The 72089-nt window shown below is 36.6% G+C and overlaps 3 protein-coding genes and 3 long non-coding RNA genes across 10 annotated transcripts; 5 read left to right on the forward strand and 1 right to left on the reverse strand.

Annotated features, from left to right (window-relative positions):
- Positions 1 to 3644: 3644 nt before the first annotated feature.
- Positions 3645 to 5689, forward strand: LOC122070819 (annexin-like protein RJ4). Its single transcript, XM_042635064.1, has 6 exons — positions 3645 to 3802; positions 4144 to 4289; positions 4384 to 4602; positions 4695 to 4907; positions 5074 to 5163; positions 5277 to 5689. The coding sequence occupies exons 1-6, from the start codon at positions 3730 to 3732 to the stop codon at positions 5481 to 5483; spliced, it is 948 nt and encodes a 315-aa protein (XP_042490998.1). The 5' UTR covers positions 3645 to 3729; the 3' UTR covers positions 5484 to 5689.
- Positions 5690 to 10059: 4370 nt separating this feature from the next.
- On the forward strand, positions 10060 to 31639 carry LOC122070813 (protein transport protein Sec24-like At3g07100). Of its 5 annotated transcripts, none has more exons than XR_006137978.1 (15): positions 10060 to 10355; positions 14423 to 15415; positions 15527 to 15665; positions 23343 to 23533; positions 24253 to 24360; positions 24551 to 24754; positions 24918 to 25149; positions 25231 to 25380; positions 25502 to 25658; positions 26275 to 26402; positions 26503 to 26825; positions 26908 to 27102; positions 27305 to 27545; positions 28395 to 28592; positions 31117 to 31639. XR_006137978.1 is itself a non-coding variant. In XM_042635046.1 (15 exons), exons 3-14 carry the CDS (start codon positions 14471 to 14473, stop codon positions 27536 to 27538), a joined length of 3006 nt encoding a protein of 1001 aa, XP_042490980.1. In that variant the 5' UTR covers positions 10063 to 10219; positions 10287 to 10355; positions 14423 to 14470; the 3' UTR covers positions 27539 to 27545; positions 31117 to 31639. The 5 variants fall into 5 exon arrangements, 4 of the variants coding, with proteins under 4 accessions (XP_042490982.1, XP_042490980.1, XP_042490981.1 ...); XM_042635046.1 differs by lacking the exon at positions 28395 to 28592 and having other exon boundaries at positions 10063 to 10219; positions 10287 to 10355; XM_042635045.1 differs by lacking the exon at positions 28395 to 28592 and having other exon boundaries at positions 10082 to 10164; positions 10287 to 10355.
- An 840-nt stretch (positions 31640 to 32479) lies between these two features.
- Positions 32480 to 34718, forward strand: LOC122070808 (annexin-like protein RJ4). The gene is made up of 6 exons (XM_042635034.1): positions 32480 to 32552; positions 33052 to 33197; positions 33325 to 33581; positions 33731 to 34049; positions 34130 to 34219; positions 34397 to 34718. The coding sequence occupies exons 1-6, from the start codon at positions 32480 to 32482 to the stop codon at positions 34652 to 34654; spliced, it is 1143 nt and encodes a 380-aa protein (XP_042490968.1). The 3' UTR covers positions 34655 to 34718.
- An 18295-nt stretch (positions 34719 to 53013) lies between these two features.
- LOC122070803 lies at positions 53014 to 55629 on the forward strand. The gene is made up of 2 exons (XR_006137976.1): positions 53014 to 53446; positions 53543 to 55629. It is a non-coding gene; the product is annotated as an uncharacterized LOC122070803 (long non-coding RNA).
- An 8450-nt stretch (positions 55630 to 64079) lies between these two features.
- Positions 64080 to 66237, forward strand: LOC122070804. Its single transcript, XR_006137977.1, has 3 exons — positions 64080 to 64504; positions 65246 to 65554; positions 65652 to 66237. It is a non-coding gene; the product is annotated as an uncharacterized LOC122070804 (long non-coding RNA).
- A 3820-nt stretch (positions 66238 to 70057) lies between these two features.
- Positions 70058 to 70823, reverse strand: LOC122070820. Its single transcript, XR_006137985.1, has 2 exons — positions 70614 to 70823; positions 70058 to 70545 (listed from the first exon to the last, which is right to left on the reverse strand). It is a non-coding gene; the product is annotated as an uncharacterized LOC122070820 (long non-coding RNA).
- Between the last annotated feature and the right edge of the window lie 1266 nt (positions 70824 to 72089).

The following is a 72089-nucleotide window of genomic DNA, read 5'->3' on the forward strand; positions in this document are numbered from 1 at the left end:
CGTTTGTCTCCCCTATATACATATTCATCTTGCAATCAAGTATTCCAACACTAAGACTTGAATTTTGATCAACGGTTTAAATCTCAAAGTTAGCTTAGATTCTCTAATGACCCTAATTCTGATCCCAATTTAAGTTGATCAATATAGTGTGGCGGGGATCAAGTGTGACCAAATATTTGATGATAGGAAATCTTACTGAAGCCAATGCATGAGGTTTTCTACTTGGGTTGAACAAGTTGGCTCAGACAAGTGGAAAAGCAAGGAAGTTTGAAGCAACTCACAAGAGTTAGAACACCTATTTTTTTACCATAAGACCATATCGTGGCCTTGAAGCATGGTGCCTCTTTTTTTGGATGTGTCTCATCTTTATTCTACTTTAATTTTTGGCTCAGGCCTAACAACGACGTGGTTGTGAATGAAAAACTTAATATTAGTATCTCCAACACTGACATTCATTACTTAACCTGTTAATTTAATGAAATTTCTTCTCTTGCCTATCAAAAGAAGTGTGGCCAAATATAGGGCAGACTAGAGTAAACAAGCCCTTCCAAGAAAACTGAGTTTTTTTTTTTCCTTTACTCTCCTTATTAAATATATTGTTTCATTGTAATTTGACGTGTAAGAAGTCAATATAATTGGTAAAAGGGGATAAATCCCACTCCCATAATCTATTTAAGTATTTATAATGGTAAAATGAATATATTACTGTTTACCAAAGCAAAAAAAAAAATATATATATATATATATATTAACATTACACTTAAATTGCGACATTCCTAGGGCAGAAACATAAATTTTCGTTTCTAGAAACAGAAACAGAATTGAAGGTGTTTGATAAATCATGTTTCTAGAAGTCGATAGTAACCCGTGAAAGAATGGCCACGAGTTGTTTCCAGAAACGGTTTTACTTGTTTCGCTTGAGTCGTTTTTTGAATTGTAAATAGGTAGAAATTCCAATTTCTATTTCTGAAAATAAGTGAAATGAAACAGTTTTATCAAACGTTTTTTGTTCCGTTTAAATACGTTTCCTGAAACGTTATCAAATGGGCCCCTAATTTTTTATGAAGAGCTTAAATTTTAATTTTATTTTTAACCATATTTTTTTCCTCCTCCTGAAACTACATAATTAGGGTTCCAGGCTAAACTCGCCCAATCTTATCTGGGGGTGGTCATTGTCCTCAAGTGACTGTCTCTTCTTAACATAGATATTACTAAGTTCAAAATCTTCTTTTTATAATATATAAGAGATAAGATGGATGCAACTAAACCCAACCCAACTTGGGTGGTGGTGTGAACACTCTGAAGAATCAAACAACTTAACCTAATCTCAAACACCTCGGCAGATGTGAAAGAGTTAAACAAATCTTAACCTAATCTAAGACACATGGCATTTACACATTTGTTTACTTTGGAAATCGTCTTGGCTCTTGCAAGGGTACCTAGTCATGCTCAGCTAAGCTCACTCCAAATGTAGTTTTTTTTTTTTTTTTTTTTTAATTATTATTATTATTATTATTATTATCATCTTACTGAACGTCGTTGACCAATGGTCAGTCATCTACTAGGTGTTAAAAGGGTCAATGATCACTTATTCTTACACAAATTCGTTAATTCGTATATACATATGATAGGATTTGATCCCACAACCTCTTCCTTTAAACATTGATTTTTTAAATTGAAGTTGTTACTATTAGACTAAGTTAACTCTACGACACAAGAGTCGCAAGAGTCCTCCACCAACTTGGCAACTTTGCATGGTCCAACAAGATGATCACACACAATAATGTGAATAAGTTGCGACCCGACGTTGCCATCCTTATTCTAAATAGATGCTTTTGCTTTGGCCTTTTTCTTTGAATTTTTTTAATGGGTCTGAGTATTTTTCCTATTGGGATTCATGTGGAGAATATTTCTTCTCTCTACTTTCTATTTCTTTCGATGAATATAACTTTTGCCAAAAAGAAAAATGAAATAACTAAAGAAACAATGAAGTGAAGACCACTTTTATCAAAAAGAAAAGGAAAAAGTAAGTAACAAAGAAACAGGTCTTAATGAAAACTCTTTAATTTGATAATTTAAAAAGGGGCTGGTTTTTCAAGATGCTGTAACAAAAAATTTATATGCTACATCGATGAGGGGTTGAAAAATGTTATAATGCTTTATAAAATAAAATGATATAATACTATTATTTATTTGGAATTGATATGGGGCCCACATCATCAGAATTGAAGGGAAAGAGTTTGTCAATGTGGACCTCATTGTTTATCATGTGAGAAAGATATAAAGGAGAAAAAAGTTAAATGCTCAACCATTTAAAAAAAAAAAAAAACCATAATGAAGCGACTGAGAAATATCTCGAGGGTAACTGATGTGGGACTATTTTCCAAGTACATTCTTGTATTTACATACATGTACACACTTTGAAGGTACTCTAGATTTTTTATTACATTATCTCTTTGTGTGTGTGTGTTTGGTCACTTAGGTAGTGGGCGAGCTTGTGGCACGATCATTAAGTTGCATTATTACAACATGTTGGTCACATGTTTAAAATTTGGAAACAACCTCTTTTGTGAAGCAAGGGGTAAGGCTGAGTACACTTGCGCCTCCCAGACCCTACAATAACGAGAGCCTCATACACTGGCTTGTTCTTTTGTTTGGTCACTTAGGTCTTGCCTTGTCAAATTTCCCCAACCCCAAGTCCTCATTTATTTCTTGTCAAGCTAGTTACAGGTTGATGGGTATATGGAAAATTTCTACCCTAATATTGACCATAAAGGGCATTATCAAGAATTGTCAACCATCTAACCCATGGTTTTAAAACTCGGAAATCAGGCCAATGAATCGGCCTACCTGGATCAGAATGGGCACTAACCAATCCGACCAATTTTGGCCTAGTCCAGCTGATTCTGCTCCTTTTTTAGACAATTCTGACTGGTTATGACTGATTTGGGTCAGAACCGGCTAAGCTGGACCATTTATCTAATGGGCTTGATTGAGACTCCATTACAGAATTGGTGCTTGGTGCTAACAAGTCAAGTTCACATCCTTTACAACGAGTAGTTAGACATGATAACATGATAAGTATCAGACGACTGAAAGCATCTAGACATGCACCCCAAAGAACTCCCAATCATCCGATACTCACTGCACCAATGCGACTGCGAACGATTTTCACACTAACAAGTAAGGCAATGGTTCAAAACTGTAAACCCAAGCTGAATCATCAGATGCCATACTAGCCCATAATAAACTATATGTACCAGCACCTCCCAACACCTTTCCAGATAATGGAAAAGTACGTTGAGGGAAGTAAGACGTTTGAGCTTGAAATTTTAATAAAAAGAGACAACTTCATAAACATAAATTAGAAAAAAAAACACTAAAGCGTGAGAGAATCAAAAGCACCTTCTTTTTTTTTTTAGCCAATTAAAAACTTCTCATTTATTAATGGCCTATATATATATATTTAGGAACAGAATATTTTGATGAAGCTTTGGTTTCTATGATATTGTGGGGAGAGGATTCTCTGAGCAAACTGGGAATTTTACAACCTCTAATATAACAATTAATGTGAGCAGGTGCAGTACTGTATGCCTTGGGCTCAAAGAACCTTTTTCCCTATTTTGTGTTATAAAAGGAGGAGCAATACTACTTGGAGCCACACTTGACAGTTAACACTGATTACAGAGAAGAGAAAGGAGAGTCTCTAAGAGTAGGAAGAGCTCAACAATGGCTACCCTCATAGCTCCTGACCACCCTTCTCCAGTTGAAGATGCTGAGGCTCTCAGGAAGGCTTGTGAAGGTCATCTTTCTTTTTTGAGATGGGTTTTTGTCACTCCACTCCATCCAGTTTTCTTTTCACTTGTTATCATTATCAATTTACCTACACACACACACACACAGAAGAGAGAGAGAGAGAGAGAGAGAGAGAGAGACAGCTTTTCTGGAGTATATTCAACACTCATCATCCAAGGTAGCCTGTAATTTTCTCTGATTGGGTCACAGTTTGGTTTTTGGATCAAACAACTTACTTTTAGATAGTTTGACACAGAAAAAAAAAAAAACAGTTTTATTTACAGATTTAGTTTCAAGTTGATGAGAATTCCTTCTAAGTTGTTTCTTGTTTGAACTTCATTTTATTAGGATGGGGAACAAATGAGAAAGCTATAATCTCAATACTTGGTCACAGAAATGCAGTTCAAAGGAAGCTAATCAGGCAATCTTATGAAGAGATCTACCATGAGGATCTTGTCAAGCGACTTGAGTCTGAGCTATCTGGGGGTTTTGAGGTTATTTCTTATACTAAAACCATATAAATCTCATAAAAAGAAAACACTTTCTCTGCTTTGTTCAATATGAACAATTTAATTTATATGATCACAGAAAGCAGTATACCGGTTGATGCTAGATCCACCAAACCGAGATGCAGTGTTAGCTAATGTGGCATTAAAGCATGTGAACAAGGATTACAGGGTGATCATTGAAATCGGGTGCGTTTACTCCCCTGATGAGCTTTTGGCAGTGAAGCAAGCCTACCATTCCCTATACAAACATTCCCTGGAAGAAGACATTGCCTCTCATACCAAAGGCGAATTCCGAAAGGCAATGCCTCTAGACAGATCAATGACTTTGATTACAGTTCTTGGTTCCTTCTGTCATCCCTAATACCCTTCAGTGTTTATGATCTGTTACAGCTTTTGGTTGCACTAGTGGGCACTTATAGGTACAATGGTGATGAGATAAATGCAAGTTTAGCAAAATCAGAGGCCAATATCCTTCATGAAGCCATCCAGGGAACCGCCTTTAACCGAGAAGAGATAATTAGAATCTTAGGCACAAGGAGTAAAGCACAGCTCAATGCAACTTTCAATCACTACAGGGATGAGTATGGCATTTCCATCACCAAGGTATGTTTCCAATTTCTGATGCAGCAGCCTAGTTTATTAGCCATACATGGCTTGATAACATATTAAACCCTGTATGCCTATTGATGTATCAAGCCATGAATGGCTAATTATATGGTTCAAACCCTATCTTTGATCTGATGAAGTTATATATTTTTGCTGTATTAAGAACCTGGCAGGGTATTCCGAAGATGAATTTTTAGGCGCATTGCACGCAACTATTCGGTGCATCTATGCACCTCAAAAGTACTTGGCCAAGGTGAGTGTCTATGAAACTAAGAAAAATTCCATCAGTTTTTAATTTGGAGGCATTCTATTAGATGTCTGGTTTGTACTCTAAAGTTCTTATGGGACTCTGATGTTGTGATTCAGGTGTTACGCAATGCAATTAGTAAGTCAGGGGCTAATGAAGATGACCTTACACGTGTGATTGTTAAGCGCGCAGAGAAGGATTTGAAGGATATCAAGGATCTTTATTATAAGAGAAACAGTGTGCCTCTTGAGCATGCCATAGGCAAGGCAACCTCAGGGGACTACAAGGCTTTCCTGATCACTTTGGTTGGGACTGAGGGGCATTAGTTATGTTATGTTCTTCAATTTGAAGTCATTAAGTCTGAGGTTGGTCTGTGGAGTATAAGCTTTAGTTTATTTGATTAGGGATAAGAAGTTTTTAGTGAACTTGGGTGTGCGAATCTTATTTTCTGGTCTATTCCTGCAGTTTGTGTTGTGTTCAGTGCTCAAAACTCTTTCTATATATCACTAGTATTGGCACTTTTGATTTCTAAGCACTTGTTGACCTGAGTCTTCTAGTATTCAAACCTGGGTGTTTTAAGTTTTCATTTTAGTTTCCACATTCTATTATGATCTTGAAGGCAATGATAAGATTGCTTCATTGTAACCTAGTGGTTGTGGGTTCGAGTCGGGAAATGGCCTCTCCTCAGAACAGAGATAAGGCTGCATACAGTATGACTCTCCCCAAACCCTGCAGCCAGAGCCTCATGCACTGGGTATGCATTTTTTTTAATGAAGGGTGAGATAAAGGTCATTTCAGTACAAAACTTCCCCTGTGGATCAAACTGATTGTTATCTCTAAACACCACAGAAAAGAGAAGAATTAAAAGTTTTTGGTTTTCTGCTATCAAAGAAGAAAATTATGAACCACCCGATGATCCAATTAGGCCCTAAATAAGAATATGAATAAAGTTTATGGAACCATTTTTTTTTTAATTGGACCCTAAATTTAAACCTAACCAGATTGAACTTCATACATCACAAAATGCATTGAAAAATAACATAAAAGGATGGGGAAGAAAAGAGATAGTGGGAATTGTGTCTTACTCTATGTCAACTATTGGGTGACAGGAAAAGATTGTGAAGCAGCAGCAGCATGGGGCCTTCTCCATAGATTTAAAAAGGCAACAGAAGAAGGGTGGGATGTTCCCGGCATATGGAGGAAATTGGATCTCTTATGACGATCAACAATAGATCTTTTTGACCATGGAGAGCCATACCTCTAGTTTTGAGAAACACTCATATTTTTTGGTAAAACCTAACAACAATCCTGTTAGCTTATTTAAGACTAGCCTATAAAGACATGGATAGGAAAATAGCGATCAATGAACCCCAAGCTATGTTTCAAGTCCACTCTTTTAAGTTAATATATTTTTCTTCATCTCTAAAAAGGGAAAAAAAAAAAATCCAAACAGGCCCTCTCTAATTGGGCCGTGAAGGAGGTCCCGGAAATTTGCTTGGTGTAGAGGCCATATGGGCTCGCAGGTTGATTGTTCTGTCCCAAAGGTTATAAGTGGTGATGAAAAAGGAGCTCGTTCCTGGCTCTCTCTCCCTCCTTACTAGGGGTGTCAATTTCAAATCCGACCATGTAGGTGCTCCCGATTAAAGCTTGACCGAGATTGGCCCGATTAATTGGTCGTTCTCTGTGCACAATGCAAGCCCGACAAGCACCCGACCAGTTCCAACGATTACAAGCTCGATACGTTTAGCCCAACCATTTATATTGACAGTTTAATCAATTATTGAATGTAATTAAGTGTAAAATATTTTTTAAATTGTTGATGATTTAATAAATATATTAATTTTATGAGCTCTAAGACAATTGAGGCTTTAATGGTGCATTAACCCGTTCAAGGTCTGATTACAGTTCGATTAGCATGATTAGTAGAAGCCCGATTAAAGTCCAAAACCCAACTGAGCCCTACTGAGATTGACTCATTCCTTAAATAAGTAGGTCAATGTGCAAGGATACAAGCCCAACTAAGCCAACCGAGACCAACTTGACCTGAGGAATTGACAACCCTACTTCCTACTACCATCATGTCTCTCTCCTATTACTCACTCCCTGAGGTATAAATAATTTGGTTTCACGTTTATAGTATGCAGAAATCGAAATAAAACCATTTATTAACGGTTCTAGTTATGGAAATTGAAACGAAATTTAGACCATTTATTAAACGGTTTTCAATTTCTTGATTTTAAACAATGTTGGTTTCCGTTCTGTTATTATTTTGAGGGTAATAGGCTAATGAACGGCTCTTAAATAGTTTTTTGGGTTTAAACCTCTTCCTGATTGCATATTTCCATATCTATTCTAAGTGGAAGGGAAAGGCACGCTGCTTGCTCCACGTAAACTGGCGAGTGGGAGGAGAAAGGGATGGGGTGAGCGGGGGGTGGGGTGGATGGGGTGGGGTAGAGGGTAATTTCACTAGAAGGCAGAGAGAAGAAGGGCACACCCTTTTCCCCTATTTTAAATTCTTAGTGCACTTGCCAGAATATGAAGACTAGTGGTATTTGAGAACGCTGACCGGTGACACTCAACTAATGGGACTTAGGCCTGCATTTGGCTGGTCTAAGTCCAAGTCTGTCCCCTCTAAAATTAGGTAAGTGGTACATTTCTCTTTGGAATTTCGCTATTCACATTTCTTGTACCATAAATTACCATAAATTTATATTTACATTTCAAGAAATGGATGAAACGAAACGGATTTGTCATACGCTTTAGTACCTGTTTTTCCATTTCTCATAATAGAAAAATGCAGAAACACATTTAGAGGAATGTTATCAAACGGTATCTAAGGCACCGTTTGACAACGTTTCTACTATTTCTGTGTTCAGAAACAGAAGAAATGAATTTTCATGTTTCTGGGAACAGAAACAGATTTTTGGGTGTTTGATGAACTTATTTCTTGGATCGATTTGTGCACATATTATTGTTTGATTACATGCTCCTCGCTTTTGAGCTTAAAAAATTCCATTAATTTTGAGTTTGAGAAGAGTCACACTTCTCACTTTTGGGCTTTTTTATTGAGTACACATCCACAATTTGTTGCCATCACTTGTTTCTAGAAACGACGAAACAAGTATAACTTGTTTCATCACAAGTGTTTCTTGTAATATAAATTTTCATAAATTCCTATTTATGTTTCTGAAAACGGGTGGAATGAAACAAGATTATCAAACACTTTTTACCCTGTTTCTCAGTTTCTAAGAACAGAAAAACGAAGAAACACATTTTTAGGAACATTGTCAAACGGTATCTAAGTTTCCTAAACAGTGACGTACCAAAAGAATAAAAGTTCCCTAAACAATATTGTGCTAGTGGTAGTCTAAGTAACTATTCTCTCCCTTCCAATGAAAAACTTTGACTGTACCTTACAGTAACATGAGGACTGATCATGGGAGATTAATCGCATTCAATTTAATTTTTTTGCTGCATTCTTGAACTTCTTCCAACACAAATTTCCTATTCCAGCCGCCTCTCATTCTTTACTACTTGTACCCAAAATTAAGGGTGTCAATCCCAAGCCTGCACTGAGTTGATTGATCAGGTCCGATCGTTTAAAGATCAGCCTAACCTACATCAATTATTAAACGTGTTGGGCTTAGCTAAACCTTACCCATTTATAAACATGTAGTACACGGTGCAAGGGATAAGTTGATAGGCATCCGATCAGCCTGGTCTATTCACAAGCTTTACTTGGCCCAACACGTTTAGTTCGACCGTTTATATGTATATTTTGATTTTTTTTTTTTTTGACAGAATAAGGTATATATTGATATATTTTTTTAATATCAATAATTGAATGTAATTAAGTGTAATATCTTTTCTAAATTGTTGATGATTTAATAAAATATATTAAAGTATCTTAATCTAAGACAATTAAAGACTATTTAAGGCCCATTTAAGGCTTTTTTGGTACATGGCTAGCTCCATTGCGTTGATCAATTATCTATATAATTTAAATGTACAATTAAAGACTGTTTAAGACCTACTTAAGATTTTCTTTTTGATAGAAAGGCCCATTTAAGATTTTGTTGCTATTTGGCTATCTCCGTTGCCTTGACCAAATTATATATGTTATTCAAATGGTTTCTTAAATAAATAAATATATGGATCATTGATTTTAATTGTTAAAGAAAAAAAAAAATGCTTAAGGCCCGATTATAGCCCAATTGGGAGAAGTCCAGTTAAGGCATGGAATTTGATGGAGCTATACACGAGACCAATCGAGACCGACTCATTATTTAAATAAATGGATCATGGTCCAAGGGTATAGGCTTGCCATGCCCGACCCGACCGATTGACACTCCTACTGAAAAGTCTCATGGGGAATCAAGGATTTAGTTATTAATATTGATCCTCGATCGGCCCGTGTCAATTCGGATTGGTCAATTTTACATTTGCTTTAATAAAAAAATAGTTTTTTTTTTTTTAATGATTTTAACCCTGTTCTGATACTGATATCCAATCCGGATCATGGTTTCAAGTATCAGTATCAATATCGGTCATATCGTATCATATTGGCTGAGACCAATACCGACCCAAAATCAATTGCCCATATAGTTTTAGGGGTAAAACAGTAATATACATATATATTATATTTTGAAAAGTAAAAATAAAATTACGCCACCAATCCTTACCCATACCGATACCGATACCAATACTGTGAACTAAATCCTTTATCTGGATCGATCAGGTAGCCAGATCTGTCACAGCCGATACCTAAAACCATGTGGGCCATAGTAATAAAAATCGGATAGGATCGGATCGGATCGGATGAAATTGCCCGGAATGGATCGGGACTCGCGAGTGCGCTTATCCTTCCCTTCCCAAGTGCTAAATCTAGCAAGTTTCATCCCAAAAAATAAAAAATAAAAAAAAATCACTAGTACAGCAAAGCTTGGTTGATTGATCGATCACTCGATTTCACTCCAGTTCAATAGCTTCCCATTGATCTCGCGAAAGGCTAGTTCGATCTATTCTTCTCTCATCTTCTTCGCGTCGTTCTTACATCGACGAGGTATTCTGCTTCAAATTCAGTTCTGTTTTGCTCTCTAGATTTACTTCTTCAACTGCTGTTGATACAGGTCAAGGCTCTCTTCTCTTTCTACTGAATTCGCCACTGCTCGTTCTGTGGAGCTTCGCCCTTGATACAGGTTAAGGCTCTTTCTCTCTCTTTCTGTTTATTTGTCTATTGCTTCGCTTCCTTTGTTGATATTTTTTTTACTGAATTCTGGGATCGTATTGCAAAGTAGTGTAGTAGGGTTTTGGAGAATAGGACAGATTTATCTTGGTTGAAATTCAATTTCCGGAATACTGGATTTTGGTGAATTTTTGACATGCCAGTAATTGGGAACTAATTATTGATGCATCAAGTGAGAAATTTGCTTCCGAACAGAAGAAAAAATGAGGGATGGGGGCATGATTCAATGAGGCTCTCTACGTATGTAGTCTCCTTTTGAACAGTCGGAGCTGTAAAAGTGGGAGGCAATGCGATATGAGGTTGGGCATGGGTATTGTCTGGATATTCTAAATTTGCCTAAAAAATTATGAAATTTTTAATCATGTTGTATTTTTGGGTAACATATTGGTAATTATTATCTTTGACACGACACATATATTTTATATATATATATATATATTTATATATATCTGAACAACCAAAACAATTGATATTTGAACTCACAAATTGGCTGGGGGAGAGGAATGTCGAGGAAGGATGAGGAAATGGAACCCTATAGGTGTATTAATGACCTGAAATATCAGTTAGAGAAATAAGCACCAATTCAAATAGCCCAAAATGAAAGCAAAGAGTAGTGGCAAGAATAAAACAGCAACAGCAAAAACTACACCAGCACACTCAAGTACCATTAAAAAAAATTATCTGGATGACATATAAGATAGTACATTTGATTGGCATCTTTTAGAGACTACTAGCCTTCTTAGTTGTTGGGAATTTGGGATCCACTATGAGAAACCCTATTGAGGTACTCAGCTACCACTGTTAAGCACTACAAAATCTTGGTTGTTGGCATGCCTCTTGTGGTTTTGAGTGTGTGATTAGAAAAATTTCAGTGCTTTTGTCAAAACTAGGTGCTGTGTTTACTGTTCAATCACACAAAATAATCAATGATCGTAAGCATAATAAAAGAAATTCTTGCCATAAAAAGAATTAGGAATAAAAAACTAGATTGTTGATGAAACATGGAAGAAAAACTAATTTAATATCTACAAATTTCTCTTCTTCAATTAAAATATCTGGAATCGGAGGAACACCAAGATAGAGGCTATCAGGACGGCATGATCACAAGTTCACAACAGTGGTACCTCTTAGTTCTAATGTCTCCTTCCTGGCCTGAACTAGTAAAATGGAAGGGGAAGAAAATGAGCAGTGATGTAAAATTATGCTGTTCTCAGAATATTCTGACTTTCTGAGAATGTGAAAGGGATAAAAGAATATGACTTATGCATAAGTGAATTAGGAGAGAAAATAGGCGCTGTTTAGAGAAATTAAAAGCTCTACTAGTGCTGGGTTGCACTGGGTTAAGTTGCACTATTGTAACCTGTTGGTCACAGGTTCAAAACTTGGAAACAGCCTCTTCTGCGAAGCAGGGGGTAAGGCTGCGTACACACTTGCCCCTCCTAGACCTTGCAGTAGCAGGAGCCTTGCGCATTGGGTTGCTCTTTTTTACTAGCGCTGGAAATAGACTTTCTTATACTTATACCAACTTAAAGTAAATAGACTTAAATAGAACTCTTAAAACCCATTGAGTATCCTAATGTAACTCAAACACTTAACTAAAAGACTAATCCTATACCCTTTGCCCCCACTTTTTGGGCTTCTAAATTAGGCCCATCGCAACGAAACCGAAGAAAATGAAAGGCCCAAGGCCCATAGAATCTGACCATGGGCCAAAATAAAGTTTTCCAAGGCTCAATTGTCCCAATTGGACACCCTTTACTGCATCAGTATAGGGGTATATATGAGGGAGCTGATAAAAGATTAAAGTTCTTCATTTGGGAATAGCTATTCTTCTTGTTGGAGCTATTGGCTATTTTTATTACTGCTATTGCTCATAGATTGCTTTCTTTCTGCTGTTCTTTTGATTCTTATTACGTTCAACTTCTTGGTGAGTTCTTTCCAGTTTCTGAAATATTCTTGACCGTTCTTGGACAGATGCTTTTATTATTCCATCAACAGATGATATTCACATCATTTCTGAATTTGTTTTGTAACCCTGCCCTTGATTTCATTGATTCTTTGGGTCCAGAAACAAAAAAGGTAGGATGTCAAAACAATTCACATCAGGACAAGTATTTATAGTGCAGCCTTTTCCAGTACCAGGTTATGCATTGGCTTAGTGTCATAATCATCTACAGATTGAACTCAGTTTTATGCTCTCTATGGAAAAAAGCGATGCATTGAACTCAGTTTCATGCTTCCAAGAACAGTTTGGATGTTGTCATAGATGCTTTTAAAGGTTTAGAGGCAGATTGAGTTTATCTGGAACAAGTTTTTTTTTTTCCTATCCAAGGATGAGATGACCTCTCTCTCTCTCTCTAGTCTCTTATAATTTATGGGTTGTTGGTTGAAAAGTACTAGTATTGTAGGATGGGTTCCAATCTGAAAATCTTCTTCCAATGGATGCCTCGGTTGGCCAAGTGCTTGATGCTTGTGCCAAAATGATGTTTTCAAACTAGAGTTGCATTGTGGCTATTTTTCCCCCATGTATTTATTTTGATTCTTGTGGTCTTGACGACAAAGTGATTATTTTAGATATCTAGAGTCAACCATAAATAAAGAAGGTGATATAGAGGATGATGTTTCACAAAGAATTAAAGTGGGTTGGGTGAAGTGGGGAGGTGTGTCCAAAGTATTGTGTGATCGACATATTCCTTTAAAGCTTAAAAGAAAATTCTATAGGTCAGTCGTATGACTGATTATGATATATGGGGCAAAATGTTGGGTAGTTAAGAAGAGCCATATAGATAAGATATGTGTAGAGATGAGGATGTTGAAATGGATGTGCAGCAAAACTAAGGAGGATAAAGTAAGGGATGATCGTATTAGAGCTGGTTTGGGAGTGACCCTGATTCGTGATAAGCTTCAAGAAAGTCGTTTGAGGTGGCATGACCATGTTCAACGGAGGCCTTGGGATGCACTTGTAAGGAGGAGTGATCTAATTCACTAAAATAGCTTAGGGGCAAGCCTAAAATGACCATAGGAGAAGTAGTGAAGAAAGACATGCATAGTTTAGGTCTTGTCCTAAGTATGACCTCGAATAGAGCTGATTGGAGGGCTAGGATCCATGTAGCCGATCCCATTTAGATGGGTTCTACTGAGATGCTGTTACTGTGTTCCTTTCCTTTTACTATTACTATTCTTATTTTTCCATTGCACGGATCCATGTAGTTGAGTTGTGGGTTGTTATAATGATAATTTTATACTTATGCTTATATTCAACATAGAATCCATGTCAATGCAATATGATATTATATGCCAGTAATGGTCTAATATGAGCAAACCAACATTTAATAAACAAAGCATAGGATATAATATAAGCATATTCATAAGAAAAACAAATCAATAAACATTTATTCACCCAAAAAAAGAAAAAAAATCAATAAACATATATCAATGTAAAAACGTGAGGTGTCAAAAAACTGATATAATTTAATGCATGCTGTCACAAGGTGATGCCAATGTGTCCAAGGTGGTCGCTTTTCTTGCATCTAACAAGGCGTGCTGTTGCCTTGGACCCAGCCTGGATGCCTAGGTGATGCTTTTGAATATGATGACTTTAATTAATGAAATTCTTGTTTCTTGGCTCCTTCCAACCCCCCTAAAAAAGGAAAAATATTTCGAAGAAATTTCTCTCCCCAGCCTGACTTATCAAATGTATATTCTTTCAAGTATTTAAAATATTTGTGCTGTTTTCATGAAAATTCTACTATTATTGACATGAGAATGAAATGCCATCATCTCATTTGCGGAATGATGGCAAGTGCTCTTGGAAAATCTAGGGTTATACAACAAATTTGAAAAGCCTGCAAAGTTTTCAGTTTGTTTTTTTTTTTCTTAAGATTTTGTCTGCTATGTGTTGCTTCTGGACACATCATGAAACTTTTTTCATCCAATCTTTCATGGTGGCACAACTCTTTGGTATGTTATATTTCTCATTTATTTTCACTTATGATAAATTAATATATTTGTTTGTGGCAGGCTTGGTGCATGGAATTGTAACTTGTTTTAGGAGATCAAGCGAGTAAAATGCAACCCATGGCAAATGAAAAGACTGGACCCCCAAATTTCCCAGGAAGACCTGCTGCCTCTCCCTTTGCAGCTGCTCCTCCAACAATCACACCCTTTTTATCCTCTGCCCCAGTGGTGGGATCTGTGGCTTCTGGTTATAGTGCTTCGCCACCAGCCACGTTTAATGGTCCATCTATGTCTTCTCCACCATCTTCTTATGTCCCACAGGATGTTGGTTCTTATCAGCATTTTCCAACTTCACATTTTCCTCGAGCTCAAGCCGCACCCCCCTCACTTGGTACACCTGTCGGGCAGCCAGGGTTATCCCCATCAGTTCTTCCCTCTTCCGGTCGACAAATTTTACTTCCACCTCCACCCGTTTCTTTTCGTCCACAAACCCAGATTCCTTTAGTGCCTACGGGACCTCCTCAAAATGTACCTCGTACTCCACCAAGAGGGAATGTACCCCACTCTTCATTAGAGTCGTCATTTGCTGCTTCCAGATCAACTATGCAGCCGTCTTTGCATGGGTATCCCAATGTACAAGCTAATCCAGCTTCGCAAGTTCCATATGCTCAGTCTCCATATTTTGCTCAACAAGGAGGTTATGTACCACCACCGCCTGTAACAGCTCCAATGGGTCTTAATCCAAGGGAACAAATGCAACATCCCAGTGCAATACCTCCTGTAGGTCCCTTTCCAGGATTGGTGGAGGAGTTCCAGTCACTTTCTGTTGGATCTGTTCCTGGAGCAATTGACCCAGGGCTCGATTCTAAAGCGTTGCTAAGGCCTTTGGATGGTGACATGGAACCAAAGTCATTTGTTGAGAAGTACCCCTTGAATTGCCATCCAAGATATTTAAGGCTTACAACCAGTGCAATACCGAACTCCCAATCATTGCTTTCTAGGTGGCACTTGCCTCTAGGAGCAGTGATTCATCCTCTTGCTGAAGCTCCTGATGGGGTCAGTAACGACGTACTCAGATCATGAACTGTTGATCTGAAGTTGTGATATGATACAGTTTCTTGTTTGCTGTATACTTCATTTACTTATCCACTGTTTGTATTTATTCAGGAGGAAGTTCCTACAGTTAATTTTGGATCAATGGGCATTATTCGATGTAGAAGATGTCGCACATATATCAATCCCTATGTTACATTTACTGATGGGGGTAGAAAGTGGAGCTGCAATATCTGTGCTTTCCTCAATGATGGTATATTGAACTCTGCCCAGAAAAAAATTGTCCACAATGAAATGACATGTCTCTAGTAGTGCATGGTTGCCCTCCCCCTCCCTTTTTCTCCCTTTCGATAAACATTTAACATTGTATCATATAAGTAATTCCCTGCATAGTCTTATCTATAGTTTTCCTTGCATAATCAATGATTTTTAAAGATTTGCTTTTATGTCCTATTTTCTAGTATGCCATATCTATCTATCCATAAGTCTGTCTATCTACATTTTTTGCCTATACAGTATGTACACTTACATAAATACATATGTACATACATGCATACATACATTGATGGAATAGAAACATGAAAGGTTTAAAGCATAGCGGTACAGTTTATAAAAATATAAGCATCTTGTTGTGCTTGATGAGATTAATGCTTTTTAAACTCTGTTGATGCAGCACTCATTCAGCCAAAAACTTCCTTCTTGCTACAACTGCAAAATGCTCCTTTTATCCACAAAAAACTCTCACTGTTTCTCTAATACAACAATACCCAATGATTCAAAGTGAAAAGTATTTCCCCTTACAGTGATGATTGAAATTGAAACTTGAGAGGGAAGTGCAATATATGGAAACCCAAAATATATAAACTTTTGAGGAATTCTAAGAGCTGATCAATCAAAAACTAGATCAGACTTGAAACAAGTGCCATGCTGTCCCTAATACAACTCGACTCAACTCAATTAAGCCTCCTCCTAAGTAAGTGGGGCTGCATGAATTCTATTCCGTTATTAAACTCTATTAAGGTCAAGTTGGTTGTCATGCTTAGGCTATTTATATATTTTCTCACCACTAGCCCACTTTTGGTGTACCCCTTAGTCCTTTAATCACCCAAATCTGTATCATGTCACTCCTTACCATTGCACTCAACGGCCTTCACTGCAAATGTCCATATGACATTAATGATTCTCCTTCAACTTTTTTTTCTATTGGGGCTTCTCCTAGATCATTTTTATTTTTCCTTTTGTTTCTCAATATGTCTGTTCTAATTTTACCACTAATCAATCTCAACATTCTCATCTTAGCTGCACTTATTTTTTTTTTATGTGGTGTTTCTTTGTCATCCAGAATTTAGTTCCACACAACTTATGCTATTCCTAATAAAGACTGCAATTAAGATTAGAAATATTTCTTTCTTGTGCTGTTAGGTGCGATTAACGAGATTTTGGCTGCAGGTGAACAAACAGAACCATAATGATGGGTTTGATTAGAGTGTGAGAAGAGCAGTAATACTGTAATTAAGATCCAAAACTGACAATAAGATAACTCATGTAAAAGACCAGCTTTATGATGAAGTGAAGAAATTTCGTATTTTGACCCCCTCTGAAACAGAAATATTTCGGCATTTTGGTACCGAAAAATTTGGTCATTTTGGTGGAAATTTTGAAATGGTGCTTTTGGTGGCTACAACCTGAAATTTTTTCCTGAAGCTTCAGGGAGTGCCTATCTAAGCATGTGATGCAGATTCGTGATCGAAATGGGCTCGTTTTATTAGGAATAAGTCTAGGGTTGGGTTATATATATGTTGGGCCTTTGATCCCATGGGTTTTCTATGTAGTAGGCCACTTTTATGGGCCTGTAAATATAGGATATACATACGTGATTGGTCAAATAAGAGTCTTTATTTCATTATTTTACTTTTACCAAGTGTTTTAGTTAAACTGGATTAGGAGTCTATATGTCCAATCCAGTTTTGAGTCTATTTTATTTGTTATTTCAGTTTCCTTGTCAGTTTAGGTGTCCTATTTGGTTAAGGATTAGGTTAGGCCTTTCCTTTTTAGTGTTTGAGTTTATTTTTTATTTTCTATATAAGGTAATGGGGGCCAATATTGTACACAAATTTGATTTATGAAAATGGCTGCTGTTGCTGCTCCTCTTTATATGTGAAAACTTCCTTGTGTTTGATCAAGGTTATGGAATTGGTGTCTGGACCTGATTAACATTCTACAGTGCAAACTCCGGACGGGTCAATATTAATAATCTTCTCTATAGGCTACTAGTTTTCTTATTCTTGGGCTGTGTTTGGTAATGTTTCTGTTCCAGAAACGACGTTTCGTGTCAAAAACAGAAATTTCAGTTTCTGTGTCAAAATGCCCTTTTTTTTTTTTTTAACAAAACTGGAACGATGGAACTACCTTTTGTCATTCAGTAAATTCTCTTTTTTTCGGTCTTTTTTTTTAACTTTTTGTTCAAAAAAAAAAAAACGAAACACACCATAAATGCACCAAACACTTTATATGGGAACGGAAAAACTCCAGAAACGTTTTTTTATAACGTTACCAAACGCAGCCTTGCTGCTACAAGTAAGTGTTGTTCTTCAAGTTTTCCTTGGATTTGTTCAAGTCTTCTAGAACTAGAAGGTCGGATGCAAGGCCTTTTTTTTTTTTTTATCTTAAAGAAATTCAGCCACCCAATCGCATTCAAATTTTGGTCGAACCTTCCAGTTCCTTAAAATAAGATCTGATTCAAATTTGGGATCATTCTGACAGTCAAAACTGGAGATATCTTCATTTCCAATTCTGCCCTCCCTTCTTAGAAACTGAATTGAGCTACTGTTTTGTTCCTGTTTGTGAATCAAGTTCCTAAATTGGAGATCGATTGGGCTTTATTAACCTAATTTTTGAACCCTAATTTGGGGCCGGAAATTACCAAACTGCCCTTCTCAAGTTCTGTTGTGTTTCCCTCCTTTTATCTCTTCAATTCTTCTTGTTCGATTCTTCTTTTTTTTTTTTGGGGTGGGGGATGACTACTTGTTGGATTCTTAATTATCCTTTGAGTTATAAATCCTGGTTATCTTGGCTACTGTTTTGGGTCTTTCAGATATAGTACTACGTCAGCATGTTTACACACGTTTGAATCATTATATTGAAAAAGAAAACACAAAAAATGGTATTTTAGCTTTAGACCCTATGACATATGATGGCTATGTCATCCTCTATTTGAAAAATCTCTCGACGCCCATCACAACAGCCATAAAGGTGGGAAGTTTGGATTTTTGGGAAATTTGGCCACATTATGCCTTCAATCCACCAAAATGTAGAAGCTGATGCTCCACAGTTGACCAACAAAATGAAGAATTTTGCGCAAAAATTGGGGTTTTCTAGAAGATCTAGAGCTCTTTGGAAAAAGGGCGAAAGCTTAAAATTTCGACAAAATGAGTTGAAATTTCATTGAATCTTGCTTTTATATATGGGCCCATGCAAGGTTTAAGCATCCTTCTGTGTTGGCCGATACTAACCGATACATATTGTATCTCTAAGTTCCGATACAATACAATAACGATACGATACCTAAAAGAATTTGGTATTAGTACATGTAAGAAACCTCATCCTTCATATATAATTAGTTGAATGCACTTGTCTCTCGTACTTTGTTCTTATTTTTATACATGTTTATAATGTTTCATGTGTCAAAACTGTATTTTGCATATATCCTAAACATTTCCAAGTGTTTCTTGACCATTTCCACACATATCTAGTGTATCTTGCGTCTCTCCGATACGATACATCTCTTGGAATTACCCTTCCGATTCCCGATACCGATATTTTTAACCTTGGGGTGATGCTTGAATTTTTTCCCCTAATGACTTAAAGTTACCAAAATTTCACTGAAATCTGGACTTTTTAGTGTTTTGCATTGGAATTCTTTTCGACTTATGTCAAAACCGAATTATTTTTGGCGAAATTTCACCATTTTAGTCAAAATTTCAAACTAAGCATAAAACCAAGGCATGAATCTGGCTGCATGGGCTGTAACTGGTGCATGTCCCATGTTTGCAGGGTTCCAAGAAGGGTGGACTGAAGTGTAGAAGCAAAAACCTATTAATGATTCAGAAAACACAATAAACGGAAAGAAGAAACAATCACACACAACCGCAACACAAAGATTTACATGGCTCAACAAGCTACCTATGTCCATAGGAGAGATGAGAGCAGTTTTCTCTAACAATGGAGAAATGGTTACACGATCTCTTCCTCACGCCTCTGTGCTTACAAAGAATTCCTAGTAGCCTTAGTATCACCCCATCACAAAAATTTATAGGGAAACAAAGAGATACAACGTTGTTGAATTACCTCATGTAAAAACCCTAAAAATGACTCCTCTAAGCCTCAAGTTCTATGGGCTTTAACGGCCTTTTGGAGGTAGCTCAGGCCTTTTGGAGGTAGCTCACAACTCAGTATTCAGAATACAAGACATCAGCCCTCAACAATCTCCACCTTAGCTTGGATTTTGGAAAGTTCCCATGATAGTTTGTAGATGTCTTCATCCCCACATCCTCAATTAAGGTACACAGCTGCACCCCGTTATAAAAAGGTGCAGCCCTCACTCTCTTCAGCGACTAACATTGATTAAGTCCAAGCGAAGCTTGTACTTCTCTAAAGTGACCGGTTTGGTAAAGATATCTGCAGGATTGCCATTTGTATTTGTTCTTTTCAATTGAATGTTTCTTCTAACACAAGCTCCCTGATTTTATGAAACCTCACATTAATATGCTTTGTCCTTGCATGAAACACTTGATTCTTTGCAAGATGAATTGCACTTTGATTGTTATAGTACACCACCATATCTAACTCAAGAACCAAACCGGTCAAGTAGATCCCCTCATTGGCAACCTCAACTGCCACCATGTACTCTGCCTTTGTCATAGACAAGGAAATTGTAGATTGAAGCATTGCGTTCCATGAAATAGGTCTGCCTACTAGTAGACCACCGTTTTTCTAGATCACCGGCATATTTAGCATCAACATATCCAGCCATTTTTGTAGAACTTCTCTTCCCGCTGAACATGATTCCAAGATTTGTTATCTTGCTCAAATATGTGAGGATCCATTTGATTGCATTCTAATGTTCATTTCCTGGATTACTCATGTATCAGCTAATAATGCTACAATATTAGATAATTCCGGCTTGCTACAAACCATAGGATACGGGAGGCTTCCGATTGCACTAGCATAGGGCACCATAGACCTCTTCTCTACCTCCTCATCTATAGTAGGACATTGCATTTTAGATAACTTGAAGTGGCTAGCCAAATGGTGTGCTAACATGCCTAGCCTTCTCCATGTTGTAACATTCCAACACCTTTTCAACATAGCTCTTCTTAGTTATCTGGAGTTTAATCACTCTTCAATCTCTATGGATCTCTAGATTCTTGTAGCAACACCTAGGTCCTTCATATCAAATTTAACACTCAATATAGGCTTGAGAGGGATAATGTCATGTGTATTCTTTGCAGCAATGAGCATATTATCAACATAAACATCAAGATTCAAGAGAGAATGAATTATCACCAGACACTTTTAGGTAAACACAACAGTTATACTCACTTCTTGAATAGCCGATCCTCACAATAAATGAGTCATGTTTATTGTTGGCAGCAATGAGCATGTCATCAACATAAACACCAAGATTCAATAGGGAATGAATTATTACCAAACATTTTTGGGTAAACACAACAGTCATACTCACTTATTGAATAGCCGATCCTCACAATAAAGGAGTCAAAGCACTTGTACCACTGCGTAGGAGATTACTTGAATCTGTATAGTGATCTCTTAAGCATGCAAACTTGATATTCCTTTCCTTGCAACTTGAAACCTTCAGGTTGCTCTATGAAAATCTGTTCCTCAAAATCACCATAAACATCAAGTTGTTCCTACTCTAAATCAGGCATGACTACTGAATCATGTAGTACCTGTATTGAAGTGTGTTTCACAACAGAGAGAATATTTCATTTTAGTCCACTCCCTCCTTTTGAGCATAACCTTTGGCTACAAGCCTGGCCTTAAATATTTCACCCTCATTTTCTTACACTCCCTTTTTCTTTTACATCCAATCACCTTTCTTCCCTTAAGCTTCTTGACAATCTTCCAAGTCTTGTTCTTTTATAGGGACTCCATCTCCTCCATCATGGCTGCCATCCATTAATCACTCTGCCCATTATTTAGACAATCCTAGTAGGACTAGGGATCGCCCATACCAACTGTGACGGCATAGGCTACATGTCCTTGGACACTATCTCACAGGTGCTTTATGAGTACACTTCCCTTTCCTGCTTCCCACATTGTAGGGTTCACCTACTGTTTCCTGTTTTGGTAAGTTGCGAAATGATTCCTTTTTTATGATGTTTCCGACTCATCTAGCTCCACCTGCACTAAAGATCTGGTTTTCACCACTGACCAAATCATAGGAATCACATAACCTAAGGCCTGCAACTGAATCAACACAATAGCAAAAATTCAAGAGAGAGCACAATTGTGTTCATCAAAATCGTGGGCAGCATGCCCCTCCTCTTTTATTTATAATAGCATCCGACCTATTACAAAAATGGTAACCCTTTATGTGTGGGCAAGGGTTACTTGGCTGCCAATCTTTTTTTCCCCCCCTTATTGGGACCTAGGCGGTGGATAAGCGTTCCACCGCCTTATTGTATTGAATGATTTAGTATTTTTTTTTATTATTATATGAGATTAAATGCCTTTTCTAATGTTTTGATTTGGTTTGTGTAGAATGTTTTTATACAGCGTGGTGCATGGGATCATGCCATTGTATTAAAAACACACACACACACACACACACACACAAAAGACAGAAAGAAAGGGAGAAGAAGATTTCATCATGGGACGAAGGATCCAAAGATGGAACCCTTCCTACTACTTGCTTCCTTGGTTAGTTGGTTGTTTTACCTAAGTTATTTGGTTTTGATATAATGGTGAAAATTATAAACCGAGGGATAAGGAAGGAAAAGAGAAAATAGAGCACAGCTGATGGGTGATATTTATCGAATTGCGCTCATGTGTCCTTTTCCAACTGGCAGTCTCAAGAATGCCTCAATTTGTCGTGTGGCTCCTCATCTCCTCCATTCCACTAACCTTAATATTCATGTGTGCTTTAACAAAAAACAATTATATATATATATATATCTATTCTGGGTGACCTTGTTTGTACTTATGTTACAGACTTTCAATACACCAAAAGGGACTTTAGGGTGGACGGTTGAGTCTATGAACCCTGCCACATGGTTTATGTTCCATTGGGTTTGAGAAGTGGAGGCGAAACTGCATCCATGTTTTAAAATCGTTCATGCACACTTAGGTCACCTAGGTGCTGCCTAGTGGCTGTGTTATCGCCTAAGCACTTAGGAAGGTCCTCCAACACCTTGAGTCACCTAGCACTTTGACAATTATGACCAAAATAACTGAAACGCTACAAAAAATGACCAGAATTGCCGAAGTCACCAGGCGAAGATTTCAGTGAACTATTTTGTGGTGGACACTAAAATGAAGATTCTGGATTTCGGCTTAAGTGAAACGTAGTTCACTACTAATACTGGAATCTCTTGTCTCCTGATACACATTTTCAGGACAATCTGGTTTCTTGCTTGTCCTTTTTTCTCTTTACCCCTTTCTCTATCAGGATCTTACGTTAGGTTCTCAATTTTGATATATAATTGTTTTGCTTGACCCAACTAGAATGGTTTTATTTTTCCCCTCATTCTATTGTACTTTATTTATGCCTAATGAAAATGTATTTTGTTGATTTGCACTTGTTGGGGAGACTGAACTTTTTCTTGCCATCATTGAAGAGGCCTGTTTGTAGATTTCTTTACCTCCATGCAAGACATAAATGCTAACCTGTTTCCACTTCCATCTTCAGTTCCTGGTGAATATTTTTCCTATTTGGATGCAAATGGCCGACGAACTGATTTGGATCAACGGCCCGAACTTTCAAAGGGTAGTGTAGAATTTGTGGCTCCAACTGAGTATATGGTGCGGCCTCCCATGCCACCTCTATATTTTTTCCTAATTGATGTATCGGTGTCTGCTGCTAGAAGTGGTATGCTTGAGGTAAGCACTTTTAGTTTCAGGATGATCTTCATCTGTTGAAAAGTTCATTTTGCATGCTAGCCTACAGTACATTTATATCAATTACATGTTACTTATGATTAATATGTGTTTAAATTCATGATAAATGGAAGTTTATTTATATATCGTATGAAGAAAGAATTTTGTTCTGCTTTATGCTATTCATTTAACTTGATTAACTAGCCGTTTTGGGCATGCGAGGCTTTTCCCTTGGTATATGGGAGGGGAGAGACTATTTTTTGGACTTAATATATCCCCTTAAAAATCTGGCCTAGCATATTGAATTACTTTTCATTGGGCTACTGTACTTGTGGTTCAGTTGGACAAATTTTTTTTTTTTTGGATAAATAAAAAATTAGTTACGAAGAAGGGGGGGAAGGGGAATATACAAGGCCCTGAGGGTGAAAGCAAAGAAAAAGAAACTAAAAGCAACACCCTAATGCAATAGGGGATAAGGTGAGATGATGTAGGGAGGGAGGCCCCATGGCACAACAATGAGCCTGTTCCCAACAAAAAAGAACGGGATCAATTGGACATTGAAAAGACTTTTAGGCTTTATCTTGGTATATGGGTGGGGGAGGATATAATTTTGTTTTTATTTGTTCCTCAATGATTTCTCAATGATCACGCCTTGATTATTCTTCATTTGATATTCTTTGAAGATCTTTGAATTTGTATTGACCTTGAACTTTCTTTGGCAGGTTGTGGCCAAGACGATTAGATCTTGCTTGGATGAGTTGCCTGGCTTCCCCAGAACCCAGATAGGGTTTTTAACTTTTGACAGTACGTTACATTTTTACAACATGAAGGCAAGTGAATTTCACTCTGCTGATTATATAGGAGTAGTCATTGTTAATTGATTCTGGTTAATATTTGATTACTTAACTGTCAGCTTCTATTTAAAAGTCCACTTGTTGTATTGATGCTTTTCCTCAGGTTACTGATAATGCATCTTCATGTCAGCAAATTATATTGACTTCGTTTTTTTTCCTATTCCAGTCATCTTTAACGCAGCCTCAAATGATGGTGGTGTCAGATTTGGAAGACATATTTGTACCATTGCCAGATGATCTGCTGGTCAACTTGTCCGAATCAAGAAATGTGGTGGACGCTTTTCTAGATAGCTTGCCATCCATGTTCCAGGATAATGTAAATATGGAATCTGCATTTGGTCCGGCTCTTAAGGCAGCTTTCATGGTTATGGTGTGTTACCTTTCCAATACTTATCCATTCTTAATTTCTTTTTGCTACTGACATCCTATCAAATGTTTTAATATATTCTCTAGTTACTAGGTTTTATTGGCGCCTTTGAGGGTAGCACTTGAGGAGCAACTTGACACTAACTTGGGCTGTTCTGTCTCAACAGAACCAACTAGGGGGTAAATTGTTGATCTTCCAGAGCACGCTACCATCACTTGGCACTGGCCGCTTAAGGTTACGAGGAGATGATCATCGTGTTTATGGAACAGATAAAGAAAATACACTGAGAATACCTGAGGATTCTTTCTATAAGCAAATGGCTGCTGATCTTACCAAGTACCAGATAGGAGTGAATGTATATGCTTTCACTGAAAAGTACACTGACATTGCATCGCTAGGTACATTTATTAAAATTCGTTATTTAATTATCTATGAATGCTTTCCTTATTTCACATTCCATGAACTTTTTCCCCTGATAGGAACTCTGGCAAAATATACTGGTGGACAAGTATATTACTATCCAAGTTTCAAATCAACAGTTCATGGAGAGAGGCTGAGTTATGAGCTCGCCAGGGACCTTACAAGGGAAACTGCTTGGGAAGCAGTGATGCGTATAAGATGTGGCAAAGGTTTATTCCAAATATTTGCTTTCTGACAATCTTGAGAATTCAAGATATATTGTTTGCTTGGCAGAATCTTTTTGTAATGTCTTAATGTTGAATTATGAATATTTTTTTTACTGCTTTTCAGGGGGCCGGATTACAAATTATCATGGACACTTCATGTTAAGATCTACAGATTTATTGGCACTTCCAGCTGTTGACTGTGATAAAGCCTTTGCAATGCAGTTGTCTCTGGAGGAAACATTATTGGCAACCCAGACTGTATATTTTCAAGTTGCTCTGCTGTATCCTTTGATTTCTGAGTAGATGATTGCAGTTTGCAGCAGGTCATGATTGAATATAAAACTGTATTCCTGACTGATATCTATCATCTTTCCCTTTTAGATGACGATGGATACTTCTATATGCTGGAAAACTATGCTTATGTGATTCTGCTTCTCCGTTATATAGATGTTTTATTTGTTCACAAATATTTTGTAGCTGATCTATATGCTTAATTTCTCACAAATCAATTTCTGCAACCCATTATTTGTTGCTCCAGATTGAACAATTGATGTGTTTGCAACTTTGCATATTTAATATTTATACATGCATGTATGCTTTCTTGTGGGAGGATGCTATATTAGTCTGGAGAAAGGCAGGGATTAATTTTCTTCCATTTGATTTCCTATACACTTCGACTCAGTTACCGTCATGCATTCTCTCTCTTTTTCTTTTCTTCAATTCTTGAACTACCTTTCTGTATCCTCAGTTATGAAGGGTGCTTTAACAATTTCACTCTTTTAGCTTGTTTGCAACCCATCATAAATGTTGGAGCTTCAGATGTCCTTAGTGGCCAATATGTAAGTTATATTGTTGCCCTTCTTTAGTAGTATTCAAGAGTTCCTTAGCAAGGGGAAGATACACATCATCTTCAGGTGAAAGGCGTATTAGAGTCCATACAGCAGCTGCACCCGTGGTAGCGGATCTTGGAGAAATGTATCGCCAGGCTGATACTGGTGCCATAGTTTCTTTGCTTTCTAGGCTTGGTATGATTAAATTTCCCATTTAATACTTTGTAATTTTTTGTGAAACTGCTTGTGTTTTAGTTTACTACAGTGATATAAGCTGTGAAAACTTGTGCTACAGCGATTGAGAAAACTCTGACCCATAAGCTGGAAGATGCACGGCACTCTGTGCAGTTGAGGATTGTGAAAGCTCTTAGAGAATATCGAAATCTCCATGCTGTGCAGCACCGCTTGGCAGCCAGGATGATATATCCAGAATCACTGCAATTCTTGCCTTTGTATGGATTAGCGTTATGTAAATCCACCCCTCTTCGTGGGGGATTTTCTGATGCTCAACTTGATGAACGCTGTGCTGCTGGTTTCACTATGATGACTTTGTCTGTTGGAAGGTTATTGAAGCTTCTCTACCCGAGCTTGATTCGGATTGATGAGTATCTTGAAAAGGTAGGGAAACCCATGCTTGTTGGCCTGCTCAAATTATTAATTTATTAGATCTTATAAACTGATACTCTACTTCTGTTTTTAGGGATCCACTAAGGCTGATGATTTTAAGAATTTCTCAAAAATGTTACCTTTATCCACTGAGGTCTTGGATCCAAGAGGTCTTTATATTTTTGATGACGGGTTTCGCTTCATTATTTGGTTTGGCAGAATGCTTTCGTCTGCTACAGCTTTCCATTTACTTGGAGTAAACTTGTCTGGTTTTCCTGATCCATCTCAGGTATTGTCTTCCTTCACTATATTATTGTCATTGTGCTCAGCATTTGCCAAATATCATAGATCACCTTGTGGTAATCACAGATAGAGCTACAGTTACTGATATTGTGTACCTGGATCGATTTTCTTATTTCTTTCAACCTCTTTTCCGCTCACATAGTCAACTTTATTTAATGCTGTTTTGCCCTTTTTTTCTTGAAATTCAGGCTATCCTTTGTGAGCAAGACAATGAGATGTCAAGAAAGCTAGTGGGGTTACTGAAGAGATTTAGGGAAATTGACCCTTCATATTACCAGTTGCCCCAGGTTGTAAGACAAGGTGAACAACCAAGAGAGAGCAGGTTGCTACTTGCAAGCCTAGTGGAGGATCAAAATGGAGGAACTAGTGGCTATGTTGACTGGGTACTACAAATGCACCGGCAAGTCCAGCAAAGTGCATAATGTGCAGGTAATAATGAATTTAAATTTGGGTTGCGGGGATCATGGATACACTTACTCATTTGTACTTACATAAAGGCAGTGAGTAAAACAAGGGAAGGAAATATCGGTGAGACATTATGGCTTAGTGCTAAAAGGTCAATTGTCTGGGCCATATCGGATGGTTGATGGATTAGTTTGGGTAGAAAGGGTTAGGGTTGCAATGGAGGAAGAAATTTAGATTTGGTATGTGTTAGAGAGTAGACCTTCATATCGTGGGATGTTATTTGATTCGAGCTTATCTTTCGTAGTTAGATGTAGTTTCCTATTATGTTTAGGATAATTGTTAGCTAAGTTAGAGTTAGTTTCCTTTTTCGGTTATATGTCTTCTGGTTTCCAATTTGTGTTATGACTTTATAATAGTTTATATATTGAATGAAGTGGGCAGTCCCAACCACATGGTTGTGACTCCCAAGTTACAGCTATCTTTTGTTCTCTGCTCTTTCTCTTCCTCTTTCTTATTATTTACATGGTATCCAAGCATAGTTACTAGTAACTAATTGTCTCATTGATTTGCCATTTTGAGAGTTGATTTGGGTTTCCAGCTTGAAGAAGTTCGTATGGGATGAGGATTTTTTGTGATAATCGTTTTCTGCTACTGCTACCGTTAAAGTGACCGACGGATTTGCTGCTAACAAATTTCTGGCTCGATTTCTGGGATTTATTCCCCTACTGCTTTATTTTCTCTTTGCTGCTAGTAACTTTGATCGAGGTTTTATTGTCGTTAAAAATTTTGAAGATATGCGGCTCCACCATATTGCAGATTTGATTGTTGTTTTCGTATCTTGGATGTTATTTTCCTGCTACTTATGTTGTCCAGGAAGTTAATCGAAGTCCATCAATATCTCTGATGTTGTGATGTATTGAAGAAGAAAAAGATTTGCTAAGATTGAAGTTATTGTTGCTGGAGTTACCATCTTTCTTGGCTGTTATCACTCTACTGCTAGAGCAATTCCACTCGAACTCTTTTGCTTGGTTACCGCCATGGCCGACAGTTTCTCGTTGGTTAGTTCGTTCGGTAGGTTGAAGACAACGTAGTTGCCTCTTTAACCTTTAACTCTTATTTTTTATTTGTTTTGTTTACATTTCTCCCCCACGTTCCCTTTTTTTAAGGCATCAATACTTCTATTTATTTGTGTTTTCCATTTTTAACCTTATCATCTTCCTTTATCCTCCATTGTCCATATTTTACAACCCATTCTCTGTTTACCCTTTGGTCTTGAATAGTGCTTCTAATGGGATTTCAATTTAATTACAATTGTGCCATCCGCTTTCCATCCTTAAGACATTTATAATATCTTACCATTCCTCCCTTTTATTTGTCAATAAACCCTTGAAAGATAATTACTGTTTTGCCCTTAACCCTTGCTATTGCCTATTGTGTATTTGAGTGGGTCTATACCAACCCCAATTTAGTATTTTGACCTGGGTTCTGCGTCAATTGGGAATTGCATGAAGTAATTTCAGAATTTCCATTGGGCATATATATATATATCCAAATTATTGCTTTGGTGGGTCCGAGATCACCTCAATTTGGAATTTTTTTTTTTTTTTGGAAAATTGATACTTGCATGCATGGTAATTGGAGTTATATGTTCAGATTTGGTATTGTAAGGGGGAGATTGGAAATTATTTTATTGTGATGCCCTTGGTTATGGGATTCTTTGTGATGATCAACTTTATGATGATGGTTGTTGGAAATTATTTGTCCATGTGTACTGCTACACGTGATGGGAAGATTAAAGTTATCTGCTTGATTTGAGTTATTGTCTGTTCAAGATTATGTTTGCTTAAATTATTTTGTTTGCAGAAGTATCTACTCCTGTGTGTCCTCGACAACTATTTTATCTTTTGAAGATGATCATATTTAGCGACCTGATCCTGTTTGGTATGTTCAACAACATGATGTTGTGTTGTTTGGTCCCCAGCATCCTGATGCTACCTATTTATCGGTGGAATTTAATGAGACATCTGTTTGAGGCTCGTAAGGTCTTTTGATGTTGCTGTTGGATGCTAAACTTTTGTTGGAGTGCTTTCTTTGGGAAGGTCTTTTGATGTAGTTGTTGGATACTTCACTATTGTTGGAGTGCCTTCTTTGGGACGGGCTTTTTGTGTTGCTGTTGTTCGTTGTTGATGGTTTTACTTGGTTTATTTGATATACCATTTCTGTATCTACTAATGTTTGATGTGTTTGAGCTGATATTGCTGCTGGCTTTATGATTGTTGATTGGAGTTCTCTTTGTGCTCGTTGGAGTTCTTGTTGGTCAAAGCTGGAGCTTTCTTTTGTCATATCTATTCTCTAGCTTGAGGGGGATTGTTAGAGCGTATGTGTGGTTGAAGGTCTATGGGTGTCTATAGACCTTCATACCGTGGGATGGTATTTGATTCAATATTATCTTTGGTACTTAGATGTAATTTCCTATTGGGTTTAGGATAGTTGTTAGCTAAGTTAGAGTTAGTTTCCTTTTTTCGTTATATGTCTTCTAGTTCCCTATTCGCGTTATGACTTTTCGTATGGTTGTGACTCCCAAGTTACAACTATCCCTTGTTCTTTTCTCTCTCTTCCTCTTTCTTATTATTTATAGTATGAGTTCACTGATATGAGAAAATAGGTTAATAGATTATTTGCTTCCACCTTTTCCCATTATGAAAAATAGGTCAGTAGATGACGTTTGTGGCTTCTCGTCTTACTGTTCCTACAAGAATATGTTGATGTTAGACAAACACTATTCATTGGGCTTGATTTTAGGTCTTTGAACTGCATGGTGCCCCTGGTTGGCTCCCAATCGAGTGGACTTAGGGCATGAAGGGTTGTGGTCGTCGGGCACTCCCAGATTGGCTAGCGGAATCCCTCTTACTCTGAACAAACTGCCCCCGGTTTACTTTCCTCTCTATAACTACGAGCCTCTAATCACAAAGCCGGTTTTTTTTTTTGGGGGGGGGGGGTTGGGGAGGGACAATGTATCTGTTAAAATTATCATAACTTGGCGGAAACTTTCGCTGCTGCTTCTTTTTTCCTCTACTCATGCCCAAATATGCTCCAATACATAATTAAATGCTTCTTGCCATTCAACTGTGGTCAGAATGAGACGCCACTCTTGGCGTGGTGGTGAAAGCCTCTAGCTGTTGATAGCAGAGAATTGGGAGTTGGATCCCACCTCAAGTGGGAATAATTATGCATGTTCCAAAAGAAAAAATAAAAAAATGTCAGAATTAATACATTAATTTGAATTTTAAGAAAATGAAATGAACTAAGATTGTTGGCCTTCGTATGTAACACTTCCAAATCTGGCTGATCTTTCCCATATTGAAATCTCTGCTATCTTTTCCCTACCCCTGGGTTGGAAACTTGTCTTTTAGATGTTTCTTGTCAAATTGTGCTCTCACAGCACTTGGTGAAATTCACATCGTATCTTTTGACTGATTCTTTGGACATAAAGATTGGATTAAAATGTTTCAGCATGTGAAACTAGTTGTTGCTGTTGCGTCTTTTCCTTCTGGGTTTCTCTTTCTCCTCACATGGTTCATTGTGGTCTGTGTAGGTTGTATTTCATCAGCTTCTTATAATTGGGGGTCTGTATCCTGTTATATGGCCTCCGATTCTGACGCCAACCAGAATTCCTAGTTTCATATTTCCCTGACATTCAGCTGAAGTTGTTTGAAGGTGGTCTTCAATGGGGCATTAGATTAAACTGATCTATCCTATGATACTACTAACAAGCTTGAGGGATGGATGATTGAGAGCATCAGCATTATCAATGTGCAGGGAATTAAGCTATTTTGTCGGTGTTGGTCGTTTTTTTTTTTTTTTTTTTTTTTTTTTTTTTTTTTTTTTATGTTCCTGGAAATAATAATTGTTAGGAGAAGAATGGCTTTTAACATTATCATTTTTTTTTAGAGATCAATGGGGAAAATTGAAGATTTTTGTATTAATTTTTTTTTTTTGGTGTGTAAAGCGGGCCATGCAATAGCAGTGCGATTGATTTTGATTACTGATTTCCTGAAAATGAAACTGGGAGATGATTTCATTATCGCATCAATTTATTTTGGTGGTGTTTGCGCAAACTACTGTGTTCCTTAATCCCCACCCTCCCTCCCCGGCTAACGGTTCCTTTTTTAAGTTGGTGTTTCTTCTTGGAGTAGAAAATAATTACAAATGCTTCCACTGAGGAACAATTTTGAAATTCTCATGAGTTCAAATTATTTCAATAAAATTCAATTGTAGGAGTCAAGATATTGGCTAGTTATAACTGGAATTATATTAAAAAAAAATTTTTTTTCAACAATTTATAGGTATTGGTGCTGGATGAGATCATCTAGATAAAGTTAATATCTTGGAAACAAACATGGGAAAAATTTTCCATTATGTTTTTCTTCTGGGGAACAAAAATTGAAATTTTTATCTGAATATAAGTGAATGTAAATTTTATATATTAAAATTTTCGTGTAAAATTTTACACCGAAATAGGCAGAGTGGAATGTGTGTACTATGACCGGAAGACAATTTAGTCCAAAAATATCCTCTGCGCGTGCCTAGATGCTCTTAGCCATCCGATGTTCAGCACATTGTCGCACTCATTGCAGAGAATAATCACTCCTATTTAGCAACTTATAACCCATAAATATGTGGGAATACTAAATAGACTACTAAAGACCATAAGTATGAATAAGTATGAATTAACAAAACAGCAAATCAGTCACAGAATTTAAACCTCTTTATTATTTATTAATGGCTACGTTGAGAAACATAATAGTTTGAAATGTGTTAATTCCCATAAAGATACGACATTATAGGAATAGGGGGAGGGCAATACAAATAGGGATTGAGCTCCTCTGTGGCGCAACTACTAGTCAGTGTAATAGAGAAAGGGTAGGAGAGTCTGCAAGAGCAGGAAGATGACAAGAATGGCTACCCTCATAGCTCCTGACCACTCTTCACCTTTGGAAGATGCAGAGGCTCTCAGGAAGGCTTGCCAAGGTTATCTGTTTCTCTATCTATCTATCTATTTATTTATTTATTTATTTTTGTTTATTGTTTTGATTCATGATTTTTTTTTCTCAACCTATGGGCCTGGGGAACGCTTTATTTGCAGGGTTCTTTCTCCCTAAAATAAAATAAAATAAAAATACATGTGTCGCACCGAGAGCATGTGAAAGAGTCCGCATAAGATAGTGTGTCGATCTTCTCCACAAAACTTGCTCCGTCACATAAAGAACAAATTTACACATTGTGAATAATTTCTAAATAGCTAATGAGGAAAATATTCTCATAATGCCACTGTGTGGGTCACTTTTGCACACCCCTTCGGTTTTATTGTTCATCCAGAATAGTGAAATGTCTAAAATAGCTTCTCTGGACTATTTGAAAGGGGGAACACTAGGACACCCACATCAGAAGACGCCCTCTCCAATAGATAAGATCTCTCCTTTTCAACTTCTATATATTGAAAATTCGATTTCGGAAACATTTTTGTTAGGATTTGGAACAGATGAGAAGGCCATAATCTCAATACTTGGGCAAAGAAATGCTGTTCAAAGGAAGCTAATCAGGCAAACTTACGAGGAGCTTTATCAAGAGGATCTCATCAAGTGCCTTCAGTATGAACTTTCTGGGGACCTGGAGGTTTTACTATTGATGCTTCAACTATATACATCTCACAAAGTTCATCTTTTCTGTATCCTTTCATATGCACATCTTTATAACCCAAAATGAAACATAGAATTGTAACTTAATTTTTGTGTGAGCATAGAAAGCTGTGTACCGGTGGATGCTTGATCCTGCTGACCGAGATGCAGTCTTAGCTAATGTGGCATCGAGTTATTCAATACCTGACTACAGAGTGATAGCTGAAATTGGATGTGTTCGTTCTCCTGATGAGCTTTGGGCAATGAAAAAGGCGTACCATTTGCGATACCGGCGTTCCCTGGAAGAAGATGTCGCCTCCCATACGGAAGGCGATTTTCGTAAGGCGATGGACTCTATGACCTATACATTGTGGATGATTTGGTATTTAGGAGTTGATTATGAGAAAAAGATTATTACTACGCTGTCCTTGTACAAATTCTTTTATATCCTTCCTTACATAATAGATAGCAAAGTTCACACTTACACTCTCTCTCCTATTCTGAACATGTGGGGCCATATAGATGATACCATTTTTCAACCTATCATTGGTGTAGTGTGCTGATTCTTTCTTACATTACCCTTGATTATTTATGCAATTGCTACTTATTATTCCCTATTTCATGTTTTGTTTTACAGCTTTTGGTTGCTTTAGTGGGTACCTATAGGTATGATGGTGATGAGATAAATGAGAGCTTAGCCCAGACAGAGGCTGGTATCCTTCATGATGTGATCCAAGAGAAGGCCTTTAATCATGAAGAGAGAGTTAGAATTTTGGGCACAAGGAGTAAAGCACAGCTCACTGCAACATTCATAAGCTACAAGGATGAACATGGCACTGCCATCACCAAGGTAATGACTAGGAAATCTATTTAAGAGGCTGTTTATGATGTGTATTATCTGATTTATTTTAAATTTTCACTATTTTCTAGAGCCTATTGGGTGATCCTGCTGATGAGTTCTTAGCTACATTGCGCACTGCTATCAGATGCATCTATGATCCTCATAAGTACTTTGAGAAGGTAAGATTCATTAAACAAAGTGACAAAAAGAGCAACTGAGTACATCAGGCTCCCACTACTGCAGGGTCTGGGAGGGCATTAATCAGAGTGGCAACAACATTTTAATTTACATACATTTCATATTCAATGTTCCAAAGTTAACTTGTTCTTATATTGTCTTCTGGTTTTGTATTTCAGGTGTTGCGAAAGGTGGGGACCGACGAAGACGCACTCACACGTGTGATTGTTACGCGTGCAGAGAAGGATTTGAAGGACATCAAGGAGCTGTATTACAAGAGAAACAATATAACTCTTGAGCATGCCATAGATAAGGAACTGAAGTGCATTAGCTGTCCTCTTCCAATATGTATCCAATATAGCTTCAGGCTGTGTTTGGTGTGGAAAGTTCTAGCTCTGAGTCTAGTTAGTCTTATTGATGGAAACTTGTTTGTTTGAATCATTCTCTGGTTTATAGTAGTAATATTGTAGTAATTCTTTGGCACTACAACCTCTCTAGTTTGTGTGGTGCTTGAAGAACGGACTCCATGTTTAATGTTCTTAATGTGGCACGTAGGCTTCTAAGCATTATAATTCCTTTATAAATATTGATTTTGGCTATATTTTGAGATTTATCTTAGCTGCCAGATTTTACTATCATCTACATTGAGTTAAATAAGGAGATTAGTGAGGGTGCACCTTGCATAATTGAAATGTGTGTGTTCCTCTTTGTTACAGAAAAGAATAAAGTCAAGACCTAAATATAATATCTTTCCTATTAAAAAGAAAAAAAGAACAATAGGAAAAAAAAAAAAAAAAGATCAAGAGCTACGTCAAACTTATGGTTACCTAGTATACTATTGTAGGTATGAGCCATCAGTGGTACAATAATATTTGTTGGGATACTCCTCACATGGTCACATTAATGATGGGCCCCACATGTTCAATTTATTTATTTATTTATTTATTTTTGGATACATCCTAATTTATCTTATTATATGAGGATGGAGGGAAACTGTAAACTAGAAAACTTGAACCCAAAACCACTTAATAAGATGGGCTTCAATGCTCCACACTCTCCCAAATGCATTAGGCACTTTTTCACGCACCACATCTTCAGTTTATGACTTTCTTATTTCTTCGTATTTTATATGCAATAGGACATCAACAACTGAATCCACGAGGTGCTACTTTAGTGTATGAATGAATTTCTAGTTCAGAGTGCACAGTTCAAAGTGCCTTTGGGAATCGATTATATAAGATATCATCTTGTGCCTCGTTCAGGGAATTTTAGGGTAGCGTCTGATGAATGAAAAGCTCCATGCAATCTGTAGTAGAGGTGTGATACAACCCTATAAAAGAGATTGCCAAACTCGGATTGGTAGAAGACAATATTAACATGCCCAAACACAAGCATGACAAGTGCAAAATTTTCATTTCGGGGTGACTTTAGTAAAATGATGATATATTGTTCAATTTAAGTCGAAATGACTTGATTCCAATGTTTGCTGAATAAGGACTCATGAACTACAACTTTGATGATAAAAGTCTATTGAACAAGGACTCAAGTTGGTGCAAGAACAAGAACATAATTGTGAACAGACATTAAAATGCAAGAGAGATAGATTTGAGGCTGAAATGCAACTCTTTTAGGATGGTTACAACTCCAAAGAGGTCTTGTAACAATTCTAAGATGCTCGCGAAGTAGAAAATTCCAATTTTTCTAAGAAACTCTTCAAGGTTCAAAAGAAATGCACTGAGCAATCTTCATTCAAAATTCACTTAAAATTCACTGCCTTATAAGCTAGCTTCGGTGGACATTTATAGACAAATTAAATACTAAAATCTCAAGTTCTTCCCCTAAGATTCTAAGGCTAAGATTACATAAGAGAAGAAAAGAAAGATGATAGAGAAATCCCATCATCTTGCCATTCTTGGGTTTCCTACAAAAGTTTGTGTTGTCTAAGGTCTTAATGCAAGCTCCAAGGTTGAATATTGGAATATGTATAGTCTTTGCATTTTCCAAAACTAGCTTAAATACCAAAGAATTAAAAGTTCACAATTTGTGACGTCAAAGGAGCTGAGTAGAAATCCACTAAGGGAGCTAAAGGGATAGTCCAACTTAGGAGTATGTGACTTGACTATTTCTTACAGAAGATGGGCTGAAGTGGGCTAGGCTAGCCTTATTGGCCGGTTCTCCCTTTGGTGGTGTAGGGCTAGCTCTTAAGCACCCTCACGCACTTTGATGCAATCAGACCTCCATAGCACTTGGGTGACATACCGGTTTTCCAATATTTTGGCCATGTGAACTGGGCCTGCATCAATTTGAAGCACCTTGAGCTATGGGAAGATGGCTTTGAGAAAGTTAAACAAAAGAAAGGGAAAAGTTAATGTGGAGCAGGCTGGGCACAAGTCTGATTAGATTACCTCATCGTGAAAGTGATTTGATTCAAGTCATCTTATGGAATAGAATGCATTTGATCCCTAGATTTTAGTATCTCTTGGTATTAGTTTTGTTTTTAGTTAGGCAATTTCCAAGAGGGGAACTACCTATTTTTTTGTTGGTGTTTTTGGCTTACGGGCTAAATTTCTTATAACACCCATTTTTATTTTAATTTTTCTTCTTTAAACATTTTAGAAAAAAAAGGGCATGGATCAAGCCATCAAGGTGTCTCACTTGCATCCAAAGGTGTGTTGTGTGGTATAATTTTTTAATCCCTTGGCCACATATCTTTGAAGTATAGTTTCTCTTTGGAAGCGTGGGGTAGATTCCTTGAGTGTTTTGTAATAAGATGGGAGCAATAAGAATCACATGGTGCCAGTCAATCAAATAGGACCCCTCAACCGGTTACTCACATGTGCAAATGACATCAACTCCATAGGAGCCCCCCCCCCTCCCCCAAAGAGGAGAAGCTATGGCATTTGGATGGGCATCTTGCAAGTTATTAAAGAAAGTTTGGACCATTTAATTGTCAAATCTGACCACAAAGTACTGCTCTCTATCCTCATTGGCAAGCACATTGACACACCAAATTCAGTGATTCCTATCTTCCACGATATTACTTGTTTGGCATCGAGGTTAAAATCTATAAGAGATAAGAATCTATTTTAATCCTCTTGGTGTTGCTAACACATGTGAGTTGTGTGGCGTTCTTATCTCTTATAGAATCATGTCTCTTTTGTTTTATTCCAAGGGATGGAAATAATTTGGTTGACTCCCTTGTCATGAGGGTTCAGTCCTTAACGTGTAGGATTGTTTGGCTAATTTCCACTCCATGGCCTCTCGAAGCTTGTAATTCAGATTCCATATATACTACACTTTCTTATTAGTAAAGTTTTATTTACCAAGAAAAAAAAAATTGGAGTTCCTGTTTTATTCACATAAAAAACTATTAAAATAAATAAACCAAACAACGAGTTATATTTTTACTCTTATTGTCCTATTTGCAGTTGTAGTAATTTGCAATACTCCAAAACATACTCTCATACAAACTACATATATTTCATACACTATATTATTGTTCTCGTGATACAAATATATAGTAATCATGGTTGCTTCTGTCTTTATCCCCTTCCTCTTCATCTTCAAGTCCTAACATGTGCATTCTTTGTGGAAAGACTTTTCAGATGCATGAAATGTTTTTCAATAGTCCATCATCATTTTGCTATACTGTTGCTAGCTTGAATGCACTCGATCAAGTACTTTTCTTTGATGTCTTCATAATAGTGTAGGATTCTATCAACCATTCACATTAACACACAATGTTAGTAATCCTGACATTATCATCCAAGTTGTTTAATCACCAAAACATGCCATATGTGAGAAAATGTGGGACAAAAGCCAAACTTACCTACTACTCCAATGAGGTCTCCCAAAACTCTTTTGATACTCATAAGGAGTATTGGGTGTTTTTAAAATAACGTTGGATGTTATTGGAAGGAAAGTGACAAGATGGATATGTTTTTATGCTAACAAAACATGTATGACACCAATTATATGGATTCTATCACAACTTATAAGTTGTATTGAGTGTTTCTAGTAAAATATTGGATGCTTTTAGAAGGAAGTAACAATATGGGTATATTGTTACCCATATTGGATCTCTTCAACCTCGTCAATCAGTTTTTGGGTAGTGATTGATGCATAGAAAACTTCCCAAAGATAATACTATTATCCTTAAAGGCATACCCCTATCCTCAAAGTGTTGTCTTTGCGGATTAGATGTTGAATCTTTCAACCACATCTTCTTATACTACCCTTTCTCCATGGAAATATGGAAAAAAAATTTGGAGTGCTTTGGTATAACTTGGCTTAGGCATGTTGATCTTTATCAGTTATCTCGATGGTGGACTAGGAAAAGAAGAACTCTTTCGGTGAAAGATGCTTGGACCATAGGGCTTGTGGTGATTTAAGACAATATTTGGAGGGAAAGAAACATCAGATACCATGATGGTACTCATCACCCTTTCGTCCAAATTTTTGAAAAAATTAAGCAAGACCTTCAAGACGCTGGGTGTGGCATTCAGGGCATCTTTTCAGTCTGAAATAACGTTGGATGCTTTACCTAGTCCAGTTTTAGTCTATTGTAATTGAGGTTTTCTTTCCTGCTGATGGCCATGCCGAAGGTGGGGACAAAAAATCTCCTTCGATGTCTTTGTATTTTCCTTCATTAATAAAATCACTTTGAGCCTTTAGCCAAAAAAACAATATGGGTATATCTTTATGTGTACAAATACATGTCTATAAGAGATAAGAATGCCACATAGCTCAAAAGCTAGAAACACTAAGAGGATTGATCACCACACAACTCAAATGTACTGGCAATACCCACAACTCACATGTGTTGGCAACACCAAGAGGATTGCCAGCACATGTGAGCTATATGGCATTCTTATCTCTTATAGTTTCATATCAATTATTTAATTCTTTTTTGTTCTATTTATCTAATATCTCCCTAACTTTTTTTTTTTTTTTGAAAAGCTTTGATTATTTTTTCTATAGAACTTCTTATAGAAAATGCCCCCTCCATTGTGATTTTCTTTGCCAGGTCATTAAGCATATTGTAACGGATGACATTGATTATATCATAAATGGAAAAGATTCTAGCACTCAATATAAAGGCTTATCAATCTCAAACATGAATCGGAGAGAAAATTCAACATTCTTCGAACTCTATATATTTTTTTTCTCATCGAGAGCCATGTTATGTGTTTCTCCAGATACTGAACAAGTCTGGAATGTTTGAGCTCTATTTCGACCGTAGCTCTATGAGGTTAATATTTTTCATGCACACAGATATCTGTTCACCAATAGTTTCAAAATTTTGATTTCCTTATTGAGTTTTTGTTTGTTTTGGTTCAATCAGAACTGGCGAATGGAGTAGTACAAGGTTGATCATTAGTTTTAAGTCTTAAGGGCTATATCGATGTTTACCTTGCATACTAAAGAAGATCCATGGGAAGTAGTAATCCTCCTTAAGGAGAATTTACACATGCCTTCTTGTGCCTATAAACGCATCAAAGAAATTCAAGAAATAGCGGCATCCACTATGAGGAGAGTGCAAAACAAAACTTTGTACCCAATAGCCAATAAACCTAATTATAAAAATACTACATTGCCTTGGCATCTTATTTTCCATTGGATAAAATCATTTTTGGGTCAAAAGCGAGAGATGAGATCCACCACATCAAATGGTGAACACCAGAGATACAGATGAAGCAGTTCAAGCATTCATCAAGAAGGCCGGGGACATCATTCTCTTTGCTACACTTACTCTTTGGAACTTTCACTCATCCAGATCTGGCTAGCTTTTAGACAGTAGTTGCTGCCATCTCCTGACCTTCTACTGCTTCGTTAGATATAGATGGGCTTCGATTGCTCGAATCGTGGTGATCAGTTTGCTGGAAGTTCCAGAAGCACCGGATACTATTGAAATTCCAATAATTGGTGCCGAAACATCAAAGGCAGCAAAAACACAGTCAGGACGGTCACATTGAATAACATTGGCTAGGGTTTCAAGGTGACCGTATAGGCAGCTAAGATCCCATGGAGTGTGCAAATGTTGCAAATGGTTTTATCTTCGTCAACATGCTTTGTTTCGTATAACATGTAGATGGTGCCCTCCATCACAGGAGAATTATCGATGCTACATTAAAAGCTCTCCTTCACCATCTGCTACTCCTCTTCTATCAATTCCATATTTCTCCTTTTCTACTTCCTCTTCATCCCGACACCAAGAACAAAACATTTCAATTACAAAAGAAACAATGGCATTAGTAAGTAGAGCAACACCAAATGGATCACTTTTGTGGTCTAGATTATTCTTTGTCTTCTTGCATTCAAGCTATATTACTTGAGGTTGCAAAGTAATTGTTTTTGGTGATGGTTAATGTTGGGGTTACAATGTCTTGTATTCTGTCTACTGCATAAGTAGATTAAAATTTTATATGGTTATATGGATATATCGGTAATGTACCTATCTAAGATTTTACTATATATTTGTAGCGATGTTTTTTTTTTCATTGTAATCAGTTTGAGAGGTATGAGAACAAGTTAATGTAACCCTATTCTCCATTGATAGTGAAGCAGATCTTATCTCATCATGAAAGTAGGCAATTTTATAGAACCACATAAATCTTTGTGCATTTTGTGATTATGTGTTTATAATCCCCGTTCATTTTTTTTAAACATGAACTTATCCGGCACCTTTGGCTAGACCCGAAAATTTTATTGGTATAAGATAAATAAAGAAAATACAATGGGGAGAGGACATAACCTGCCTTACCCCAAATCCAACATCAAAAGATTTTACTTTACAAAATTACAGAATAAAAGCCAAAACCCAACCTAGACACAAAACCAAAGGAATAATGGCTTTATAAACCAACCACCAAAACAATCTATTTTGATCTAATAAAAGAAATTCAAGAACGTAACAATAGGAGTCAAGAAGGGAAAGCAATGACTTCGGTCCTCCTAGTTAAGAGAATAAAATCAGAACTGAAGGATTCCTGTGGCATCCATATTGTGACAATTCAAACACAATCGGACCTCATTGTTAGTCACTGCCTGGGGCTGAAGAGTTGTCCCTCAAGGCCAAGGAAAATTCTAGAAGTCTTCTGGTGTAAGCCTCAAAGGGATTGGATCAAGGTAAATGTTGATGGGTGTTCATTGGGCAACCCAGGAAGAGCAGGTGTGGGAGTTATCCTAAGGGATCAATCAAGAAGTGTTATGGGATTGTTCAGTTTGTTTATTGGAATGCGGACAAACTACTTTGCTGAATTTCAAGCACTCGTTGAAGGTATAAAAATGGCAAGAAATTTTGGAATGAACTCACTATGGATTGAAACTGATTCGCTAGTAGTGGTGATTTTGGTTCAATCGAAAAACATTCCATGGTATGCAATGCAGGATTGGGTTGCTTTGGAACCTTTTCTCAATTCAACATCCTGGAAGATCTCTCATTGCTATAGAGAGAGTGAACCTAATTGCAGATTATCTTGCAAAGGAGGCTGCAAAACTAGTTTCTCTAGCCCCAATATCTCTTTTCCTCTCTCAATTGGAAAAGAAATTGAGCATGATGCTACATCAAGACCAAGATACAGATACTGTTAGTGGATTCTATCCTTTTTGCTGATGGCAATGCTAAAGGTTAAGAGGAGTGAACCAGGGTTAGATATCTTTTTTGCAAGTGAGAAGGTTCCTTGCTAATGGCAACGCCGAAGGTGGGGCCTTTTCTTTTTACTTAGTTTTCATCTTGAAGTACATTTTTTTTTCTTTTTTAATACAAGTGTATGAACTCCTAGCGGGGAAAAAAAAAAAAATTCAAGGATTATCATCTTGGATTGCAATCTTGACTAAGTCTTGAAAAGAAGTGTATTGAGTGAAACATGAAACTACTAACAAAAAAATTACCAAATGCATCAGAGGCCCTATTAGCTTTCCTCATTGAGTCTTGAATAGAAATAGAAGCCAATTGCAAGAGATCAGATAGAGAGTTCTACCAATACCATAAATTCCAATGAGCAATTTTACCCTTAGAAATAGTTGCACTATTATCTTTTGACTTTGAGGCAGCAACAACCTTGTGATACCCAAAGAAATACATAATGAAAATCATACATTAATTCCCTCATATATGACACATAATTGGAGCATACACAATAAAAATGAGCAAAAATAAAGAAGACAATACCCTTTCAATTTCCAAGGGAGTCCCCATCACAGACTGGTCCAAGATTTCCTTTCTCAGCTCCATCCATATTGAAAGTGAAATCATTGATTGGAATCCACTTAATGAAGGTTATCCTTTTAATTTTAACCTTTCGTATATGGATTTTCAAATACAAAAACAACTACAAGTCTTACTCAGTTAAAACTTTAGAGAAGTTGTTTAGCATTTGAATAGAAAACATTCAGAGCACAACCTTTTTAATGACCACAAAAGAGGAGTTAGATTTTCCTTCGAAACGACAGTAATTTCGTTCTCTCCAAAATTTTCAAAGAACAAAATTAAAGAAGATTCCATTAACAAAGCCCACCTGATTCCTTTTTCTCTATGAAAAATATTACAGAAAGCAAACTCTGAAAATTATCACCTTGGATGTCAAATAATTGGAAGAAGAAACCCCAAACCCTTTTAGCGAGAACACCTTTTATTAAAAGATGATGAATTTTCTCAATGTGATGGTTGGCATAGTAGTTGTATTTAAATGCAAATTTCACCCCCAAGTTTTGAATGGATCGATCAACCTGAATTCCACCTTTTAATAACTTTCAATTGAAAAGAGATATCTTGATTGGATCTGAAGAGGCCAGACCGTTTTATCCCAACCAATCTTCTTTGACCTCGATCTAATAGCATCCCAAATAGACTTTATAGAGAATTCACTAGATAAAGAGAGCATCCAAACAAGTCTATCTTTCTCAGATGAAATAAGAATAATAATAGATTTCAAGTAATTTTGCAATCATTTGGAACATTTTTCTGCTGCAATAAATTATGAAGTGTTTCAAGAACCATTAGTGCCAATAACATCCTTAACCTGCATGGATACATCAACACCATCAACATTGTTTATCCAACCAATTAAAGGACCATAATCCATCCACTTTCCTAGCAAAAATTTTAAATTCCCTTCACCGCGCGACTAAACACTTGGAATTTTCAAAAAAGGGTAGGTGTTTTCTGCCAATAGCTCCCCCTAGGCCTAGACATAGGGGTGAGCACCCCAGAAGGGGCAGGGTGGTCATTTCATGCCCCATGTGTTTGTGGTGAAAGGAGAACTCTCGGAAAGAAAACTTTATCCCTTAAAGAAAAAATATTTTTTAAGAACAAAGTCTTTTTCATGTTTTTGAACCATTAGGAGGACAAGAAGTTATAGATAAATGATCACCTATCAAAAACTTTGATTTGAAAAAGATAGACTACAGATATTCATTAGTACAAATCCTCCTTTAAGGATTTTAATCGAAAACAAAAACAAGTGTTCATATCTCTAAAAGATTTTATTCTTATCACCTTCAATCAGGAGACAAAGTATTGAAATTGATCCAATGATGTTTCTTTTCAAACTCTGATTCACCCCAAAGAGATTAGAAATTAAGCCTTCTAATTTCTTTCAAATATCAATTGGAACCAAAGAGGAAAAAGTAAATAGATGGGTATGCTACAAAGAACATGCTCAGTTCTACATCGGTTTAGACCAGACCCGTTTGGGAGAACGGTGAAGTGTCCTCAGAATATGGAAAAACCTCATCGATCTCCCAGGCAGGCAGGTTCGGAAGATCAATGAGGGTTTGTAAAATTTAGTCTAACATCATCTAGGGAGAGATTACTTGGTTAGTTAATAATCTTTAACCTCCTTAACATGGCACAACTCGTTTTAAGGCCTTGAGACTTATGGGCCAAAGAGGACAATATTGTGCCAAGGTTAATAGGGCCGGGGTGTTACAAATGGTATCAAAACAGACCCCGACAATGTGTGGGGCTACAACAGGGATGCTGTGTCGAAAAGGGGAAAGATTGTAAGACCCAAGAATACGGCAAGTACTGGATCTGCCTGGGAGATCAGTGAGGTGTCCCCACCAAGAATACAGCAAGTACCAGGGGGTTCGGAAGATCAGTGAGGGTGTACAAAATTTAGTCCCACATCGCCAAGGGAGAGATTACTAGGCTAGTTGATAACCTCTAACCTTTTTCACATGACACAACAAGTTTTAAAGCATTGAGGCCCATGGACTAAAGAAGACAATATTGTGCCAAGGTTAATGGGGCGGGGGCGTTACACCTAATGTGCCCAATTATTGCTAGACTACTACTACCTGCTACTATTAGTTTAGAGAGGGTGGAGGATAGGAGAGTTGTATACCCGAACTCTTCCTAAACTTACATTAGACCTCCACTGGCTAGCTGACACCATTACACGAGGAGCACATCCCCATCCAAATCACTTAATCTAGTGATAAATTTAGGAATGTTGATTTTTTTTTCTTGCTAACGACGGGTATCCAGGCCTTCGGCCTGACTAGTCCTACGGGCCCATACTGATCTCATAACCTCATGGATCGGGTCATACCGGGGTTGAATGAAAACCATTCAACTTTCACTGAAAATAGTGAAGAGCACTAAACACTCCGGTGTGAGTGGCCCAAGGTGTGCTTAGTGGGAGTTGAACTTAAGACGTCCGAGTTTACGGTTCGAACCAAGTTTGTTGCTCACCAACTGCGCTAGCCCCTTGGGTTCAGTATTGATTTATTAATTGTGTACATAATATAGTGTGTTGCTTTGGATATTATCAAGGGAAATTCCTTTTGTGACCAATTGTGGTTACAACAAGATCGCAAGTATACGTTTTTTGCCCTTTTAGTATAACATATATATATATATACACACACACACATATTTTTTTCAATGAGAGTATATTATATTTGTTTCAGATAAAAACTGCATTAGATGTTATATTAAATAACTTTCAACTTTTTGAAAACCCATCCTAAATTAAATAATTTTTGTTAGGGAAAAAGATAGTGGCTTGGTCATGTGGCCCTTCCAGGAGACACATGAGCATGCAAATTTTCCCACCATCCTTATCGAATAAGAAATTATATTTATGTTGATGATCCTGTGTGCACTCAAATTAGCTCTTGCATTGGTGCAGAGGCCTCGTGACGAGATAGCAATCTCTTACCATTTTGAGAATAAGACACGGAAAAATTAAAATAAAGATACAAACTATTAGTTCACCATTTTTTTTTTCTTAATCAAATCATATCCAAGGCCCATAGGCCACCAGCGGTGATAGGGTGGTGTCCCAACTCCTAGAGGAGAGGGCAGCCAAAGAGGGCTCTTAGTTCACGACTTTGGTAACAACAAGTTGTTCCCTTTAATCAATATGAATCATAACTGAATGAAGAATTACAAACTATCTCTAACTTTTAATGTTCTTGGACAAGTGGAAATTCATGAATTTGTTAAATGATATTAACATAATATATCATAATAGATTGGATTTCAGTTTGGAATCAAATAAATACGAAAGTCAGATGTAACCAAAAAATAAAAATAAAAATAAAAAATATATAAAAATTTAATAATAATAATAATAATAATAATAATAATAATAATAATAATAATAATAATAATAATAATAATAATAATAATAATCAATCAATCAATCAATCAATCAATTAATCAATCAATCAATCTTCAATCAATTTGAATGGGTTGGGTTCATCCACAACCCCGCTATCTACCATAAGCCAACCATCCACAATTGGATGATACACCATGTCAAACTCCCACCAAAATACAAACCCAAATATGATGTTGTTTGGAAAGTGTTTCATCTGACCCATCACCAACCCAATTCCCAACCCTCTCCAATCAGTTTATTCTCAATCTCTCACACAATGACAATAAGTGAGCTTTCAATGAATTTCAAGAGTCGCATGATGTCCATCATTCAAATAGCACCCCTGATCGATTATTCACATGCCACTGGAAAAGACACATAGTCCATAGGAGCTCCCACCAAGAGGAAAAGCTATGGCGATTCGGATGGGCATCTTACAAGTTATTCAAGATTGTTTGGAACATTTAATTGTCCACTATGACAACAAAATACATATTTCTTCCTTCATATATTGGCAAGCACCTTGAGCTACAAAATTCAGTGATACCTATCATCTAGGAATTATTTATTTGGTATCAAGCTTAAAATCTATAAAGAGATAAGAATCTATTTCAATCCTCTTAGTGTCGCTAGCGCAAGTAAGCTGTGTGACATTCTTATCTCTTAGAGAATTATGTACCTTATGTTTTATTCCAAGGGAAGAAAACAGTTTGGCTGACTCCCTTGCTAGGAGGGTACGGTCCTTAACTTGTAGGATTGTTTAGCTAATTTCGGCTCCACAGTTTCTAGAAGCTTGTAATTCGGTTTCCATGTATACTATACGTTCTTATCAGGAAAGCTTTGTTTACCAAGAAAAAGAAAAGAGTTGGAGATCCTATTCTTATTTGCAATAAAAAACTATTAAAAAATAAAAAATAAAAAATGTTATATTTTTATTCATATTGTCCTATTTGTAGTTGTAGTAGTTTGCAATACTCCAAAACAAACTCTCATACAAGCTACGGATATTCCTTCATACACTTACTTTATCATTCTCATGATACAAAGATATAGTAATCATGCGTGATTGCTTCTGTCTTTGTGCCCTAATTCTGTTTTCTCATTGTAGTTTTAGCAGCACAATTTGATTTTTCACCACATTATAATAGTCAAATTTTTGATATGGATAATTTTTTATCCATCAGAGAAGGGATCTCTGATGATTCTCTGGTTCATATTATAAAATAATAAATGGTAAAGAAAATTGGGTACTGTCTGATTGTGATGCCAGCCCAAGCCCATTAAGTCAAGGTCCAAGACTGTAAAACTCATTTGACCAACTTGAACTAAGACCAAAAAGGAACCAAGCACTAAAGAAGTTGGCCAAAATACTCGTCCAAATCCACCATTGGGAGTCCCTAAGAGATTCCTTTAAGTTTCTTTTGCTCTTTCATAAGTCAAGAAGCTTCTCTTCCCGTGAAAGTTACAAATAAAGCCTACTTGGAAGTCACTACACATCTTAAAACAAGAATCAAAGTACTTGTTCTATTTTCAGATTCGGATTGTTTAAGTGTAGTAACTTGGAAACCCTTTTAAAATATTTTTCACCCAGAATCTCAAAAATTACTATTTCCCAAAAGTTGTAGCACCACTTCTTATCTTTAATTCTAAATTTGAATCAATCCAAACTGATGTCGGAGCAGAAATTTATCTCCAAATTACTGGCCTAAGGTCATTCTGTCCGAAATTGGTTTTATCGACAAAGTTAAGTACTCTCCTGATCCTTGTATTCGGGCAATCCCATGAGGGAGGTTGCATCATTTGGTATAAGAGCTTTGGAGGAGAGAACCATGCCTTCAATTCAAACAAGGGGTAGAGATGTTAATTTTCAACATCGATAAGATATTGCTAAATTAGCTTTTGAGGTCGAGATGTTGCAATTTTAGCATCAAGTGGTTGGCTTGATTCTTGAGATTGAATGATTGAAGAAAAATCCACGACGGTTGAAGATCCTATTAAGGAGACATATAAAAATTGTCTTCAATCTTTCAAAGTGTCAAAAATATTTCGTGCAAGAAGCATCTATGACAACAAACCAAAATTCTCAAAATTGATTTCAATTGATGGAGAAATTTTGAACTGTTCATCTATCATTTCTGAGGCAAGTGATTACACTTCACTAAACAAAGGTCAATCTAAGCCAAGCGTTATCAAAGAAGATCACTTTAGTATCCAGATTGATTTAAGAAAACCTCCCAAGAACGATGAGTACCCGGATGAGGAAGTCAACAAAGATAGAAGTTTTGAAACATTTGAACCAGAATTTATTTCATAATATGTACTTGAAAACCATGAATTATTTCTTGTGTCTAATGATTATTTTTCATATTCCCACATGAAAGAGGCAATAGCCACGACAAAGTTCATTATGATTGATATGACAAAGAGTTTATCGGTTCCTCAAGTTGAGTATATTGATCCATTTTTGGAGATGTCTACACCTTCACTTAGAATTAAAATTGTCTACGTCGCAACATCAAAAAACCAAACATGAATGTGTTATTTGATCAAACTAAAAATGACATATATGAATCAATGTTGTTCATATGAATCAAAATGGAGATGATCAACCAACCTGTGACCAAATTGCACGGTTAGTTTTGTGCATTCAATAAATCAAATAGAGATGCTATCTTGTTCCCATTTGATCTTGGTGGAGCACGAGGACATTTTAGGGTGGGTGAGAATTCATGACGAATTCTTTTCAACAATGGGAGTATGATGTAGGCCCAAGCCAATCAAGTCAAGGTCTAAGACCGTAAAGCTCATTTGACCAACTTGAACTAAGGCCAAGAAAGAACCAAGCACTAAAGAAGTTGGCCCAAACACTCTTAGTCAAATCTACCATTGGGAGTCCCTAAGAGATTCCTTTAAGTTCCTATTTCTCTTCCCTAAGTCAAAGCTTCTCTTCCCTTGAAAGCTATAAAGAAAGCCTACTTTAAAATCACTACTCATCTTGAAACAAGAATCAAAGTATTGAGTTTTACATCAAGGCAGTGGAAGACCTCAACTCTTGAATCAAGCATGGGAGACTTCAACAAATAGAAGACCTCAACTATTTTTTCTATTTTTAGATTTCTATTGAGTTTTTATTTTTCTATGTATTTTATGATTGGTCCATGCCACAACTTGAAATTCTAAAAGATGGTTGTAGTCTCTTAGGTTAAAAGTTGTAGTCCTACATAAAGAGGACACATTTTGAGTTATAGAGACACAATTGAATCAAATAAAATTTCAAAGTTACTCCATGCTTCTTATGCTTAGAAGAGTTTGTTCTTATAAAACCACGTTGTGTTTCACCCATCCTTGAAGAGATTGTGCTTTCAATCAGTCTAGAAGAGCTGAGCCTTCAACCTTGAAGAATTGAAGTTACACCCTCTTAAAGATCCAACCTAGAAGAGTTGAATTTTTGAAGCAATTATTATCAGATTCAGACTGTGTAAGTGTAGTAACTTGGCAGCCCTTTGAGGACATTTTTTACATGGAATCGGAATAATTTATATTTCACAAAAATTGTAGCACCACTTCTTATATTTAATTCTCAATTTGAATGACTCCAAACCAATATCGGAGTAGAGAATTATCTCAAAATTACTAGCCTAAGGTCATTCTATCCGAAATTGGTTTTATTGACAAAATTTACTCTCCCGATCCTTGTATTAGGGACATCCCATGAAGGAGGTTGCATTAGATTGTTATTGATTATATTGACTGGCTTACATATATTACTTTTTAATTTCTACATTATTAGGACTTTGACGAAGGTTGGAAGGAAAAACTGACTCTTTATCTTCAAATCCTAACATGTGCATTCCTTATGGAATGACATTGCATAAAATGTTTTTCAATGGTTCATTATCATTTTGCTCCACTATTGCTTGAATGCACTCGACTAAGTACTCTTGTTTGATGTCTTCATAATAGTGTAGGATTGTATCAATCTATCACACTAACACACAATTAATAATCCCAACTTCATCATCCAAGTTGTTCAATCACCAAAACATTTTTGGGTATACTCACTCACCTCCGGAGTTTTGACTCCAAGATTGGTTTTGATTATAACAAACAAATGAGGCATTTGTGTATGAATGTAGTCAAACAACACGTTAAGGTATCGAAGTATCAAGACATTGCATCTTCAAGACTCCAAGCATTGAAGACTTGAAGACATTCCAAAAAAAAAAAAAAAGAAGCCTTAAAGCATTGTGTATGCAAGGACGTAAAGGAAGTTGAGGATCACTTATAAGATAGCTATGAAGACTTGAGGAATATTAGCTAGAAGTCAAATTGAAGACCTAAGTCAAATTGTTTGTAAATAGCACACACTTCACAAACACTACACGACATACACATTTGCATTAATACATTGTCATTGACCTAGAAAGAACCCAGGTGATACCCAATAACTATCAATTAGACTCAAATGAAGTTGGAACTGAATTAGCTATGTTAAGCCATAGCCTAGGCTGGACTTATAGTAATGACTGATTCAAAAATCGTTTTATTTTGCAAAGTTGTAAAACAATGAGTTGTCAAACTAACACAAATTGAATCATGTCACTCCGAGTCCAAACAAAAGAGTTATGAGTGTTTTCATAAAAAACAATTTTGTAGGCCAAAAACCAGAAGCCTACCGGTAACTTACGGTATGTATAGGTAATTATAGGTTCTTATCAGGCTTTTAGGAACAGTGGCTTTCCAATAACTATCAAAACTCATCTGGTAAGTTGTCCGGCTGGCCAGAAGCCAACTAGATGATTTGAATTAGCCTCCAATGTCTAGTTTAAATTCTCCAATGGTAACCTTTACAATAATTATTGGTACCTTTTTTTTTTTTTTGGTAAAGAATAATTATTGGTCTGTACTGGTAACTATCGATAGAGCTAAAATGTATCCATTGGCACATAATTGACTCAATCGTAATTGGATTCTTACCTAATTTAAGATTCTTAATCACCTATATAAATACCCCATTTCAGGATTATTAAACTACAATTAATTCTCTTTGTTGATTATCATTATCAAAGGCCAAAAGTGAGTAAATGTGATTATTGCTTGGGTTAAGTTTCATTCTTTGTGCATTCTCTTCAAAGAAGAACTCAATTTTTTTATACAAATCTTCCACATTGATTGACATCATACTTAGAATACTACAAGGTGCCTTATAATTTACTACTTGCATATTTTCATCACACACCGCACGTCGTAATACTCAAACTTATTCTATTTCAATGTTCATTAGTTAAAGAGTTGGTTTAACTCTATTATTGGACTAAATTTATTTACACTATTTTAAACTGTAATTAGACTAGTGTGTAGGATTCTCTTATCCTAAAAGGAGTTATAAGGTCTCTCTCAGCCTACAAAGAGATTTGGAAGGTCCCTCTTTACTTGTAAAAGATTCTTTTATCATGTAAAAAAAGTTATAAAGATGTTCCCCCCTAATGTACTGAAAGAGAAGAGCTAGTGGAATATCTTACAAGTGGAACTTGTAGGAAGTGGACTAAATTCAAGTTGAGTCGAACCACTATAATTCTCTATGTTTCTGCGATTGCGTCTATATTTATGTTCTACTTATTTTTACACTTACTTTGAGATTTTTTTAACCAAATAATTTCTAATTTCATTAGCATAACTTAATCACCCCTTCTAGGTTATTTTAACCATGCCAAATGTGAGAAAAGGTGGGATAAAATCCAAGCTTTCCTATTCCAATGAGGTCTCCCCAAACACTTTATAAAGAGTATTGGGTGTTTCTAGAAAATATTGGATGCAATTGAAAGGAAAGTGACAAGATATGTATGTTTTTATGCGAACAAAACATGTGTCACACTAACTATTTGGATTCTATCGCAACTTATAAGTTGTATTGGGTGTTTTTAGTAAACTATTGGATCTATTTCTATAGAGGCTCCATTCCATGGTCTATTTTTCAACTTTGGCATCACCTTCAACCCTACCTTGAAGGAATTCAGTGGAAGCTAACTCATTGCTTTAGAGAAGCAAATCCAATAGCAGATTACCTGGCAAAGATGGCAGCAAAAAGCGGAATCTCTTCAATTCTTCCTAATTCAGTTCAATTGAACCTTATGATGGATGCGGAGAAAAGACCAAGATTTCATTTTTGTTAATTTTGTACTCGAGTGGAGTAGTTGATCTCCTTCCTTGCTGATGGCAATGCAGAAGGTGGGGGAGTGATCTTGGATTTTCTTCCCTCCACATCTTTGTATTTGTTTCTGGTATTTTTTTGACTCCAGCATATATTTTATTATTCTCTTTTTCCTTGCATATAAATAACCTTTTAACAAAAAAAGAGTAAAATATTAGATGTTCTTAGAAGGAAGTGACAATATGTGTATGTCTTTATGTGAAAAAATATGTGTCTATAAGAAATAAGAACATCACATATCTCACAAGATGGCAACACTAAGAGGATTGATTGCAACATAGCTCACATGTGCCGCCAATACTCACAGCTCATATGTGCTGGCAACACCAAGAGGATTGCCGGCACATGTGACCTATATGGCGTCATTATCTCTTATTGTGTCATATCCAATGTTTCTAGTAAAATATTGTATATACTTAGAAGGAAGTAACAATGTGGGTATGTCTTTATGCGAACAAATACGTGTCTATAAGAGATAAGAACGCCACATAACTCATAAACTGGTAACACCAAGAGGATTGATAGCCACACAGCTCACATGTGTTGGCAACACCAAGAGAATTGTCGACACATGTGAGCTGTGTGGCATCCTTATCTCTTATCGAGTCACATCCAATATTTCTCGTAAAATATTGCATATTGTTAAAAGGAAGTAACAATATGGGTATGTCATTATGCAAACAAATACACATTTATAAGAGATAAGAATGCCACATAACTCACAAGCTGGCAACACCACGAGGATTGATCGCCACACAGCTCACATGTGTTGGCAACACCAAGAGGATTGCCGTCACATGTGATTTGTGCGGTGTCCTTATCTCTTATCGTGTCACATACAATGTTTCTAGTAAAATATTGGATGCTCTTAGAAGGAAGTAACAACATAGGTTTGTCTTTATGCGAACAAATGTGTCTATAAGAGATAAGAACGCCACATACCTCATAAGCTGGGAACACTAAGAGGATTGATCGCCACACAGCTCACATGTGCTAGCAACACCAAGAGGATTGCTAGCACATTTGAGCTGTGTGGCATCCTTAGCTCTTATCGTGTCACATCAATTATTTGAAATATTTTTTTTTATTTATCTAATATCTCCCTAATTTTTTTTTTCCAGAGATTTGATTATTTTTCCTATATAACTTCTTATGGAAAATGCCCCCTCCATCATGATTTTCTTTGCAAGGTCATTAAGCATATCATAACGAATGACAACTGTGCCATAAATGAAAAATATTATAGAACTCAATATAAAGGGGTATCCATCTCAAACTAGAGTTGGAGAGAAAATTCAACATTCTTCAACTTTATATTTTTTGTTTTCTTATCGAGAGCTATGACATGTATTTCTCTAAATACTAATTAAGTTCAAAAGCTTAAATTCTGGCCCTAGCTCATTGAGGTAATTTTTTTTTTTTCTGCATTTAGATATCCCTTTACTAATAAATTGTACATTTTTATTTCTTTATTGAGTTTTAGTTTGTTTTCGTTCAACCAGAAATGGCAAAGGGAGTAGTACAAGGTAGATCATCAGTTTTAGTCTTAAGAGCTAGATCAGTCGTGTGCCTCTAAAGGAGTTAAAGATATTCAAAAAAATGATGGTATCTACCATAAGGAGAGTTCAAAGCAAAACTTTGTACTCAATAGCCAATAACCCTAAATATAAAAATGCTACATTGGCTTGGCAACCTATTCATCATTGGATAATACCCTTTTGGGTTTAAAGGCGAGAGATGAGATCCACCACATCAAATGGTGAACACCAGGGATACATGATGCTCATTCAAATTGGCTTTGCTCGGGTAAGTCAATTTGATTGGTCTTTGATACCATGCATGATTATTTATATTCATTTTTTTTTTTTTGATTAATTGGTATTTCTATTTTCTATTTCTAATGAAGTAAAATAAAAATAACCATACCTGGCATAGTAGTGATGATATCATGCACACTCTTTTTTCTTAATCATAGCACAATAAATTGATTCTTTTTAAGCTTGGAACTGTAGGACCCTAGGCAATCTTTTCAAAAATATACTTATCAAGAAAAAGGGAGAAAAAAAGACATGGGTGGAGGCATATCAAACTAACCCTTGAATCCTTAGGCTATTTCGATCTCTTGACCACTAAGTTGCAACATTCGTACCTTACCGTTAGACCAAGCATGTGCCTCTGAAACAATTCCAATATCATTTGCCATTGTTGATTTAGGGTTATACCATTGTGACTCAAATCTAATTCAACTTGTCACAAGTACTAGCCAGTCCAATCCAACCTTGATTTTCCACCAATATATTTTTTTCCCCTGCTTTTTGTAGAACGAGTTTAGTACAAAGTTTTAGTTTCAGGTGAGACAAAATTGAAATAAAAAATATTTCACGAGTTTGAATTTTTTTTTCGTTAAAATTTCAGAATACTTTTGAGCCTTTTAAAAGTTTCAGAATATATAATTTGATCTAATTATTTTATCCAGGTGTGACCCACACTGAAGCATAGTGAAACTCTAGCTTCAGTCAAAGTGAGGGTGTAACCCAAATTGAAGGAAACTTAAAAGAAAATGAGGAACATGGGGTTCGATTTGGCCATCCTCAACATGGTAGATACCTATATCACAAGGCTTACTTGTTTGAGGATGTAAATCATTTGTAAAGTAAATAGAATTATTGTGTACTCCCGGGCTCTCAATAGTTGAGCTTTTCATTGTGGTTTTCTTCCAATTTGTATAATAGAAATTTGAAGGTTATATATCGGTAACTATTTTTCTCTTTTATATGTATTTATAATTTTTATCTATTGTCTTAAGTGTTAAAATACTGACTTGGAGTAAACATTTTTATGTTTTCCAGAGTATACATAGCCCAAAGAGTCAATGAAGGCACAACTTTCAGAAGAAAAAAGATGGTCAAGAACTCTGAAATAGATCTCTGAATGGTTTTGCCACAAAAGTTTGAAGGATAGAGAAGTAAAAGAGGAAGCATGTGCCAATGGAAGACAAGATCTTTCAAGTGATGTTATACAGGAGCATGCATTGAAATGGGCTTAGGCAGGATAAATGATACAGACATCACAGGACATTATGGTACAGTGGATGTGGTCATATCTTTAGGAAGTAGCTCAACGTCATGGGACATGTTACTTCATTTTAGAAGGGACCCATATGGTATTGAACCTTCAAGATACCATTTATTTATGGAATAGTAACTATATCTTGATGTATCAGAGGAAGGGAGGAGTGTGCAGAACAGAAGATATAAGATGGCATCAAGATATTTCATGGTAGTACATGTTGGTGTTCTTCGATGATCATATTGGAATATATGTTGTAATTTGACTGTGTCCAAGTGTTAGAGAGAGAGAGAAGGAATGAGAAGTGGGGTGAGAGAGAAAAATAGTTTTGGGGTATTGAAAGACTCTTGTTGTACAGGGTTTAGATCGATTTCCTTAGTTACCTATTGTAACTATCCAATTTTATTAATTCCTTGTATATCTAAACTCCTATCACACGTGATATGTTGTTATCCTTCCTTAAGTAGGAAGGTGTAGTCTGTATTATTTTAAATCAAATAAAGTCCAAAGTTCGATTGAATAAAAAAGATAATTTGGAGAATGAGTCCTATTTTTATTGGAACTCTTAAATCTTAGAAAAAAAAAGGTTCTATTTTTGCTCATATCCTACTCCTATTATTATTATTATTATTATTATTATTATTATTATTATTTTGGTACAGTGCATATATATCATACTATTATATAAAAGCATTAAGTGGAAAATCTTTCACTTCATGCTTTTACCACTTCCTTTTATTTAAATAACATGTTTATTTCTCTAATCTTTTTCTCTTTTATTTTATATATTTTTTTAAATTTAATGTTATTGGCACTCTTCTATTTATCTTTATTTTTATATTCTAATAGTTTTCTCTACTCTCCTTCTTTCTCTCAAACTCCCCCCTCTTTCCAATAATGGGTGAAAGAGAGAGTTGGGAAGAGAGAATTTAGGAACATGATTTCCTTCTCTCCCAAACTCTCCCCTTACGCATGATCTACCCTCTCTCTCTCTCTCTCTCTCTCTCTCTCTCTCTCTCTCTCTCTCTCTCTCTCTCTCTCTCTCTCTCTCTCTCTTTTTCTCTTTTTTATTTTTATTTTTTTATTTTATGTAGTATCCTCTATACTCTCTTCATTCTCCCCTTAAAGATGATCTTAGAATTCATTGGCTTTTAAAAATTAACAATTCTAAGCTACATGGCAATTTGTTCGATTCATGCATGCTGTTTTTCTGATGCTTTATATGCTCTGCAGTCAAGTCAAGTAGAGATATGTGGTGTCACATGTAATGCTTTTGAAATACCATAGAGATTATGCATACAATAATCAGTAGGATTTAGCTTTTATGTTTGAGTGGCACATTCTAGGAGCATAGATTAGAAAAATATCGTAGGTTTTAGAGTTCCCAGACGACAAGTCATCATTGTAGTACATAGAGTTATTTATTTATTTATTTTATGGAATGATTTAACTGAGGTAGTGAAGAAGCTCACAACCTGCTTGAAGTAAATATTAACTCCCTAATGAGCTTACTAGAACCATACTTCTTTTCTTTTTATATAATATTTATGTATACTCTTTTTATTTTCTGGACCTGCAGTTTTTCATACAAATTAGAACAAGGTGAATCTTAAGAACATTGATGTGCACGATTATAGTTCAACTTTTCATTGTCCTTTACAGATGAAGGGGCAAAAAATATCAAATCATATAAACTTTGACCAACAAATGAAATTAAAATTGAAAGCAGTTCTCTTCTCTTTTTCTTAATTGCTTTTGATTTTTTTTTTTTTTTGCTTAAGGTCAGCAAAAGAATATATTACTATGAAAAATAATGAAGAATGTACAAAAAAACCCAAAAGGGTCCTTACATTAAATCCCAACACCCTCCACCTTCGGCATTGCCATCAGCAGATAGGGCATTAAGATCACAGATAAAATCAGAACTCAAGAAAATCTGAACCTAGGTTTACCCATAGCATCCCATTCAATACCCCAAATGGAGAATTTTGGCAGAACATCCTAATCATATGATAAACCAGTCGCAGCCGCATGCTTTGCCATCCCATCTGCCACAATGTTCACTTCTCGGAAACAGTGTCGAATACTCCATCTAATAGAGTTTAAAAACTTCAATGACCTCATCCATCGCTACTTAAATTTCTATGGAATTGAAAAATTCGATACACACCAAACCACAACTCTCGAGTTACTATCAATTTGAATCCATTCTAGATTTAAATTCTGAGCAACTCTAAGAGCTTCAAAGAAAGCTGCAAATTCGGCATCAAAATTAGTTGCAACACCAATAAAGGAGGCAAAAGTTACCATTACCACCCCACTTTCATTCCTAACAACTCCACCATCGCCAGCATTCCCTGGATTGCCAAGAGAGCACCCATCTATATTTATCTTGCTGCAACCGATGGGAAGGAGGTCCCAAAAAACTTCATAAATCTTCCTTGCTTTAGGCGTGGCTCTAATCAAGTTCAACGATGCAGAAAGCATCAGCTCCTTCTTCGACATAATCCCCATTAGAACCATCTTAGATTAATCCTGAAGAGCCATAACTATAGCTTTCACTACCAAACAAGCATCCCTACTACTGTTATCACATCTTCTACTATTTCTTTCCTTCCATATATGATATAAAATATAAGACAGAGATGCACACCATATTTGCTTCAAATAAATTCCATTGGACTTTCTCTTTCACCAAGAGAACAGCTCCTGAATGGATGGAATTGATTAATTACATGTTAGGTTTCATCATTGATTTTCTCTCCAAGGGTACCCTGGTTGGGGCAGTATCCTTACAACAGCTGATAGGGAAGTTTGGATTGTTTATTTATCTTCTATTCTACTCCATTGTTTTGGAATTTTCTCATGCGGGCCTCCATTAAGGGTGGCAAATTTCATACGACTTTGAAGTGAGAAAGGATTTGATCAAGTTCCTGAGAGGCAGTGAAAGGCAGGCTCTACACAGGTACTTAACAATATCCTTTCATCCTTTTTTTCCCCCTACTCATTCTTCAATCAAAATTTAACTTAGGTCATTGAATTTAAATAACGTCAAGAAGGTTCTTGTTTCCTTTTGTGCTTCCATTTAAAGCGGCTTCAAAGTTTAGAGAATGTAAGGGAACCTTATTACCTATGAAAAAGGTAGGACAGAAGGGAACCCTTAAGTTACACTTTTGATTTTTGTATGCAGTGTGGAGAAGCAAATTAAAATAAAGATACAAATTTTTAGTTCACCATTTCTATTTTTTTAGTCAAATCATATCCAAGGGCCAAGGCCCATACCAGCGGTGACAAGGTGGTCTCCCACCTCCAAGAGGAGAGGATGGCCAAAGAGGGCACTTAGTTCACCACTTTGATAACAATAGCTTGTTCCCTTAAATCAATGTGAATCATAACCGAATGAAGAATTACAGACTATCTTTAACTCTTAATGTTCTTGACAAGTGGAAATTCATGAATTTATTAAATGATATTTAACATACTAGCTTGGGTTTCAGTTTTGAATCAAATAAATACGAAAGTCAGATGTTAAAAAAAAATTAAAAAATTAAAAATTAAAAATCAATCAATCTTCAATCAATTTGAATGGGTTGGGTTCATCCACCATCCCACTATCCACCATAAGCCAACACACCATGTCAAACTTCCACCACAGTACAAACCCAAATATCCATGTTGTTTGGAAAGTACTTCATCTGACCCATCACCAACCCAAACCCCTACCCTCTCCAATCAGTTTATTCTCAATCTCTCACGCAACGACAATAAGTGAGCTTCCAATGAATTTCAAGAGTCACATGGAAAAGACACATAGTCCATGGGAACCCCCACCGAGAGGAAAAGCTATGGCGATTCGAATGAGCATCTTACAAGTTATTCAAGATTGTTTGGAACATTTAATTGTCCAATATGACAACATAATACAGATTTCTTTCTTCATATATTGGCAAGCACCTTGAGCTACAAAATTCAGTGATACCTATCATCTAGGAATTATTTATTTGGTATCAAGCTTAGAATCTATAAAGAGATGAGAATCTATTTCAATCCTCTTAGTGTCGCTAGCGCAAGTCAACTGTGTGGCATTCTTATCTCCTAGAGAATCATGTATCTTCTGTTTTATTCCAAGGGAAGAAAACAGTTTGGCTGACTCTTTTGCCAGGAGGGCACGGTCCTTAACTTGTAGGATTGTTCGGCCAATTTCCACTCGATTGCTTCTAGAAGCTTGTAATTCGGATTCCATATACACTATCCATTCTTTTCAGTAAAGCTTTGTTTACCAAGAAAAAGAAAAGAGTTGGAGTTCCTATTCTTATGCAATAAAAAACTATTAAAAATAAATAAAACAAAAAAAAAAAGTTATATTTTTATTCATATTGTCCTATTTGCAATTGTAGTAGTTTGCAATACTCCAAAAAAAACTCTCATATATGCTATAGATATTCCTTCATACACTTACTTTATCATTCTCATGATAAAAAGATATAGTAATTATGCGTGATTGCTTCTGTCTTTGCGCCCTTCCTCTTTCTTCTCAATGTAGTTTTAGCAGCACAATTTGATTTTCCACCATGTTATAACAGTCAAATTTTCTATATGGATAATTATGGATCAATCAGAGAAGAGATCTTTGATGAATCTCTGGTTCATATTATAAAAAAAATAAATGGTAAAGGAAATTGGGTATTGTCTAATTGTTATGGATTACATTGATTGGCTTACATATATTTCTTTTTAATTTCTACATTAATAGGGCTTTGACAAAGGTTGGAAGGAAAACCTAACTCTTTATCTTCAAATCCTAACATGTGCATTCCTTATGGAATGATATTTCAATTGCATGAAATATTTTTCAATCCACTCAGGCACTCAGGCTTATCGCGATGGGGCAGATCATTCTCATCGCATCAAAGCTTGCATGCTTTGTTCTTTCCTAAGCAGCAAGTACGACTTTGCCACCTATCTAAAGAAAAAAAAAATTTATCTCTGCTTCACATATTTGTCAAGATGAGATCATTGATTGGATTGCTTGGAGGCAAAACTTAGCTAAAGCTCTATATCAGTATATAGCCAACAAACAACATAGCAAAGGAAAAAGAGAGGATTAATATAAGCTCATCTTTTGCCCATAAATCGCCCAACGCTTTCTAGGTCGTGGATGAGGAGGCCAATGGCACAGACAACGTTCTCCTAGCCTTCCGATTTTCCTTCTTTCACAAACTTCAAGAGGGGCACCACCCCACCTTTCTTGATTATGAGCTTACTGTATCGGTTGTTCACGAGTGAGGGAGACGAGGGAAGCATCATGTTGGACCTATCCTCTAGGGATCCAGTATGCAAGGTAGGAATCTGTTCCCAGATGAGGCAGAGGATGTGTGACACCTAAGAATACGACAAGTACCAGACCTGCCTGAGAGATTGGTGGAGGTGTACAGACTTTAATCTCACATCGCTTAGGGGGAGATTACTGGGCTAGTTGATAACCTCTAGCTTCCTTAACATGGCACAACGTGTTTTAAAGCCGTGAGGTTCATGGGCCAAAAAGGACAATATTATACAAGGTTAATGAGGTCAGGGTGTTACAAATGGTATCAGAGCAGAACCCGACAGCGTGTGGGGCCACAACGAAAATGCTGTGGCAAAAGGGGGGAAGTTATGACACCTAAGAATATAACAAGTACTAGACCTACTTGAGAGATCGGTGAGGTGTCTCCACCAAAAATACAGTAAGTACCAGGGGAATTGGGAGATCAGTGAGGGTGTGCAAACTTTAGTCCCACATCGCCTAGGGAGAGATTACTGGGCACAACTCTTTTTAAAGCCTTGAGGCCTATGGGCCAAAGAGGATAATATTGTACAAGGTTAATGGGACCGGGGTGTTACAGGATGGGCTCGTTGGCAGCGTCATGGTTGTCTACTGAAGTAAATACATAGAGGAGCTAGGAGACATCCCTAATGGAGTTTTCGAGATGCTCTGTCATCTTCTTAAAGGCGGCAACGTGGATGATGGTGAAGATGTGCAGATGTACTTCATGATGCCATTAGTGCGACACTTAAAGATGAGTGAGAGGGCCTTGTACATGATTTGCTCTGTGTCATCGATGATGGGGCAAGTTGGGGCTCATATAGGTCATTGTTGGCATAGTGACCTGGTGGCTGCGAGCTTCTCCGTTTTGGTTTAAGCTCTACGCACTCTTGCTTGAAGGATTTGGTGTCATCGGTGGCCTTGATCACATGATATGTCAATTGAATCGGCTTTTCCAGGATCTGCTTCATGAGGTCAGTCATGCTGGCGGACACAAATTCTTCAAAGTGAAGAGGACGAACCAGAATAGATTTTATGAAAATAAATGAATTTACCTATTTACCCCTGATTTGAAGTAGTTAAAAACACGTGCTAATTAAAAGATAGCAGATAAATAATTATAAATGTTTGTGGCCACAATTCACAAGTCGTTCTTCAGTGATTGATTTAATTTAATTTATAATAAATAAAAATAGGTATTATAAATCATACCAAATATTTATAAAAATAAAAATAGGTCAGATAAATACAAATAGAAATCAAACTATGTTAAGCCATAGCCTAGGCTGGACTTACAGTAATGACTGATTCAAAAATCATTTTATTTTGCAAAGTTGTAGAACAATGAATTGTCAAACTAACACAACTTGAATCTTGTCATTCCGAGCCCAAACAAAATAGTTACGATTGTTTTCATACAAACAATTTTATAGGCAAAAAACTAGAAGCCTACTAGTAACTTACGGTATGTAGGTACTACTTACCAAGATTTTAGGAACGGTGGAATTTTGATTATTATCGGAACTCATCTGATAAGTTATTTGGCTAGCCAAAAGTCAACTGGATGATTTGAATTAGCCTCCAATGGCTATTTTGAATTCCCAAATGGTAACCTTTACAATAATTATTGGTACATACCAGTAGCTACTGATAGAGCCAAAATGTATCAATTGACACATAATTGACTCAATCTTAATTGGATTCTTACCCAATTTAAGACCCTTAATCACCTATATAAATACCCCACTTTAGACTCATTAAACTACAATTAATTCTCTCTCTTGAGTATCATTATCAAAGGCCAAAAGTGAGTAAATGTGATTAGTACTTGAGTTAAGTTTCATTCTTTGTGTATTCTCTTCAAAGAAGAACTCAAATTTTATTATACAAGTCTTCCACATTGATTGACATCTTACTTGGAAGACTACAAGGTGCCTTATAATTTACTATTTTCGCATTTGCATCACACACCACACGAGGTAATACTCAAACTTATTCTCTTCAGTATTCATTAGTTAAAGAGTTGTTTTAACTCTAGTATTCGACTAAATTTATTTTACACACTGTTTTAAACTGTAATTAGACTAGTGTGTAGGATTCTCTTATCTTAAAAAGAGTTGTAAGGTCCTTCTCAACCTGTAAAGAGATTTGGAAGGTCCCTCTTTACATACAAAAGATTCTTTTAGCTTGTAAAAAGAATTATAAAGGTGTTCCCCCCTAATATACTAAAAGAGAAGAGCTAGTAGAATGCCTTACAAGTGGAACTTGTAGGAAGTGGACTAGATTCAAGTTAAGTCGAATCACTATAAATCTCTGTCTTATGTGATTGCATCTATCTTTATGTTCTAGATATTTTTACACTTACACTTAGAGATTTTTTAACCTAAATAATTTTCTAATTTCACTAGCATAACCTATTCACCCCCTTTAGGTTATTTCAAACATGTTATATGTGAGAAAAGGTGGGACAAAAGCCAAGCTTACCTATTACTCCAATGAAGGTCTCCCCAAACTCTATTGCTACTTATAAGGAGTATTGGGTGTTTCTAGGAAAATATTGGATGCCCTTGGAAGGAAAATGATAAGGTGGGTACGTTTTTATGCGAACAAAACATGTGTCACACTAACTATTTGGATTCTATCACAACTTATAACTTTTATTGGGTGTTTCTAGTAAAATATTGGATGTTCTTAGAAGGAAGTAACAATATGGGATGTCTTTCTGCAAACAAACATGGGTCTATAAGAGATAAAAATGTCACATAACTCACAAGATGGCAACACTAAGAGGATTGATCGCCACATGGATCACATTTGCCGGCAATACTCACAGCTCACATGTGTTGGCAACACCAAAAGGATTGCCAGCACATGTGAGCTATGTGGCATCCTTATCTCTTATCATTAAAGTAAAATATTGTATGTTTTTAGAAGGAAGTATCAATATAGATATATCTCTATGCGAACAAATACATGTCTATAAGAGATAAGACCACATAACTCACAAGCTGGCAACACCAAGTGGATTGATCGCCACACAGCGCACATGTGCTGGCAACACCAAGAGGATTTTCGACACATGTGAGCTGTGTGGTGTCCTTATTTCTTATCACATCTAACGTTTCTAGTAAAATATTAGATGTTCTTAGAAGGGAGCAATAATATAGGTTTGTCTTTATACGAACAAATATGTTTCTATAAGAGATAAGAATGCCACATAGCACACAAGATGGCAATACCAAGAGGATTGAGTGCCACACAGCTCACATGTTCTTGCAACACCAAGAGGATTGCCAGCACATGTGAGCTGTGTGGCACCCTTATCTCTTATCTTTCTACATCAATTATTTGAAATATTTTGTTCTATTTATCTAATATCTCCCTAATTTTTTCTTCAAAGATTTGATTATTTTTTATATAGAAATTCTTATGGAAAATTTCCCCTCCATCATGATTTTCTTTGCCAGGTCATTAAGCATATCATAATGGATAACAATTGTGTCATAAATGGAAATGATTATAACACTCAATATAAAAGGTTATCCGTCTCAAACCAGAGTTGGAGAGAAAATTCAACATTCTTTGACTCTATATCTTTTGTTTTCTCATCAAGAGCTATGTCATGTGTTTCTCTAAACACTGATTAAGTTCAGAATATTTAAGCTCTATTTCGACCCTAACTCATTGAGGTAATTTTTTTTTTCTACACAGATATCTTTTCACCAATAAATTATACATTTTTATTTCTTTACTGAGTTTTAGTTTGTTTTTGTTCAATCAGAATTGGCGAAGGGAGTAGTACAAGGTAGATCATTAGTTTTAGTCTTAAGAGCTAGATCAATTGCCATCGCGTGCCTCTAAAGGAATTAAAGATATTCAAGTAATGATGGTATTTACCGTAAGGAGAGTTCAAAACAAAACTTTGTACTCAATAGCCAATAACCCTAAATATAAAAATACTACATTAGCTTGGCATCCTATTCACCATTGGATAATATCCTTTTGGGTTCAAAGGCGAAAGATGAGATCCACCACATCAAATGGTGAACACCAGGGATACATGATGCTCATTCAAGTTGCCTTTGTTCGGGTAAGTCAATTTGATTGGTCTTTGATACTATGCATAATTATATATATTCATTTTTTTATTTGGTTAATTGGTATTTCTATTTTCTATTTGTAATGAAGAAAAATAAAAATAACCATACCTGGTGTAATAGTGAAATTTTCTTAATCTTAGCAAAAGAAATTGGGTCTTTATAGCTTTGGAACTATAGGACCCTAGGCAACCCTTTCAAAAATATATTAGTAAAGAAAAAGGGAGAAAAAAAGACATGGGTGGAGGGGCATCAAACTAACCCCTGAATCCTTAAAGAAATGATTATCAGGGCATTGTGGGAGGCGGAGGTCCGGGGGACAAGAACTATGGTCTTACCCCTAGAATGTTGAGAGGTTGTTTCGACCGCTTGATCACCAGGTTGCAACAATCGTACCCTACCGTTGGACCAAATGCGTGTCTTTGAAACAATCCCAATGTCATTTGCAATTGTTGATTTAGGGTTGTACAATTGTGATTCAAATCAAATTCAACTTGTCACAAGTACTAGCCAGTCCAATCCAATCTTGATCTTCCACCAATATGTTTTTTTTTTTTCCATCCTTTTGGCAGAACGATTTTAGTACAAAGTTTTAGTTTCAGGTGAGACAAAATTGAAATAAAAATATTTCACGAGTTTGAGATTTCTTTTTTTCTTTTTATTTAAATTTCAGAATACCTTTGCGCCTTTAAATATTTTCAGAATTTGTAATTTGATCTAATTATTTTATCCAGGTGTGCCCCAAACTGAAGCATAGTGAAACTCTAGCTTCAGATTCTCAAAGTGAGGGTGTGATCCAAACTGAAGGAAACTTGAAAAAAAGGAGGAGGCAAAAGGGAACATGGTGTTCAATCTGGCCATCCTCAACATGGGATATATATATATATATATATATGCCTATATCACAAGGCTTACCTGTTTGAGGATGTAAATCGTTTGTGAAGTAAATAGAATTACTATGTACTCCCGGGCTCTCAATAGTTGGGATTTTCATTGTGGTTCTCTTTCAACTTGTATACCAGAAATTTGAAGGTTATATAATGGTAAGTATTTTTCTCTTATATTTATATATATATAATTTTATCTATTGTGTTGAGTGTTAAAATACTGACTTAGACCAAACATTTTTGTGTTTTCTAGAGCATAAATATCCCAAAGAGTCAATGAAGGCACAACTTCCAGAAGAAGAAAGATGGTCGGGACTTAGAAACAGATCTCTGGATGGTTTTGCCACATAAGTTTGAAGGATAGAGAAGTAAGAGACGAAGCATTTATCAATGGAAGACAAGATCTTTCAAGTGGTGTTATACAGGAGCATGCATGGATGTGGGCTTAGGCAGGATAAATGCTACAAACATCACAAGACTTTATGGTACGGTGCAACAAATCTTCAGGAAGTAGCTCAGCTTCACAAGACATGTTACTTTCTTTTTTGATGGGACCCATATGGTGTTGAACCTCCAAGATACCATTCATATATGGAATAGTAACTATACCTTGTATGGATAGGAGGCAGGAAGGAGTGTGCATAACAAAAGATATAAGGTGGCATCAAGACATTTCATGTTAGTGTTGGTGTTCTTCGATGATTATATTGGAATCTAAGCTGTAATCTGACTGTAACACCCCAAACCCAAATAACAAGTATGGTGTTGCCCTCACAGGCAGTGATGTAAAATGATCATTAACTTTCATCAATAACACGTAGGCTTTGTTTCCACTATTACAACAGAATTCGTTATTGAATTTATATCTATTATTTATAATTAAGAACTTAGTATTTTAATTAAATGAATCTTTTGATGAAAATTCCAACAAAATACATGCATCTCCAATATAATCCCAAAAAGAAAGCAATACCTGCACAACTGAATCTCTCTCAGATAAGACACACCTCTAGTTTTTTTTTTTTGCTAAAAGTCAGCAAGTGAATATCATTAATAGAACGAAAGAATGAGAGCATACAAAATAGATCTATTGGATTGCATTTCCACCTTCGGCATGGCCATCAGTAGAAAAAGCAAACCAAACAAAAGAAAACTACATAAACAAAATTACATAAACTAATATCTCGGTCTCTGCTGAAAATCCCAATTTAGATCATGATTAACAAAATGAGGAGTTATATCCCAAATAATAGTACTTCTAGATGTTGCAGCATGTTTGGCTAGTTTATCCGCTACTGAGTTAATCTCCCTGTAACAATGAGAGATTTTCCTATTTATATTGTCCAGGTATTGTTTCATATGCCACCAATTTTGTTCAAAGCACCAAGGAATCACTTGATTCTGAACGCAACTCACAACTGCCTAAGAATCGCTTTCGATCCAAAGATTATCAAGACCTTTGTTCCTTGCCATTTGAATCCCTATGAAAAAAGCAGAGAATTCCACCATAATTTGTCCCGATGCCTTCATAATACGCAGAGCAAATTAAATTAGTGCCCATCTCATCTCTCAATATGCCTCTAGCTCCTGAACACCCTGGATTTCCAAGAGAGCATCTATCAATATTTAATTTGAAGTATCTCATAGGTGGAAAACTCCAAAAGAGCTCCAAATCTTTCGTGTGGGAGATCTAGCAATTGCCTCCATCAGTTTCTTTGCAAGAAGGAGTTTCACCACCAAAGTAACTTTCATAGAGATATGAGTAGAGTACTCTTGTAGATCGCGAAGGATAGCTGCTATCACATTTGTTGCTGATTGATGTTGATTTTCAAAAATTCTTTTATTTCTCTTTGTCCATTTGTGGTAAGGAATAATAATTGATAATGGGAGCCATACCTTACTACATTGAATTGACTTTGCTTTTCTTTTCCACCATGAGAATAACTCCTCAATTGAAGGGAAGCCACACCAGATTTGAGAAAAATAATTAAGAATACTCGTCCATATGCATACTGTGAAGTTGCAATTCAAAAATAAATGATAGAGAGATTCCTCGTTCATACAGCATAAACTGCATCTTGACACTACTGAAATTGATATTTTTGCTATCTTGTCATAAGTAGGCAAACTATCATGCACCAGCCTTCATCCAAAAATAGAACAACGAGGAAGGAGCCCTTTCATCCAGACCAATCAGTGCCAGCCAATAACCGCCTTCTTCTCTCTTAATGATTCCCATGCTGATGAAGCTGAGAATTGGTCAGATTCAGTCAGAGACTAAACTCTTCTATCTGGAACCGAAATTGAAGGGAGAGGGATAGCCTCAATTCGAGCAATTATATTCTGCATTGTAGAAGAGCTTACTAAAGGTAGGTCCCATTTCCCATCCTCAATGAACTCTGAAACTTTAGTATTCAAATGAAGAGGGAGAGAGTGAATGCCATTTATCTCATCATGTAAACTCTTGCTTCCCAACCATTGGTCATACTAATAATTGATTGACATGCCATTGCCAACAATCCACCTCTCAAAACTACACACAAAATCCCATACCTTGCGAAGACCTGGCATGATAGAGGATGAATTTATAGATTTTTTAAGCTTCCGTCCATTGCCATAACCCTTCCACAAAGAAACAAAGCAAAAAGAGAATTCTCTATTTGGATGTACCAACATAATTTAGCGAGCATAGCAAGATTTACATCTTTGAAGCGACGGATGCCCAACCCACCTTCCCTCTTGGGCATGCAAAGCTTATCCCACTTCACAGTATCAACCTTCAAGAGACACAACTCTAGTGATATATGGATAAACAATGGAATGAGCTATACAACCCAGTAGACAAAACATGGCACAACCACATATAATACAAAAATAAAACTATCCATAAACTTTTCAAATGCATGCATAACCTTTCTATGATAAGTCCAAATATTCATAAAACATTATGAATATACATAGCATATCACCTCACCAGGTAGTTTCTTGACTTTACTCTCACCTTCTCGTTTCTCAGCAAAACCTTTATTTTCTTAAACATTTCCATACATATTCTTAAATACAATCATAAATCATCGCTTTATGACTTCTTCATTTAAATCATTGGGACATGCTGCCAAGTGCAATCATAAATGTGAGACATCTCGTGTATCAAGCAATCACAATCCAGCTTCATAACCATGGGCTAGGTGACACGTATGATGAAACCACTGGCTAGGTGGCACATCATATCTAATCCCATCCTAGATGGATCATTCCACTGGCTAGGCAGAGCATCCCGTAGCTAAGCGAGGAACATAAGCATATACTTATGCCTCATCCAACACCTCATTCCTTGTTGGAAAGGTTTACAGTCATGTCGCACAGTCATCCATCCTTTCATTTGTTTCTATTATATTTCCTTGAACATTTCCATGCACCATTCTCAATTACAAACATAAATCATCTTTTCTTAACTTTCCATTCATATAAACCGTGCATGCAATCACTTACTGAATCTAAAGTACATACAATAGAGCATTCTATAAAAACAACATCATTTATTCTTATAAGAAAACTCCATGCATAAAATAATATAAACATGTCCATCAATACATAGGTGAATCATGTCAAGTTCCACTTACACATCAATGTGCTAACTTGGGAATTCTAACTAGTGAGCCATTCACCAAGGGTTCGGCCACCTATACAAGAAGCTACCAACAATACTTTGGGTTCCATTCCATAGAGAGGGTTTAAATAAAATCTAACTATTTTATTTTATTTAGGGTAATTTATAGAGCCACCCCCTAGAGAATGCCAGTATTATAAGATTACCCCCTACGTAATACCAATTTACATTCATACCCCCTGTCCGTCAGTCTTTGTCAAATGATGCTATGAAATGACGCTTTAACCCTTATGAGTAAAAGACTAATATGTAATCCATTTTCATTATCCCAAAAATACCCCTCTCTTTATCATTTTACCATTTCATTTTCCTAGGGGTGTCAATAGGTCGGTCCGGCTCGATTTCGGTCCGGGTTGAGTCGGTTTCGGTGTGGGAAAGCTGAAACCAAAACCGAACCAATAAGGAAATTCCGATTTCGGTTTGGTTTCGATTTCGGTGCGGTTTGGTTTCGGTTTGTCTTCGGTTTCTTAAATCGATTTGTAACCGAGTTGGTTTTGGTTTTTGGTCCAGTTTGGATTCGACTTTCCATATAAATGTATACAAAACTATGCAAATTTTGATTTTTTTAATGAATTTTGGAGTGTTTCGGTTTCTTACTAGTTTGGTTTTAGTTTCGGTCCGAGTTTTGAGCCGATTTCAGTTTGGTTTCGGGTTCATCCGATTTCCGGTGCGATTCGATTTGGTTTCGGGGTTACAATACTCAAAACCGAACCAAACCAATAAGGCTTCAGTTCAGTTCGATCCGTGTTATTATCAGTTTGGTCCGGCCGATTTTACCGGCTCGGTTTAGGAATTGACACCCCTAGATTTTCCCCTTCTCTCCGTACCTGCGAGTTGGAATCGGAAGCAGATCCCAAGGCATCGACAATGATGGCAGAGGGGTTGTTTCGTAGGATCCCACCGGTGATGTTTGGATTTTCAGGAATAGAGAAGAACTTGAAATTGCCGGAATTGCAAGATCGACCCGTGACCGTCACAACATAAGAAAATCGAAGGAGAATAGCAACACCAAACAAAAGAATTCATTTTTTCCAATGGGCTGAATATCACCATCGTAGGCACCATCACCGCCAAAGACTTTCCTTCTTTCTTTCTCTTCAGAAAACCAAAATAAGAATGGGAAAGAAAAATCTGGGAAAACTAGAAACCTAGCGAGAGCAGAAAAAATTAATCAAGATATGGAAAAAGGAAAAAAGAAAGAAAACCTAGCGAGAGCAAAAACGAGCAGAGGTGTGGTTGGCACCGATTAGGGTTCTTCGGGGGTGAGAAACGAAACAAAAATGAGAAAAGAGGGAATTGGGAAGTGTGAAACTAAAACGGGAAACCATGATAGCTGCGTTGTAGGATCTGGACGAGAATCTCTCAAGTGGTCGACTGGCATTGCTCCAGGTGAGTATAGAGGTCCACCGACGACAACCAAGCTCTGTAAGTACTTGGGAGGCAAGGAAGAAGACCCTCTCAAGTCGGATGATTTCTCCTGGAACAAAGATTCCATGGGTCAAAAGAAGAGATTGATTGATCGAGTCAGTGGACCTTCGTACTCACCACCCGTCGTCCTCCCATTGCAAGTCGCCGCCGATTTGTAGTTGTAGGTCGTCGAAGGAGGTTCGCAGTCGCCTCTCCCTTTACTGAGGTAAGTTCTCCAAATCTCCAACTGACTAAGCGTGAGTCGCGAATCTTTTCAACTGAGAGTGAGTTAGGGCTGGATTGATTTGGAGATTGTAACTAGGGTAATTTGGGTGCTTGGTGCTTCATAATTTTTAAGAGTAAAATGGTATTTAAAAAAAAAAAAGGAGCTGCCAATATCAGCATTTGAGGAATAATCTATAACAGAGACGGATAGCAAGGAGTTTGAACGTAAATTGGCATTAAGCAGGGATGTTCTTATAATACTGACATTCTTTAAGGGTGACGTTGTAGATTAACCTTTTATTTAATATATATATATATATATATATATATGAGCCTCCCGTCATAAGGAAACCCAATCAGATTTCCTATCTCATTTTTTTTTTTTTTTATCCTCTATGGCAATACACTTTTCCCTCTCTCCTTTCTTTCTTTTCTTTTATTTTTCCTATTTCTTCTCCTTAATTTATCTTTCTTTCTTTTGTTTTTCCCTTCCTTTTCGGATAGTACAAGCTAGGGGTGAAACGGAGTCGAGTTGAGCCAGGTTTCTTAAAACCCTAACCCAACCCTAGGTCCTCAAAATTCAACCCAGGCCCAATCCAACCTTATCGGTTTCATGTTTAGACCCAACCTTGTCGGGTTCATACCAACCCAACCCAGCCCTGAGCCAGCCCTAATGGACCCTATCAGGGCCGGGTTGGGTCGGGCTAGCCTGGGTTGGGTTGACCTTGGCTTCTATAATAGTTGGATTAACCTTGATTGATATGTTTTTTTTCCATTCATGTCTCATATATTAAAAAATTATAGAAAAATTAACTACCTATTAGAGCCCTAATTTCTATTATAAAGATACAAGGTTAAATTTTGGGCCGGATTGGGTCAGGTTGAGGTCTCAACCCTAACCCAACCCAACCTAACCCTAACCTAGGGTTGGCGCTTTTCAACCCTAACCCGCCCTTAGGTTCCAAAAGCTTGACCCAAACCTTGTTTGGGCTCAAGGCGAGCCAGGGCAAGTTCGGGTTGTCAGGGCCAAACTTTCACCTCTAGTACAAGTACACATCCAAACCTCTCCCTCTCTCCCACGATTTCACTTTCTATTTTCTATCCCTCTCCTCTTCTATCTCGGTCCCTTTCTTTATGTCTCTTCTACTTCCTCTCTTTGCTTTTATTTCCTTCTCTCTTTTCCTTCGCTCTCGTTCCCTCTCCTTCTCCTACGAACAAACCATAAAACTTAATAAAAATTAAAAACCTTACCTGAAGCATTCTGCCTCCCTCTTTCTCCCTGTCCTTCTTTTCCTTCTGCGGGAATTAAAACCTCCTTTCTCTTTCGTTTTATTTTAGTGGGAGCCACCTCCTCCTTAAGTGGCTTCTTCTCCCTAACCCTTTCTACAT

The sequence above is a fragment of the Macadamia integrifolia genome, unplaced genomic scaffold (genome assembly GCF_013358625.1).
Source record: "Macadamia integrifolia cultivar HAES 741 unplaced genomic scaffold, SCU_Mint_v3 scaffold_113A, whole genome shotgun sequence".
Classification (NCBI taxonomy): Eukaryota; Viridiplantae; Streptophyta; class Magnoliopsida; order Proteales; family Proteaceae; genus Macadamia; species Macadamia integrifolia.

What these genes read in the sequence shown, in the direction of transcription:
- LOC122070819 (XM_042635064.1), top strand. Translation starts at nt 3,730, where the DNA reads ATGGCTACCCTCATAGCTCCTGACCACCCTTCTCCAGTTGAAGATGCT. An exon ending in TCTCAGGAAGGCTTGTGAAG is followed by an intron (nt 3,803 to 4,143) that starts GTCATCTTTCTT and finishes TCATTTTATTAG; the next exon opens with GATGGGGAACAAATGAGAAA. An exon ending in AGCTATCTGGGGGTTTTGAG is followed by an intron (nt 4,290 to 4,383) that starts GTTATTTCTTAT and finishes ATATGATCACAG; the next exon opens with AAAGCAGTATACCGGTTGAT.
- LOC122070813 (XM_042635048.1), top strand. Translation starts at nt 14,471, where the DNA reads ATGCAACCCATGGCAAATGAAAAGACTGGACCCCCAAATTTCCCAGGA. An exon ending in GCGTATAAGATGTGGCAAAG is followed by an intron (nt 25,381 to 25,501) that starts GTTTATTCCAAA and finishes ACTGCTTTTCAG; the next exon opens with GGGGCCGGATTACAAATTAT. An exon ending in GTTTTCCTGATCCATCTCAG is followed by an intron (nt 27,103 to 27,304) that starts GTATTGTCTTCC and finishes CTTGAAATTCAG; the next exon opens with GCTATCCTTTGTGAGCAAGA.
- LOC122070808 (XM_042635034.1), top strand. Translation starts at nt 32,480, where the DNA reads ATGGCTACCCTCATAGCTCCTGACCACTCTTCACCTTTGGAAGATGCA. An exon ending in AACTTTCTGGGGACCTGGAG is followed by an intron (nt 33,198 to 33,324) that starts GTTTTACTATTG and finishes GTGTGAGCATAG; the next exon opens with AAAGCTGTGTACCGGTGGAT. An exon ending in TATACATTGTGGATGATTTG is followed by an intron (nt 33,582 to 33,730) that starts GTATTTAGGAGT and finishes TAGATGATACCA; the next exon opens with TTTTTCAACCTATCATTGGT.